The following is a 72,089-nucleotide window of genomic DNA, read 5'->3' on the forward strand; positions in this document are numbered from 1 at the left end:
TCTCTCTTCGTCAGGAAATGACTAAATCAGAAAATATGAATACTGTGAACGAACCACCAGGTAGATACAGAGATGAAGGGAAGAACAGCAGGCAGGAGATGATGTGATGTTGAATAAAATGAAAATGATTTATTTAATAATCTCAGTTGTGCTCAGTCTCTGACTGCACAAAGATTCAATAGGTATTATTATATGAACCTAATGTATGTATGTTTCTACTCAGACCTGTCACTCACCTGAGCCAGAAGAGGAACTTCACACCATGGAAGCACATTCAGTTCCTAGCATTGTAGAGTCTGTCGGTCATCAGGGGCCTGAAGTGATCCTGGACAGTATGGCTTTGACGGAGGAGGAACGGAAGGCCATTCAGGAGGCAACAATTGAAGTTTTACTAAACTGACTCTCAATAGGCCTGTTAGGAGCTCAAGGTGTATCTGATAGCTCACGGGATCATTGTGTGATTCTAACAATCTAAAAAGACAACCAGCTTAGTTTTGTGTGAGGCGGGTCGACAAAAAAAGCTTATTCATCCCTGACAGTTGAGAGGCTCACAACAGACATGAACCATGTAAATGACAAAAAGAAGAAGTTCATATCCTACAACGTTACATCAGAAGTCAAATATGGTTTAGTGCTAAAAAAGTCTGGTTTGTTTGAACCCTTTGGGTAAAATATGGTTTATGGACATTTACATTTAGCCGACGCTTTTATCCAAAGCGACTTACAGACGGGTAAACAACGGAAGCAATTGGAACAAAATAAGGAAAACAAAAAGCACAAGTGCAATATAAAAGCTGGTCTCGCCTACCACAGTATACAGAGAAAAGACAGAAGTATTATTGTTTTTGTTTTAAAGAGTAAAAAAGAGATTGAAGTCAGAACTGATCGGTCAGGTGTTGGTGGAAGAGAATCTACAGATCTTGTAGCAGCGGGCAGATCCGATCCAGAGAAGGTACGTGAGAGAGATTAGAAAATGAACATTGAAAATGTCTGTATTTGACCCAAACTCGGTTTGAAACAACCCAACCTTTTTTTAAGCGTATTAATAATACTAAAAATATATTATTTATATACAATATATACAAAAACATATCAAATGTAGTTAACACGGATTCCATTTCAAACACCATTATGAACCATCAGTTGTTTACCATTAAAACCAGAACAACATTTCTTAATGTAATATGTGTTTTATTCCTGTAGGATTCAATGGTGTTGATAGGTTCTCATCCACCCAATAAAATCCCACCAATAGAACACAACACACTACCAGTAGAGACCCCCAGATACCATTAAAGCTTCCTTTAAAACCAATACAGCTCTCACTGTGAACATTTTTTTCAGCTGGGATGTGACGCACATTATTATCAGCACAGAAAACTGATTTTAAATTCCCCACCATAGTGAGTTTTCCATGCGCTCCAGGATCCAAGTGTTGAGTTATCAGAGATGCGTCTTATTCTCACAGAATGATCTGTGCAGTTCAGCGGTATCTGTGACGTCCAGATCACTGTGTCAGCAACAGCATTCAATGACATCTGTCAATGCACAGAAAATCATTACTGTCCATACGAATAAAAACACAAAACTCTGTGTCAGGAGGCAGTGGGACGGTTAAACTCACTCTGTCGATAGTTTCCATGTTTTTTGTGCGACCAACTTGTATTTCATACGTCTGATTTCTATGTTCTTCACTCGTCTTCATCTCCAGTCTCCACATGTCCAAAGCCCGAAGTTTGAAGATGTTCGGCACAGTGATGTCATCTACAAGAACATCATCGAAATATGTAACATAAATAATGCTTTACATCGCTAGTCCTGGGTGCTTTACATATTTAGTGTGAATGTAAACATTAATACAAACAATGTTTGAAGAAAAGCAACTTGACAAAAGAACTAAAATGAGTATTTTTTAAGCAGAATGGACATAAGAAAAACAAATGATATAAAACAGCAATAAATTCATCTGACCTGAAGAATCACATCTCTTAACATGTTGAAAGATGATGATGAACATAAGTATGTTTGTCCAAGAGTAAATCATCTCGGTGGATGTACAAGACCTCATGTTGGATTCATCTCTGCTCTTCTGTTCAATGTGTCACTTTCTCCGCCTCCTGCTGTCTGCTCTTTACATTAAAGCCATAATGCCTGTGGAATCACATTGATATCACTTTGTATGAGTCAGAAAGTGTTTCAATGATGTTTATTGTTTGGTGTTGAATGTTATTATATTCTGGTGTCGATCATTGATATGCTTTTAAACTCAACGCTATTATATGGATCCTTTATATAAACGAAGAGCTCCATCCACCGGTCATTAATGGAAATGCGTTTGAAGAATATTAATACATCATCCATTAAACTCATGAAAATACCAACAAACAACCCACAGATCTCACGAATGAACAAAGTTAAAGGTTTACATTTTACCTTAATTATTAAATCAATTATTTGATCATTCATAATGTATCTAATTGTTTAATTATACGTTTAGATTTGAATGTGTCACTAAATATGTTTGAATAAAAAACATAGTTTATAAAACTAAATACATAAAACATGTAAATACTTATTAGGTAAATTCGGCGAAATAGCAAAGGCTCATAAACATGCTCATCCCATTCTTCTGTTATGTACTCGATACTGGTGACACAAACATTATAAATTGTTATTATTATTTTTGTTTGTCTGTATTGAATTTTTTAACTTAACTTTAAACGCTTTATTTTCTTTAACCTTTATTTTGATGTCGGAAGAAACGTCAATGGCGTCGGTCACGTGATTTTCGGCGCCATGTTTGAATATGCGCATGCGCGACCAATTTGAGCTTCATCGCTTAACGTCAAAAGTGTGTCTGGTTAAACTGAAAGTGGCCATTATAAGAGACATTACAGATACTTAGCCGATTGCAGAGACTTTAGTATGACCCGGGTCAGATAACATCCTCCCAGAACACCTTAGCAACGCCTTAGCAACACTCTGCAGGTGCGGGCGGATTATTGTAGGGGTTTCTATTAATAACACAATAAATGATGATCATATTTATTAATAAACTTTTTTAGTACCAAACCAGCGATTCTCTCCAGTTAACTAAAGCCTCACATCTTCCACCTGTTTTTTTAACAGGGCCTAAAACACTCTTAGCTGTTATAAATACACTTGTAGCCCACTGCTTCTTAGGGCTTATTGCAAAGAAGCGGTTATTCCATATGCTTAGCAAGGTTTCATGAAATAAAGTAAATAAGTGATATTTAGGCTATGTAATGCAGCCAGCATTTATTAATCTGGATATTTTATAACAGCTCATAACACTCTGCTCAGCCAATCAGAATAAAGGACCAGAACTGACCGTTTTATCATTTTGTTTTAGAAGCCCCTAATGGACAAAACACTGGACACAGTTCCCCCCAAAATTTATCTCATATTGGGAATAGCCTTCGTTCAATCTAGACTGTTTTACAAAAACTTTTCAAGTGTGCATCTTGTAACAAATCAATGGCTCTGGTATATTTTAAGATATATTATTTTAAGGTAAGGTTTGTCATGTGTATCTATATGATTGTGTGTGTTAGACTTTGGTTCTCTTGTTCTTTGTGTCAGAACACATTACATGTTTCCTAACCATGTGTTCACATCTATCACCATCTATAACCAAGTCAACACACACACACACACACACACGACACAGGACAATTCTGAAAATAGACTCAATGTCATGAAACCTGAGGAAAAACACCCCAAAAGAAATTATGTAAAGTTGTTTTTGTTTTACAGAAAACTGAATCAAATTGTATACGGTATACGACTTAATGATCTGTATGTGAAATAAAACATCTAAACAACGGAAACAGGAAGTGCTTTGGTACTAGTGTTGTTTACGTCTTGTGAAATGCTCTATAGGAATGAAGAAGCTGTTTTTTGGTTGGAGGGGGCTTTGCGTTTTTAATAATAAAGTATATTTCAAAACGGTAAAGAAAAACGTCTCGGTTACGTATGTAACCTCCGTTCCCTGATGGAGGGAACGAGACGTTGTGTCGACAGAATGGGGTTTGACTTGAGAACCTACCTTCTCTGACTGACTTGAACAGGCCAATGAAAATTGGCGAATGAAATTTGCATGCCGGACTCCGCCCCCGGATATCCGGGTATAAAAGGGAGCCGGCGTGCCGCATTCATTCACCTTTTGTGCTGAGGAGCCTGAGGATCTTGCCCCGACTGCTGCAGCGGGCGGCCAGTGTTGTGGCATGAAGGACACAACGTCTCGTTCCCTCCATCAGGGAACGGAGGTTACATACGTAACCGAGACGTTCCCTTTCTGTCGGTCTCTCGACGTTGTGTCGACAGAATGGGGTTCCTCGGAAAACGCCACAGCGCTGTGCCGCGTCACAATTCCTCGCGAAGCGACGCTGACTGGCCTGGGCGTGTCAGACGTGAGCGCTAAGCATGAATTGCAACCTTCCAGCGGAAGGGAAGGAGTCCAGAGCTTTCAAAAAAGATGGGAGCCCCTTCCACCGGCCGTCACGGACGGCGGCCTAGTTCTCTTAACAGCGAGAAGCCGCCCGGCACCGTAAGGCCACTGGGAAGCGTCATTCCCCCCTGAGGGAACGCGCTACGGAGACCACTTCCTACCGCAGGGAGGAGCTTAGTGGAGATTCACACACGGTCTCACCGGATAGGGGAGAGCACGTGGGAGACATGCAGACACGAGATGGTGTCGCGAGCAGGTGAAGTACACCTGGGAGAGGTCATGGGCCATCGATTGAGAGCCATTCATGAGAAGACATCAGACGGAACCGCCCTGTGGGGGGGTTACTACGTGTGGAGCACTAGGCCTTGTTTGAGTCACTGCTAGAGCTCAGAAACAGGCCAAGGGAGGCAGGGCTGCTCCGCCGAGCCCGACGCCGAGGAGTGCTTAGTGATGGATGGAATGCCTACTCTTCGCCCACGTGGGGGGAAGAGGGGAGGCTGGATAGCACCACGTCTCACCTATGGAGGAGTGCTATCGCAGGCGTACGCCCACCGGCTGCCGGACTTACCTGGCGGTGCTTCGTAAGACTCTGGCTGATACCGGTTCCACGCGGAGGCTGTAGAACCTCGCGAAGGTGCCGGGCGTAGCCCAACCCGCAGCTCTACATACGTCTGCCAGAGGGGCGCTCTGAGCCAGTGCCCACGAGGAGGCCACACCCCTGGTGGAGTGTGCCCTCACTGCAAGCGGGCACGGGAGATCCTGTGATCGGTAAGCCATTGATGGCGTCCACGATCCAGTGCGCCAACCTCTGTTTGGAGACAGCCCTCCCCTTGTGCTGACCTCCCAAAACAGACAAACAAGCTGCTCAGAGCTCCAGACGCTCTGCGTGCAGTCCAGGCAGAGGCGCAGCGCGCGCACTGGACACAACACGGAAGGGGTTGGGTCTTCCTCCCGAGAAGGGAGCGCCCGCAGGTTCACCACCTGGTCCCGAAAGGGAGTGGTGGGAACTTCGGGCACGTAGCCAGGCCGGGGTCTCAGGATAACGTGAGATTGACCAGGCCCGAACTCTAGGCAATCCGTGGCCACGAAAAATGCATGTAGGTCCCCTACCCTCTTGGCGAGCGCCGCTAGGAGAGCCGTCTTCATCGAGAGATGAGAAAGAGCGGCATCTCTGAGGGGCTCGAAGGGGGGCCTCTGGAGGCCCGCCAGGACCACATTGAGGTCCCAAGAGGGAACGGAGCGCGGACGGGCCGGATTCAGCCTTCTCGCGCCCCTCAGGAACCTAATGACCAGGTCGTGCTGTCCCAGAGACTTCCCACTAACTGGCCTGTGATGAGCGGCAATTGCGGCTACATACACCGTCAGCGTGGAAGGGGAGAGATTGCTCTCGAGTCTCGACTGCAGGAAGGACAGCACGCTCCCGATCGAGCATATCCGTGGGTCTTCTCCACGAGAAGAACACCAGGACGAGAAGAGGCGCCACTTAAAAGCGTATAACCGCCTCGTGGCTGGGGCCCTAGCCTGAACAATGGTCTCTACCACCGCTGGGGGTAGACCACTCAGGATCTCCTCGTCCCGTCCAGGGGCCAGACATGGAGGTTCCAGAGGTCTGGACTCGGATGCCACAACGTGCCCTTCCCCTGAGAAAGGAAGTCCTTCGTCAGGGGAATCGGCCAGGGGGGAGTTGTCGTCAGGAGCATTAGCTCCGAGAACCAAGTCCGGTTGGGCCAGTAAGGCGCAACTAGTAGCACTTGATGCTCCTCTTCCCTGACTTTGCACAAGACGTGTGCAATGAGGCTCACTGGGGGGAAGGCGTACTTCCGCTTGTCCCGCGGCCAGCTGTGCGCCAGGGCATCCGTGCCGAGGGGGCCCTCAGTCAGGGAGTACCAAAGCGGGCAATGGGTGGTGTCCAGGGAGGCGAACAGGTCCACCTGTGCCTGCCCGAACTGCACCCAAATGAGCTGGCGCGGGGGTGGAGCCGCCACTCTCCGCAGGGCGTCGACTGACGAGAGAGCGCATCGGCTGTCTGGTTCAGGTCGCCCGGGATGTGCGTGGCTAACAGAGACTTGGTCACCTGCTGGCTCCACAGGAGGAGGCGTCGGGCGAGTTGCGATAGCTGCCGTGAACGAATACCACCCTGTCGGTTGATATATGCCACGGCAGTCATGCTGTCCGACCGGACCAGCACGTGCTTGTCCTGCACGAGGGGAAGGAACCTCCTCAGTGCAAGCAGCACCGCCAACAACTCTAGGCGATTGATATGCCAGCGCAGGCGGGGGCCCGTCCAGAGACCCGACACTGCGTGCCCGTTGCACACAGCACCCCAACCCTGCAGGGAGGCGTCTGTCGTCACCACGACGCGCCCCGAACCTGCCCAAGAGGGACCCCTGTCCGCAGAAAGGTCATTGAAGACCATGGGGTTAGGGTGCGCCGGCAGAAGGGCGTGATCGCGACGCGCCTGTTGCCGGTGTGCCACGCACTCCAAGGAACTCTGCTCTGTAGCCAGTGCTGTAGCGGTCTCATGTGCATCAACCCGAGGGGGACCACCCCCGCCGAGGACGCCATGTGTCCCAGGAGCCTCTGAAAAAGTTTCAGCGGGACCGCTGGCTGCTGCCTGAAGTTCCTCAGGCAGGTCAGCACTGACTGGGCACGCTCGGAAGAAAGACGTGCAGTCATGGAGACAGAGTCGAGTTCCATACCGAGGAAAAGGATGCTCTGCACAGGGGAGAGCTTGCTCTTCTCTCGGTTGACCTGTAACCCCAAATGGTCTAGGTGCCGGAGCACCAGGTCCCTGTGTGTACACAACAGATCTCGCGAGTGCGCCAAGATGAGCCAGTCGTCGAGATAGTTGAGTATGCGCACCCCCTGCTCCCTGAGGGGAGTGAGGGCGGCCTCCACGACCTTCGTAAAGACTCGAGGAGACAGGGACAGACCAAATGGGAGGACGCGGTACTGATATGCCTGTCCCTCGAAAGCGAACCGTAGGAACGGCCGGTGACGAGGGAGGACGGACACATGGAAGTACGCGTCCTTCAGGTCGATCGCCATGAACCAATCCTGACGCCTGACGGACGTCAGAATGCGCTTCTGCGTTAGCATCCTGAACGGCAGCTTGTGTAGGTGCTTGTTCAGGGTACGCAGGTCCAAGATGGGGCGCAGCCCGCCACTTTTCTTGGGGACAATGAAATACGGGCTGTAAAACCCGGAGTACATCTCAGCCAGAGGGACGAGCTCGACCGCCCCCTTCGCCAGAAGGGTAGCGACCTCGGCCCGAAGCACGGGAGCATCTACTCCCACTGATGTGAAGAGGACGTCCCGAAACTCGGGTGCGCATAGCCGAGACGGATCGTTCGCTCTAGCCAGCGTGCCGGTCTGGGAAGAGCCAACCAGGCTCCCAGGTACCGAGACAGGGGGACCAGAGGTTCGATCTGATTCACTGCCCCCGTGGGGGGTGGTTCGATGGCTGGCAGTACGGCTCCCTCGACGCGGGGGGGACCCCGGGGAGGAGAGCGGCTCTGCCGAGGTGCCTGTCGGGCGATATCGCGGCATACCGCACCGTCTGACTGAGGGTGCTGGTGGCCACTGAGAGTATACCCAACCGTGTGTCTCGCCGAAACACAACGTGGGGTTGCCGAACACCGTCCTGCGGAGGGTGAGAGCGGCTGTGAAGAAGACCCAGGGAGAGAGAAAGCTCTTTCTGTGAGAAAGTGGGCGCCAGGCCCTGAAAAGGACCCGGCTGGTGTTGCTGGGACGGGGCAGGCACCGTCCCAGTCCGACCCTCTAGCGATGTAGTTGCCAGGGTCGGGCCCGGTGAACTCGATCTCCCTGGGTTCACCCCGTCAGGAACGCTTCTGCTTCCGCGGAGGTTGGTGACGGGATGGTGCTCTCCTCTTCGACGTCCTTCTCCGGGAGGCCGCCTGTGCAGGGGGCGCTGGGGCCGGAGTCTGAGTCGGAGAGGGGCGGGGCTGCTGGGAAGCAGACGCCGCGCGGGACCTCGACGGACGATAGGCGGCCGGGTCGCGGCGGGGCAGAATCGCCTCCGTCTGCTTCTGTACAGTCGAGAACTGCTGCCCTCGACCGTATCACCAAACAGCCCACCCTGCGCGATGGGAGCGCCGAGAAAGCGAACCTTCTCAGCGTCCCGCATCTGTGCAAGGTTCAGCCAAAGGTGTCTCTCCTGGACCACCAGTGTGGACATCGTACGACCCCAGGGCTCGCGCCGCCACCTTTGTCGCCCGAAGAGCGAGGTCAGTGGCAGTGCGGCAGTAGCCCAGGGTCGGACTTTCCCTCGTGCAACTCCTCCAACGCCCTGGCCTCCTGCAGGATGGCCATGGCGCGAAGAGCCAAGGCAGCTTGACCCGCAGCGTTGTAAGCCCTCGACACCAGCGATGCCGAAAACTTACAAGCCTTGGAAGGGAGCCTTGGTCGATCTCTCCAGGTGGCAGCTGTCTGCTGGCACAGGTGCACCGCGACTGCACGTTCCACCTGAGGGATGTCGACGTAGCCCTCAGCTGCCCCGTCATCGAGGGAAGTCAGGGCGACCGAGCTAGTCTGACGTGCACGCGCCGAGAAGGGGCGTTCCAGGTCCGACTGAGCTTCTCATGCACTTCCGGGAAGAATGGTACCGGTGCCGACCGTGGCCGGTCCCCAGATACCACGTGCGTTGGGCGGACTTACCTGGCAGTGCGGTGCACTGCAGCCCAACACTCGCGGCCCGGGAAAGCATGGTTGACATCTCAACGTCCGCTTCATCCTGAGCTCGACCCCCCGGAGGGGGAAGCTCTAAGGAATCGTCAGGGTCGGATGCCAAGAGGACGCCCTCCGATGCTGCGAGCGACATCTCATCGTCGTCACGCCCCGTGTCCGAGTACGTGACGGAGGAACAAGGCGGCGTACCGCCTTTTCCGAGACGGTCAGACGAGCGAGGCGGGGCGTGAACGGTCCGCGAGCCGATGGCTGACGGATTGAGGCTCACGGTAATTCCCCGATCACCCTCGGTGCTCGCCGAAGCGGACGGCAGGGCTGATGCCACTGCTGCCGCAGAACGGGAAGCACTCGAGGTGGCGGCTGATTCTCGGAAGAACGCAGCTACCCGTGAACGCAACGTCTGAATTACCATCCGCGCGCAGTGACGCAACGTCTGGACAGCCATCCGCGCGCAGTGACGCAACGTCTGACTAGCCATCCGCGCGCAGTGCGGGCAAGATGTATCCACAAACGCTGCCTCAGCGTGCTGGAGTCCCAGACACACGAGGCAGACATCGTGTCCGTCCCCTTCCTCGATGAGTGCGCCGCACCCATGAGCACAGCGGGACATGCCGCGCTGAAGAAATATTAAGCCCTGAAAAGGGCTCGCTCTTTAGAGAGATGCCTTGGAAGTTGCCGAGACGCCCAGGGGAAGTCACAGGAAAAGGGACAGTCCGCTGCACCACGTCGTAAGACCAGCAACACGTAGATAGTATCTGCAGAGTCGTCAGCATCAGGATGCGAAGGCTCCGAAGAACAAAAGGTGAATGAATGCGGCACGCCGGCTCCCTTTTATACCCGGATATCCGGGGGCGGAGTCCGGCATGCAAATTTCATTCGCCAATTTTCATTGGCCTGTTCAAGTCAGTCAGAGAAGGTAGGTTCTCAAGTCAAACCCCATTCTGTCGACACAACGTCGAGAGACCGACAGAAAGGGAACTTGTTCTATTAAAAGCAACTTCATCTCTTTAAGTGGAATGACCTTTGATCTTTAGTGATAACACGTCATCAAAATGATTGTGGATTGAAGGAGAAATGCAGCTCATGTTTGTGTTCAGTCATTCTGTTTGTTCAACCATCATATTTAGAGAACAGATGTGACCCATTGATCTAAACACACACGGCTCTGAGAGGATATTGATTTGTTGACCTCTTTTAGTGGATTTAGTTGCATTTTGGATTCTTTTCTCCCGCAGAAGTATTGTGGATGATGCACGATTGTAAATTAAATGCGTTTCTTTGACTGTAAACAACACTATTATCATGACCATCAGAGAGCATTTCAGGATTTATTGCTGTGAGACTGTCAGATTGTAAGTCAGCGTAGTATGACGTATCCAACACGAGGAAAGTGAATATGCCTTTATGGGAAAAGGACTCAAGTAACAGTTTTAAAGTTGCTGATGTACTTCATGTACAGTGTTATTTGAAGCACGGTGAAGTGAACAGTATAAATGATTATAGTGATGGTAATGGCAGGGTGCAGGTCTTTTAGCGTGCCGATATGACTACAGGTAGGAATTCTGGTCCATAGCCTTTGACTTCAATAATCAAATGTAATCTTTTAGCCTTTATCTTGTTCAGATGTCCTGTGTGGGATGGGTTCTCCTCCGCAGTAGATATTTCTCATTTGATAGGAAACATCTACTGGTTTAAACTTTTGCTTTACCTTTTCAGGAGTGACATGCCAAGTCTGTTCGCCGTTGAACATGGTGAACCTCAGGACTTCTCGCCCGAGGCTTTATAATATCTGCTGTGAGAGTTTGAGACAGGAATGAGTTTGTCTAGTGTTGAATGAGATAAGAGACGGACAGAGATAACACTTTCATCAGGAGACAAGATGACTTAGAAGAAAAGGGTCTAATGTGGGCCAATCTGAATCTAGGAGTTGCTCTCAGTTCATGCACATCTCAGCTTCCATCGGAGTTATTTCTTTGTGATTTGATGACAGAACAGTGATATTGAGTATAGATTGTGAAAATCAGTGATGAATCAGATTCTGTGTGTTTTGATTGTCATGTCATGAGTGTTTGTAGGTAAAGCTGGTACAGAACACGCACTTGTGTCTCTTTTGCACTCTTCTGTGAAATAACCTCAAAAACTAGCGAGACGTTTGTAATGTTTCTAAACTCACACGCTATGTCTGGTCTCTTCTGCACCGGAAACAACAACTTTTTCTGCCACGATATGGCACGACACGGATAATTCACAACACGGCAACAATGAGAACACTGCTTTTCTGTCTGATGTAATCCACAGATATCTGTGTAATGATGTTTTATTGGATTCTTGGACTTGTGGTTTTTGGAACAGCATTAAATGGTCAGAATGAATAAGTGCCATCATTTTCCTTTTTTACAGAATACACGGTTTCACTTTTTTGTAACTACGTCACATGTTCGATGGTACAATAGCTTGATCCTGAACATTGAGAAAGGGATTTGTTGAGATACAACATGGCTTTTGAAACACTTTAAACTTGAGAACCGCTTTGCATTGCCTGATGGGTCATTTTTGTTATTTCCATGGTGTTGATGGAGAACTTTTATTAAAAGCCCATAAATGTGATCTATAGTTATTTGTTCTGTAACAAAGGGGCTAAATTTAGCCATTTAGTGAATAACTGTTGTAAAGAAATCACACTGTACAAGTTCAATCCAATGAGTTAAATTAAAACAAATATGTGTTTAACAGCCATCTGTGTCCGGGAGTGATAACATACATCCAAACTGTGTTTAAAGACATTTTCAATTTGTTATATTTATTTATTATATTGTTGAGAAGCAGATTTACAGGAAACATATATGAGAGAACCGTATGCATAAAATTAAAAATACAAAAATGTAACTAAATATGTTTAATATATGAAGAGTTTCATTCATAACTTTCATTCACAAATTTCAAACATGTATTTTTTTATTATTGTGCATTCCAATGAATATCAATCAAACTGCAGTTGGTTTGTTAAGCCATAATAACTAAAGAAATTCAGCCAACAAAAACACAACAATAATGAAAAACAATGAGTTTTCTCATTATGAAACCAAACTCATCGTAGATACATATATTGCACATAAAACACATTTTTGCTCTCTAAGGATTTACCATAAACTAGTATATTATTAGCCGACCAACGTTACCATAGTTACCAGCTGTCACCCGTTTGTCGCTTCATAAGCCTTCGTGCGGGTAAAGTAATTCCACATCATAATAGCAAACGTGAACTAAAACATCATAACTCGAAAACCATAAAAATAAACACTTAGTTTTACAGCGTCTATGAAAAAAACAACCCCTGTTTCTTTAAGAGCTCGTGACTCGCGCTTGTTACATTTCGTTATGACGTCATCAGAGGCATTTATATAGACGCGCTGAGCTTCGACTCTTCAGTTCTTAGCAGCGCTCGAGACGAGATCTCTACTGGTGACAAATGGTGTGTGACAGCACGTTCAACCGTTGCATCGCTGGTTCGAGGAGAAAAGGAAAATCATCTTGGTGTATGAAAATCCATCCACGAGCTTGAAGAAACACCTAAAGAACAGCGGGGGATTTCTGCATGAAGCGGAAGCACGTCTCTTATTAAAGCAGGCAGCTGAAGGTGTAAAACACACCCTGGACCACAGCGTTTTTCACCAGCAGATCTGGTCCAGAAAATTCTATATAGACAAGAGGACAAAGCTGCTCAAATTAAACCTCTTTGGCCGTAAGGAATTCCTCCCCTCCCTCGAAGAAATCCGCGCATTCAAGGGTAAGTGTGAAACAACGTTTTGAACATCATGTACATCACATCCAAGCTTAGTGCTGCAACAATAACACTGTTGGAATTGACTGTGGGTTGGGTGCCATGACATATCCAATAGATATTCTCTAATCCAACAAGAGACTGATATCTCACTGTTGGCTGTCGGGCTAAACTGTGAAAATCTCTTAACTATGTTAACAGGTCGAGACATCGAGCTCGGCCACATGGAGGCCGAGAGACTCGATGCAGAAACATTAACAGTTTGGTGTCTTGGCAAACTGGCCTATGAAATGATGCATGGGCACGAGCCCTATAAAACCAAGAAGGGGAAAAAGACCAAGACACTAGACCTGGACTCCAGTTTATCCAGAGGTGAGAAACATACATGACAACATTAATGTGCCACATGAAGAGAACATGAGACGCATAACTAATGATCTTTTGTAAATTCTTTCACAGAGTGCCGTCATTTCCTCACCAAGTGCCTGGAGAAAAATCCAATGCGCAGAATAGATCTGCAGGAGATGATGGCACACGAGTGGATGAATGAAGTACAGGAAGGTAAAGAAATATTGGGAGTGTAATATACAGTTTAACATTCAACCAGTGGCGGCTGGTGAAAAATATTTTAGGTGGGGCTGTTTGTGTGTGTGTGTGGGCATCTGGGGGGATCCTCGCTCTATAGCACTAATTAATAAAATCACAAATGTGAAAAAAAGTAGATAGATATGTCTAATAATGACAATTCAGAATACAAAAATGTGCAAACAAACACAAATACATATAGGCTATAGAATACAGAAACAGAATTTCTGTTACTGCTTACCTCTATTGCCAGATGCTGTTGCGTTTCTTCTCCCATTGCCCTCCGTCTCTTCGGGGGTGGTTCCTGTACGGGTCCCCTATACTCCTCATCCTCAACTAGAGAAGGAACGGAGTCCCTGATCCAAAATAAGTTTCACAAGTCACTGTCCACCCTGAAATTACTGTATCAGAAACCAACTTGCTGGAGATATAAACATAATTTTAATAAAACTGTATTAAAATATGTGCTATTGTTGTGTTGGGCCTAGTCAATGTTATCTAGATTCATCACAAATAAATTCACTAGTCTAACATGGTGGCGAAATTGTAATATTTATGATAGGTTCTGTTGTGCTAAGCCATGTGGATTTATGTTTTTATTCTTTAGGCTGCATAAGCATGTTTTTAGCCAATATGCAAAATCATAGCCTACCTGATCACCTGTATGCTGTGAGTGAACCTCTGGGTGATCCCTGCGATGAAGACAGAGTCTATGTTCCTCTTCTGCAGATGGTTAAACAGCATGTCTACATGTGGCATGATTTTGTGGAATAACGCCAGGATGAAACAGAAAACCTCATTTCATGGACTGCGCTCCATTCAGTTTAAACATTCCCAAGAAACTCCAGGACACAGAGGATTAATTTCCGTAAAGTTTACTGAGACTATTGTGAAACTGTAATACAACACAAATTAAATGTATATTAATATTAAGTACAAATACAAAGTAACAGAAAGAACAACGCGAATCATCTACACAGCAGTAATAAACATAAAGCTAACTTAGCTGTCTCAAGATAGTTACAAAGGATGAAAATAGGCACTGTTAAATATTCCACGATAGGAAATACTCACAGATGTTGCTTTAACAAAAAAGGATAGGAAAAAGCGATCGCCGGAGAAACGGGCAACTGGTAGAGCTCGCACACAACAACGGCTGACTACCGCAGCGATCTACTTCCTGACTGAGGCGCCTGTATTACGTCGCTATAGTAACAGGACAAACAAATCGCGCCAAACTGCTCAAACAAAATACTCGCGACATGACACTCCCCGCTTGGGGTCTTTAAAGAGCCCACATTAATTAACAGAATCAGTCTTTGGAGAAAAAAGCAAAACCACTTCTGTAACGGGCCGAGAAAAGGTCTTTCTGGTTCCATCCTTGACAATTTCCACTTGAACTTTCCGAACCAATCCATCTTCCCCTGGAAAGGTTTTTGCGATGATGCCGTTAGGCCATTGATTTCTCTTAGCTTGATTGTCTTTTAAGAGAACGATGTCCCCTTCACGTAGATTCGGCCTCTTTCCTTGCCACTTGTGCCGAAGCTGTAAGGTTGTGAGGTATTCATGTTTCCACCTGTTCCAAAACATGTCTGCTAGGCCCTGAACTCGCTTCCACTCTTCTCTGATAAGATGCGCTTCCTCAAAGTTTCCTGACGGAGGAGGAGGTGCAGAACCTGTCTTGAGTGTGAGAAGCATCGCTGGAGTGAGAATGAGAAGCGATTCCGGATCCGATGACACAGGGATGAGCGGTCTAGCATTCATGATTGCGGTTACTTCGGCCATGAAGGTGGTCAGAACTTCGTGCGAAAGATGAGACCTTCTCGGCTCAAGCAACATGCAATCCAAAATACGGCGGGCAATGCCGATCATGCGTTCCCACGCACCGCCCATATGAGACGCATGGGGCGGGTTGAATACCCAGGTGCAGCTCTGAGTGTCCAGGTACTCTTCCACTTTTTTGAAACCTGGATTAGACTGGTCCATCTCCAGTTCACGAGAAGCGCCAATGAAGTTGGTTCCACAGTCGGAACGGATCTGCTTCGCGGGGCCCCTGATAGCAAAGAACCTCCTCAAGGCGTTAATAAACTACTGGTACTCATTGCTTCAATCACCTCGATGTGGACTGCTCTTGAACACATACAAGAGAACATCACGGCCCATCGTTTAGAGTTTGAGACTCCTCCTCTTGTACGGCGTGAGACAATTTCCCAGGGTCCGAAGACGTCGACACCTACATAGGTGAAAGGGGGTGCTACTTGAAGCCGTTCTGCTGGCAGAGCTGCCATCTGCTGATGTTCAATTTTCCCCCTCAGTCTTCTACAAATGACGCATCTGTGAAGGAAACTGCTTATACAGCGTTTAGCTCCCACCAGCCAGAATCCTGCCGCTCGAATGGCACCTTCGGTCAGATGTCTTCCTTGGTGTTTCACTGCTTCGTGATAGTGAGACACAATCAGGATAGCTAGATGATGCCGGCCAGGAACGATAATGGGATGAACCTCGTCCATGCTCAGATCCGACTGCTCAATACCACCTCCTACTCTAAGAAGTCGATTTTGGTCAACGATGGGGTGGAGTTTCCACACGCTGCTGCTTGTTGGAATGTTGGACCCTGAGCTGATACACTTAAGTTCATCTGAATAGCACTCATTCTGGACGCTCTTCACAATACACACTTTGGCTTTCAACAACTCTTCCTCTGTAGGCCGACAGACGTGCCACCCACGACATTCATCCTGGGTAGAGTGGGAGAAAGAACGAGCCACGTGGATGAGGTGAGCTATAGCTGTGAGGAGAGTGCTGAGCTTGGAGAAGCGTTCGAAGCGTTGTGGATGTACTACATCTCTGGTAACATGGGTGAAACTTGCTACCACCTGAGGACGCACTTCAGAGTCAGTGTCAGGGTCGATAAGATCGTAAGTCTCTTGAAGCTCGGGTGAATGTGAAGATACGTCATGAAGAAAGGCTGGCCCTTTGAACCAAGTTGTGCTACTAAGCAAGTCTGAAGTCACGGTTCTTGACCCAGTGTCAGCTGGGTTGAGGTGCGTTGGGACGTACTTCCACAGGCCGGAACAGGGTGATTGACGGATTTGTTGAATCCTGTTGTGTACGTAGACATAGAATCTCCTTGACTGGTTCTGGATGTATCCCAATACAACCTTGCTATCTGTGTAGTAGGTGATGTTGGCAAACGTTGTGTCCATCTCTGTGACTACCATCTCGGCGATCTCGACGGCGAGTACAGCTGCACAAAGCTCGAGTCTTGGGATAGTTAAATCAGGCTGAGGTGCCAACTTTGCCTTCCCGAAGACAAACCCGATCTCGGTCTGTTCTTGGTGGCTTGTCACCTTGATGTAGGCCACGGCTGCTATTGCCTTGACCGAAGCATCTGCGAAGATACAGAGTTCTCTTCTTACAGCACCTGCAGTGGAGAAGGACGTATAAGGGCGTGGGATCTGGAGTCCCTCCAGGTCGCGGAGTGACCGTTTCCATCTAGTCCATTCAGCCTCCATGTCCTTGGGAAGAGGTGTGTCCCAATCCTCTGCTTGCTTAGTCAGTTCTCTGAGAATCAGCCTTCCATGAACTGTGATGGGCGCAAGGAATCCTAGAGGATCGTAGAGGCTGTTTACGGTCGAAAGTACTCCTCTGCGAGTGAATGGCTTCTGGTCATTTTCGATTTGAAACGTAAAAGTGTCAGTGCGCATGTTCCAGAACAATCCAAGGCTACGTTGTATGGGCAAATCATCAACAAAGAGACCCAGGCTGTTGACGTCCTTAGTGCGATCTTCAAGTGGAAATGCTTCGATGACTGCTGGTCTATTTGAAGCAATTTTGTGTAGCCTGAGGTTAGAAGCTGCAAGCATCTTCTGTTCTCGCTCGAGGACGCTGATAGCCTCTTCCTCTGTGCTGAAGGACTTTAAAGCGTCGTCAACATAGAACTCACGGTCGATGAATCTTCGTGCATCGTTACCATAGTCAGCTTCTGCTTCCTTAGCTGCCTGCCGCAGGCCATACACTGCAACGGCGGGCGAGGGACTATTCCCAAAAAGGTGAACCCGAATTCTGTAGTCCACGATGTCGGAGGTGGGGTCGTTGTTTCTATACCACAGGAAGCGTAGAAAATCACGGTGGTCCTCCTTGACGAGAAAGCAGTGGAACATGTGCTCGATGTCGGCGGTGATGGCCACCTGTTCTTTCCTAAACCTCATGAGAACACCTAGCAGGCTATTATTAAGGTCGGGACCGGTGAGCAAGATATCGTTGAGTGACACTCCTTCATATGATGCGCTGCTGTCGAAGACCACACGAATCCTATCTGGTTTCCTTGGATGATACACGCCAAACAGGGGCAGGTACCAACACTCCTGTCCAGGCTGCACTGGCGGGGCGACTTCTGCGTGTGCCTTCTTGAACATTTTCTCCATAAACTCTAGGAAATCAGCTTTCATCTGTGGTCGTTTTTCCAGTGAGCGGCGGAGTGAGACAAGACGTTCGAAAACCTGTTTCCTGTTGTTAGGCAGCCGCCGCCTTGGTGACCGAAAGGGTAAAGTTGCAACCCAACTTTTGGAGCTGTCCTGATAGCACTCGGCTTCCATTATCTTCAGAAACTCTAGATCCTCCATGGATGGAGCGAGTTTATGGTCATCGGGAGAACGAGTGAAGACAGTCTGCCCCAAGCAGTCGCCACTGAGCATCATTGAGCCATGGATGGAGGTTGGTGCTGCTGGAAGATGCTGATGTCTGGACGATGGACCGAATGCCTCTTTCACTCTGATCTGGTTGTTGCATGGTTGGAGATAACTAGTACGACCGTTTTCTAAAATGGCAGTTTTATAGCTCCTCACCTCTTGTGTTCTGTGAGCACCTCCAAGGCACACGTCACCGACGACGACCCATCCTAGATCGAGCCTTTGCGCAAACGGGGCATCTCCTGGGCCACTTATCTGTTCTCGCACCTTGTGTGCTCGTAAGATGTCTCTGCCCAGTAGAAGGAGAATTTTAGCATCCGGATCTAAAGGCGGAATCTTGTCGGCAATGCGCTTGAGATGGGCATGATGGTAGGCTGCTTCCGGCGTAGGAATCTCTGAGCGAACGTTAGGGATTTGGTTACACTCCAGGAGAGTTGGCAGATGTATGCTTATTTTCTCGTCCACCGACTCCACGGTGTAACCGCTGGCTCTCCTCCCCGCCGTCTCTGAACACCCCGCACAGGTCCTGAGGGTATATGAGTAGGAACTTCCAGAGATCTTAAAAGCCTCGAAGAACTCTGACCGCGCCAGGGAGCGATTGCTCTGTTCATCTAGTATGACATACATCCTCTTGGACTCCTTCCTGCAGCCGTTTGGGAACACACTGACCAGGCAGATTTTTGCACATGTTCTGGCACTCAATCCTTCACCGCACACTTGAGTACACGTCGACTTGACCTCCTGGATGTCTGCTTTGTCCTCCTCCCCGCCATCCTCTGAAGTGGAAGGAGACGAGTTAGATTTCCGGGTAGGTGAGTAGGGGTGAAGTGCTGTCACATGAGCCACGCTCCCACACTCAGAACATTTTATCTCTGCGGTGCAATTCTTTGCAAGATGGTCTGTGGAAGAACAACAGCGAAAGCAGATGTAGTGCTCTTTCAGAAGCTGTTTGCGATCATTTATGCTCTTCTCGCGGAAGCCCCTGCATTTCCTCAGGGGGTGGGGCTTTCTATGGAGAGGGCAGTGTTTGTTAGGATCAACACGCTCTGTACTTTCTCTGTACTCGGCCTTAGCGGTTCCTGAGACTTGCGTCTTGTGAACGTATACTGATGTCTTAGTAGGTTTCTCCCATTTACTCTTTCTCTCTGCTGGAGCTTGCGTGAAGAAGTTAAAACCTGGGTCAGTGCGAACCCTTGCCTCCTTGGCGATGAAGTCTACCAACACAGAGAAAGGTGGAAAACTAACTAAATGTTCCTGTTTGTATCTTGTACCACGATAAAGCCACTTTTCTTGCACATTGTATGGAAGTTTCTCGATAATAGGCTTAATACCTCTGGAGGTATCCAAGTACGACAAGCCTGCTAGGTAGCCATCTTCTTTGGCCGCTTGTAGCTCCGACAACAGGTCGGCCAGATCCCTAAGTCTTTGTGGATCCTTAGTTCCGACTTTCGGAAAATTTTCTAGCTTGTTGAACAAAGCCTGTTCGACGGCCTCTGGAGAGCCATATATTTCATCGATGCGTTCCCATGCCATGCGCAATCCAATTGCTGGATCCTTAATGTTGACTGTTTTGATTCTTCTCACTTGTTCTGTCGACTCTTTCCCTAGATACTTGGTGAGGAGGTCAAGTTCTCCTGAAGCAGACAGGTCAAGATCGGCAATGGCGTTCAGGAACGATGTTTTCCATGCCCAATAGTTCATTGGCTGATCATCGTATGTGGTAAGACCCGAAGTCACCAGGCTGCTGCGAGCTAGGTATTTGATGAGATCTCCAGTGGATGTAGAATGGTCATATGTAGCTCCAGAAGGTGTCTTGTGAGCATGCGTGCGCGCAGGAGGTGAGGGATCCGCTTTCACGTTCTGTTGTGAACGATATTGACCACACTGAAGAACTGGCGAAGAGTTAAGCGTTTGATTGTAACTTTGGCGTAGTGGTGCAACACTGGGCAGAGGAGCTTGATGAATTTGTTGTTGCATAATGTCTGCGGAAGCGGCAGCCTGGTTTTGACATACGTTAAGTGGGTGAGGCGTTGAGAAGATAGCGTTATTAGGTTGAGGATGCGGAGAATGCGGCGTTGGTGAAGCATAATAACTACCTCTTCTGTCTGATAAACGTTTGCTGCATAAGCTGGCTTGTGCCGACACGTAAGCAGCGACTCGCTGGTCTTTGACCGATTGAGGAGCCTGGCTGCCAGCCTTACTGCATATTTCAAAGCCCATATCCTGTAGACCGTCCACGAGGGCATTCGCCTCTGCTATGGCGGCATCCTTTTCTTTTTCATCATTTAAAGCGTCAAGATTAGCTTGAACGCGAGCCTGCTCTACTTTAAGTTCTATTTCCCTCTGCGTGTGTGCTGCTCTAGCTTGCGCTGCTTCAGCCTTCGCCTTTGCCATGGCGACAGCCATACTAATCTTCGAGCTGCTTCTTGAACGCGCAGTCTCAGACTGGATATCTTCATTGCCTTTTCTACTGTCGCTGCGTTGTGACATGGTGACTCACCGGGTTGTCAATAACCGGGGAAGAAAACGATACGTAGCTGACAAGGCGCTGTAGCGTTAGTCTTGGTATAGAGTTGCTGCATAAAATGGCGATCCTAAAATCCTTCATTAGCTGCGTCGCCGTCTTTTCACTTTCATGGACTGCGCTCCATTCAGTTTAAACATTCCCAAGAAACTCCAGGACACAGAGGATTAATTTCCGTAAAGTTTACTGAGACTATTGTGAAACTGTAATACAACACAAATTAAATGTATATTAATATTAAGTACAAATACAAAGTAACAGAAAGAACAACGCGAATCATCTACACAGCAGTAATAAACATAAAGCTAACTTAGCTGTCTCAAGATAGTTACAAAGGATGAAAATAGGCACTGTTAAATATTCCACGATAGGAAATACTCACAGATGTTGCTTTAACAAAAAAGGATAGGAAAAAGCGATCGCCGGAGAAACGGGCAACTGGTAGAGCTCGCACACAACAACGGCTGACTACCGCAGCGATCTACTTCCTGACTGAGGCGCCTGTATTACGTCGCTATAGTAACAGGACAAACAAATCGCGCCAAACTGCTCAAACAAAATACTCGCGACATGACACCTCATCTTCCAACATTCTCATACAACCCCCGGCCTCTCTCTTCGATATGGCATCAAAGTCTCCTCTGTCTCGAATGGTTTGGAAGCACTTAACCAGTTCATCTTTGTGCTCGTAAACTGTGTTAACAGCACGACTGTGGAAGTTCCATCGCGTTGTTGAAGCACCTGGAAGTCTGTGTGCCACCACTTCATCCAGCACTGCTGTTCGTTTGAATGACTTGGAAAAAAATGTAGAAAACCCCCCAATGTCTGAAAAAAACTGCCCGATCTTTGGGATGTGGGATGTTGCCTGCTGCATAATGAGGTTCAACTGATGCGCATAACAGTGAACGTAGTATGCACTCCCGTAGACGTCTTGCACTATACGCTGCACTCCACCTGTAGCACCCCTCATCACTGCGGCACCATCATAGGCCTGGGCAATTAATTTTCTCTCTTGTCCCGCAGGAAGGATGGTGCTCAGCCTTTCCAATAATGCAGTGGCAATCGTATCAGCGGTCGCATTTGGAAGCGCGATAAACTCAAAAAAACGTTGTTGAATGTTGTTGTGGCCATCTATGTACCGTAGCACAAGCACAAGCTGACAATGAGTGCAGATGTCGGTTGTCTCGTCTGCCTGAATGGCAATATAGTCCGACTGTTTCACCTCTTCCAGAATGCGGTCTCTGAGAACTGACAACACGCAGTCTAACAGTTCATTTTGCACGGTCTTCGAAGTGCCTTTAAAAACGGTGGCGTTCTCCAGGTGCACCTCCAACTCACAGTCGATTGAGGCCATAAGATCAATTAGACCCAGGAAAATGCCAGGGTTTTCTGATGCGTCACTCTCATCGTGACCACGCAAAGCAAGTTCAAAGGCACCACAACATTTCACGGCATCAATGATCTTTGACAAAATATGCCGATTCCTGTCCACCTCCTCGTTGTGCCTTCTTATGGCAATGCGGTGTCCCTCATCTAGCTGTGTGGCTATACTAATTCGGCCTAGCATGGCTAGCTTCACAGAGTTGTACATATGCACTCTTGCCCGTTCATGTTTCTTAATGCGTTCTGACATATGTTCAGGTCTGTCACCCCTGTCTGTGTCCACCAGCTATCACAAGCACTTGTTTTAAACAGTAAGCAAGGGAAGCAAAAGATTGCATTGGCGTAACCACAGCTAGTAAGCCAAACCTTTCGATCGAACCAACCTTAGGGAAAAGGTTCTCTTGTAGGTTTTCTCCTTTTCTCGCGCCTTTTGCGTTATATTCACTTCTGGCTTGTCTGGTCCGAGTTCTTTTACAATTAGTTTTTCCGCTAATGTTCTTCTTTCGAATGGATACAGGTGTAGAGATTTTACTGAATTTGGGGCAAGATTAACTCCCACGACTACATTATTGATATTCAACGTCGCCGGCGCCGCCATACTGCACTCGCACTCCGCTCTGAGGTAAAAAGTAAAAAGTGGTGCACTGCTCTAATCTTGGTTAGGGATGTGCACATCGATGCTATAGTATCGATATATCGATACTCGAAAGCTACTGTTTAGGTATCGATATTTCATATAAAGTATCGATATCTTAATTAAGGCATGACTAAATGTTATCAAAGCTGTGCAGTGTTTATGTCAATCGGTGACGGTGTTTATAATGTTAAAACTTTCCAGCCGGCTGTGCGTGCGTGCGTGCAGTCTGTAGCGCGATGACGTAGTGGACTTTACCCATACGTAATTGATGTCATACCCGCATGCACTGCGGGTGTATTTTGATGGTGCAGCGTGAGTTGTGTGGTCACGTGGACGACGCATTCATTTTAAACAGAGCGGCACGATGGCAGAGAGGAAAAGTAGCGTGGTGTGGTGCTATTTTTCTACAATATTGCACGATGCAATATATGTGATAAAAAAGTGGCACACAGCAATAATACTAGCAACCTTTTTAAACATTTACAAACGACACACCCTGAAACTTATAAAGAGGTTGAACGAAACCAAGCTGCCCGTGCCCAGTCTTCCTCTGCCCAGTCTTCATCTGTCCGACAAAAGACGTTACAGGAGACTTTCCAGGGAGGCAAAAAGTATCCAGGTACAAAGAGCTGGTCATTAGTTAACCTATTACGTGTAATCCCTTGTCACTTGGTACAAATAGGCAAATAAAAATAAGTGTGTTTGTGCGCGCACACAAATGAAAGTTTGCGATAGGAAACTTCAGTACAGTTCAGTAATAGTTCTGTACAGTAAGTGTAACAGTTTGTCATGAAACTGCTCCGAGACTTAGAGGTGAGATCCACTTGCAGCTTTATTAGGGGGTAATCCGAAGGCGTAATCCAAATAACGGGCAGGGGTCATACACAGGCAGGCAGTTCAAACAAAGCAACAAACCAAACAAAGAGACAAACCAAAACAAGCAGGGACCAGAGGCAAAAGGGTAATCAGGGAACAAGGCACAAATCCAGAAGACAGGGAATAGACACAGGTAACGCTCAGAAATGCAGACAGGCTAACAAGACTTCGCAGTGAGTGAATAAGTGCACATGGTATATATAGAGTGAATGTGAATGATATGCAGGTGTGTGTGAAATCAGTGCTGATGAGTCCGGGTAGTGCGTTATGGGAAATGTAGTCTGTGAGTGAATGATAAGTTTGATGTGGAGTGCCCTCTGGTGGTTTTCAAGGGCACTCCAGCTGGTGACCGTTACACAGTTCAAGAAAAATGGCCTGTTTAAAATGACAGTGAAAAAATGCACAGTTAATGTTTTTAGGATTTACGTTATTTCATCATAATTTTTGGAAGAATGTGGTTTAAACGTTTAAATTTTTTGTTAAATTAACCTTTTATAATAAATATGTTATTAATGGCCAGTACAAGTCGTAATTTGTCTTTAATTGTAATTATATTCTATTATAAAAATGAAAAATTCTCATACACTTTAAAAATGATAGCAGTATCGGTATCGGTATCAGTATCGCTTAAATTTAAAGAAAAAATATCGGTATCGTATCGCATCAAAAAAATGTGGTATCGCCCATCACTAATCTTGGTACTACAGGCGATATTTTCAGAGCCCCTAAACCTTAAAATTACACGACGATGATTGGCGAAATATAAACTTTTTTGCGTAGCAACCGGGGAACTATTGGCTTAAATTCCAGCACTGTAGGGCTGAGCGAACTGGAGCCCAGGGAAGACAGCCTATTGGCTACTACTACTACACCAACATCCAAATATCATTCTGGAGAGTTCTAAACACATTCTAGATTAAAACCATTAATATCATGTAATTAACACAGATTATTTTTCAAAATGAGAGATTATTAAAAGATTTTTTTTTTTAAATACAAATAAAAAACTGTAAGGGAGGTCGGCACCCCAGCGCCCTCTATGGGCGAGCCGCTGCTGGTGGAGCGGCATGAATATGACGATGATCTGCATCATTCAAATTCACTCGATGCAATTTAAAAAACAACGGAAGCAACGGTCAACTGTACACTTCGCTTCACGACCAGCATCAGAAGAGATCGTCTTTCACCTTTCGCAGAAACTTGTTTACAGGAAGGATGCCATTGAAATGCAAAGAACCGTCTGACAAAGAGACTTGTATTATACATCCGCGGAGTCGGGCCAGGTAACCGGAAAAATCTCATTTTATTAATAATGCACCACCACATTTAACCAAAATCTTGTGTTTTTGGGGGTCGGGGTACAAATCATTTGTATTAATGCTTATTTGAGGAGGTTAAATCATGAAAGGCATTCATTCCTTCCACTGGAAAAGGGCCCTGGACTTTCTGTTACTAGAAATATCTTTGCATATGAAGGAAAATGTGAAAACAAAATCATAAAGGAATTTAATTTGAGTTAAACTCCCTCTTTTGAACAATCGATTAATCGATAATCGTGTTTTTATATACGCTTTAAGATAAACCGTGTGCAATTTCAATACTTGAATCCATTGTAGAGTATTTTCTCCATATATTTACCAAAGACGGTTTAATAAAATGCTGTTTGAAACTGCCTCTGTTTACAACTTCATGTGAGGCATAGATGTGGATGGTGCATATACTACATACAGTATATAACCATCACTGATGTTTCAGCTCTGCTTCTGCAACACCAGCACACGCTGCTCACACGTCAAATGAAGCATCTATGTATACAGTACAAATGTTACATTTCAGCCTTTTTAAGGCATGAATAAATCATAATCACAGGAAAAAACCTTTTACAGATGCTATTTCAGTGCTAAAAGATGAGTGACACAACGACACATTATTGAATGCGGTGGGACTTTGAGTGAATTAGCTAACCAAGCAACATACAACAGATTTTGTGTTTCAAAGCCTTTTTTTTTCCACAGAAATGTATACCTGCTGTTCATGATCATCCTTACATCTTTCAACTTGTTTGCCATCCCTTTGGACATGGCCTTTTCTGAGGATATCCACAAAAGCTCACACAAGATTTGGTTATCTTTAAATGTCATCTCAGACATAGTGTTCTGTTTTGACATCTTGATAAACTTTCGAATGGGATTCTTCAAGGAACATGGTCAGGTAGGAAACCAGCCGTAACAGCGTTCTGGGTGAAAAACAAGAAACGAAATGAAAACTAAACCTTTGCATTAGCCAGATTACTGATGAACGCCTTAATAATGCCAATCACACATTTTTAGAAATAGTCCAGTTTAACTGATGACAACAACGTAAATATGATTATCTTACTTAGCTGCACCTGTCTATGTTTTTATATTCAAAACAGATTTTCAGTCCGCACTTTTTTGTTCCGTCTAGGTGCTCGTTCTTGATCCTCAGCTGATAAAGAAAGACTATCTAAGCTCGTGGTTTGTTCCAGACCTGCTGGCTGCGTTTCCGGCGGATGTCTTCATCATAATTTTGGTGAGTTTGCTTATTCGGCCTTATTAATATCAGTCACATTGATGATATCAACTATTCGACGTCTTACTATAAAACCATATTTGATTTGTTTCAGGAAAACTATCACGTTGACACGAGCTCGCTGGTGGCCTCAAAGATCATGAGGATCCTCATGTTTGTGAGGATTCTGAGCATGATACGTCTGCTCCGTGTCCCGAAACTCACCAGGTTTTTCTTGGAACTTGAAGAAGTAAGGAATAGCCAGTTTCTTGCATACAAAAGTAGACATTTTTGTTGTTGTATGGAGAGTGATTGTAATGGTTGCATGGTGTTTTCGTACGTGCTTGTAGGATTTACACATCCAGCTTGTAGCAGTGAGAAGACTCTTTAGAACCTTGTTTGTTGCAGTGGTGCTGTTTCTTATTATGCACTGGAACGCCTGCATCCAGTTTTTCCTCTCCGCGCTGGGTGAATTTCCACCTGATAGCTGGGTCACACAAGAACACCTCCTGGTACGTGGTACATGGTTTTTAATATGGTGAGAAGTCACGTGAATTGAATGCCTGTTTTATTCTTTTTTTGACACATTACGTAGAATGCCTCAATTGGAGAGAAGTACTCATCTTCTTTCTTTCGTGCATTCTGCCAAATGACCGGGACACTATGTGGAGCTTCTGACCCTCCGACACGTACGTCACACTTCCAACATGCATTCGAAATACTTAAATTCAGTGATGCTTGCATTTAGGCGAACTCAGGGCTTTGACCAAATCCTTAACAATAAAACTTACCACAACCTAGTAAAAGCAAGCAGCACTCAAAAAGGATGTAAAAAGATGCAATAATGGCGTTTGCATGGATGTGTTTCTCTGATTTGTAGGTATTGAAGAACAATGGGCCGCCATCATAAGTACTGTGATTGGCCAATCGATGTTTATGGCACTTGTTGCATGGCAGATAGCAACATTTGCAGCTAGCAATGCGAACGTAAAAGAGGTGCTCTTTTGTAACATTTGCTCATTTTTATTAAATGAACTGAAGGTACGTCAGATAATATAATGGCATATTTGATATGTTACATCTGTAGCTGAAAAACTTCGAACATCTGCCCAAGGCATTGCGCAAGCGTGCCATTGCAGGCTACAGATGGCAACAGAAAAGGAGCTGTCTTGGCCTCCTGCAAGAATCGCTAAAAAAGGTTTGTCAAATTGAGAAAGTTAGATTTTTTAAAATATGAACTGATGTGTGCAGTTATACCATTTTGTCAAATGTTGTCACTGACCGATCAAAAGAGTGTAAATGTGTATACCTTCTAAACGTTTATTTTGTTCATGTGTAGGAGCAAATTAGCATATTCATGAGCTCAAAGCTAAAAGACATTCATGTTTCGTACTGTAGGATGTTATGAAAGTCATGTGCCCAAACTTGATGAAGGGATGGCTGTTTGCTAGTGGCGATGTCACGCTGATCGAGGCCGTTCTGATGAAGCTGGAGTGCGAAATCTTCCAGACAGGCGACATCATCATCCAACGGAACGGTCCTGCTGACAGGATGTTCTTCATCGAGCGTGGACGGGTACACGAGGAGATCAAGTCTTTCCAGCAGGAGCTCTTGTCTGGAGAGTACTTTGGAGGTGGTGTATGAGAAACTTGCTTTAATTCAGTTTGAACTTTACAGAGACACACATCATATCATTTTTACCAAGAACTTCCTACTTTTGACAGGAAGCTGGTAGTATGTGTGAAAGAATTCAGACATAATTCGGACAACTTGGAAAACGACCGAAAAACCTTTAAGTGTGCCATTGGTATATTTAAAAGAAAATATACATACAGTATATACTGTACCGCCAGTCTACTTTTTATGTTGACTTACTGTAGATCTACTTGTTTTCATCATTTGATGGAGAAATGCCGTACTCTATAAAAGTGTTATGACGTATTTGGCTTGTAGTTAAGTTTCTTGCTTATATATTGAATGTTTTTTCTATTTGGATTTCTCTGTTATGTCTTTGCAGAGATCAGTTTGCTCTTGGGAGGACAGCAGCCTGCTCAACTTCGTGCCTTAAGTTCCTGCACACTTTTTTCCTTGTCTGTGGACAAGCTGCAGGAACTTGAGAGGAGCTTTCCTGATGTGATCGCTGATCTGCGGGAAGCGGCTCATCAGCACCTTTCAGATATCGAGCGTACGAAGCCTTTTCAAAGCAGTCAGACTGGGTGTAGTGGCTTTAAAAAAAGTCTTTATGCTGAAAAAACAATGCGAGTGACGTTACAGTCCATTTAGCAATGCTCAAAACAAAGCTCAGAAGTTCAGCTTATGTTGGTGTATTATGTGTGCATTAACTCTCTGCTAAAGTGTTTTGTTTGTGTGCTTTACAGAAGGTGCTGCGGAGGATGAAAATGAAGATCAAGTGTGAAGAAGACGGAGTGCTTATTAATTAAAACTAAGAAACGTTCACACACTTGTCTCTGATTTTTTGGGCTTCGTTGGTTCTTGTCAATACTAGTGTTAACATATGGAAACATTTAGTGGTTTGCCCTTTAGTGCTCAAGTCACAGTTTTGGCCATCTTATCTTTTAATTTGACATTATTTGAAGATGAAAATACCTTTGCAGTAGTGTAATGCTATGGAGGAAGGAGAAAGTAAGCGGGATTATAAATCCACATTTGGTGGTTATGACCTAAATCAGCTTTAAAGCGATCCTGGTTAAGGCCTTTGGTCCTAAAGCGGCTTCTTCAAATGCTCCAGAGACTCAGCTTGAGGCCGGACCAAGGAGACCAGGTTGTCCAGCAACCTTTACCAGAATCATCTTCTCCACTGGGAGCCCACTCACAAGCCCCAGAAGCTTCTGAATATCAGAAGGCGTGAAATAAGATGCTGTTCTCAATGATGTTTATGAGTCTTTCGTGATTTTATTGCAATCAAAACATCTTGATGAATTATATAACAATACCTTAATGATTCTGTGAATCACAAACCTGAGGAAAAGAACTGTGATATAGAAAGGTCTCAGATTGAAAAAATACAGACTACTTATTTCCAGAGGTTCTTATAAATATATTTGACGGTAATACTTAGATTAAAACTAACATGTTTCTAAACTTCAATTTGATGATCCACTGATTCCGTCATACAGTAAGCATGCACAATAACTGTAACTGCAAAGTCATGGTCTTCAGTTTCAGGCACACCGTTGAATGAAAAAGATTCAACACTATTGCATATATCACACAAGCAGCCACACTAACACACAGATCAGTCCTTCATTGTCATATATTAATGTGCTTGGAAAACATGAAATAAATATTGAAAGGACCACAACATTTCTGATCTTCCAAAGCGACACACTAAGGCACTGCTGCTCCTTAAGGAAATGGGTGAACTTCAAGAAAAAAAACATGTCCAGGCCACCGTATACAACTTATATTTTTCTTAAATAAATAATTTTTGCGATTGTGACATTGTGACCTACTTTAAGTACATTAATCAAAAAAATTCATTGTTATGGGTCCTGTATAGGAGGTTTCAATAATTCTCATTATTCTAAATGGTGATTCTCATACTGTAATACAGTACGTAATATAAATAAAATAAGCATAAATTAAAGCCAGTACAACAAATTCTACAACATGATACTTGTCAAATTAAGTATTACAAGAAAAAAATAAGCCTTATTTCCCCAATACAACACTGAGACATTGGGTAAATGTATGTGCTTACTTATAAAATAATGTCACAATGTAAAAATGTATTAAACATCAGCTCTCTTTGAGCGAAATATTGTCTTATTTCTGGTGGAGAGAAAGATGACCACAACATGTCCTTTTTCTGAGTTTCACCCAATTTAACTTTAAAAACTGTCCTAGTTACAACACCGCTGCAATCTGGTATGTTGTTGCACACATTTGATACTCTGCTTCCATTCCAATAACTTAACTTCTTTTTGTTTTAACAAAATAAATTGTCAGTGTAGAACCCTTTTTTAGTAGTGTATATGTACTGTATGTATACACAGGTTATAACTTAAGTTATACAAATATGATGTAGCTGTAATCCGCTGAGCGGCTAAACTGGGAGTGCTGTATTTGTGACGCATCAAAAAGGACATCATACATACAAAAAACAGAAAGCTTTCCAATACTCCAATTATTACTCCACAAACATGTTGCAAAAATAAATTGCTGGTCAACAAAGAGTACACTTACTCCCCATTCACCCCCTCCTGACCCACAACAGGTGAGCAGGTGCCCGATAACCACTTCCTACATATCTCACGACCCCTCCCAAATCATGTGACGCATTTACCATTTCATGTCCACTACAGATGGATTTTGATTCTAGTTTATTTAGTGCAGAGCTTTTTAAACTTCAAAAGGTCCCAAAAGATGTCCCATGTGCTTTAAGACCACACATTTTATATACATATAATATACACAATAAAGTACAGTCTCTTTACAAAACATTGATCACAAGATTGTAAGTGTGTAATGTAAATGATGTGCCCAAATGATAAAATACTGTAGTAGAGTATACTATAATATTTACTATAGTAAACTGTAGTAAAATGTCAAGATACTCCGGTATAGGGTGTTCAATTAAGTATAGGCCTATTACAGTTAATGAATTAAAACTAGTTAGATACTATAGTTAATACTATAGTACAGAGAATTTTATTTTCATTAATGTATTATACATTATGTATTCAGGAAAGAAATTAAACTGCACTTCTTCACCTTGAATGGCCACTGTTGGTTTCCAGAACATGTCCGAGTTCTTCAATAGCTGACTTCTGTCTCTGTTAACTGCAATGATTTTACTCCGTCGGTTCAGCACCCTTCCATAACCCAATCTGAAGTCACACACTGTGCCTACAAACCAAAACAAATCATGTATTGACATCTAGAAAAAGAATAGCTTAGTTTTCTAAGCATTCCGAACAGTATAAAACCATAGAAAATAAAAAGACACTAGATGGCGCTGTTACTCACCTGCCAGCAGCACAAGATCAGCATCTTTCAAGGCATCTCTCCTGTTCTGTCTGATGTGCAGTAGACTGTTCTTTCCCAGCATGCCCCGAGACATCCCACCCAGGAAGCAAGGAATGCCTAAAGACTCTAGGGCCTTTCTGTAAGACACACATCCAAAAAGAGAGTTCAAACTTCAACCATGAGTTACATGTCCGGGTGCTATAAATCAATAATTGTTGCCGTTTTTGGCTCATGCTTACACAACTAAAGCATTATTCTATATGATCAATTTATTCAATACATACAGTAACTGTGTTGGTTGCATATGGAGCATAAAAACCCTTTGGACCTAAAGCAGTGGTTCTCGAACTGGGGGCCCCAAGATTGATCCAGGGGGACACGGAATTTGTATCATACTTTTCACGCAATCAAACACTAGAAAAATAACCAAAATTATTTATGTTTCAGCATTGTATAACTGAATATGTTTTTGGTTTCTTAAAATTCTAGTTTAGGATTATGCGACTTTATTTTGGGGAGGGTCGAAAATGCACTGTACAACAAGGAAAACGTTCGAGAACTACGGACCTAAAGGGATAGTTCACACCAAGATTTAAACTCTTTTTTTGTAAGAAAAATAAATATTTGTTCTGCAGAATACAAAAGAAGATATTTGTTGGTAGCCAAACAACACCGCCCCATTGACTTGGCCCCAAAATGATTTCTCAACATATTTTCTTTTCCACATAAAAATGAACCAGAAGTTTTGAACCACATGAGAATATAATTTTTTGAGAGGATTTTTTTTGAGTGTTATTTTATACTTCTAATGCCCTTTATTGCAAAGAAAAATAAATAGTAAGCAGGTCTAAAGTAGCAGAACGGGTTTTTTCACGATATGATTTAAAAAAATGTAAAGGTGTCAACCAGTATATGTCAATATTAAATGTTTAATGTTTACTGTTTAATGAAGGAGGGGTGTCTTTAAATATCTAGACTGGCACCACAAAGACAATAGGTTTAATATCCAGAAGGGGATTGATGAACTACTCCATGAACGAGTATGACACAAACTGGGTAAAGACAGAATGGCTAAATGACCTGACATCATCTGCAGGTGTAGGCGGCAAGGTTGCTTGGCTGCCCAACAGTATGACGGGTTTCTTGGCTCGGCTCACCAGTTCCACACATCTTTGAATCTGGAAATGAATGAAACAACTTGAATACCGAGTCATGCAAATAAGATCTAATCTGCCGTGTCTGAAGTAAAAGTCACAGCTTTCTAGATCATTTCATTCTGCCCTGTTATGGTTCATGTTAAAGATGATGAGAATCAAATGAGATCTAATGTGACGCAACCATAAAAGCAATTAATAATACATCTCAAATGGCCATTAAACGATTGACAGGTCTCACCTCATCCTCTGTGGCCTGCGGGATGTGAACGGGAAGTGGGGAGGGATCACGGTTTTCCCAAGCTCCAGCAAATAAGTTAGATAAGTGATTTTTAAGATACCTGGCGGATAACAAACAAAAACACTTTCAACGTAAAAGTGATTGCCTTTCCTTTAATAATGAAATAAAGCGTAAGAAAATTGGAGGAAATAAAAAGTGAGAAATGTTTTACCGTGCAGTGATTTTGCCCATAAGACCTTTGGGAGTGTTTTTAGGGGCAAACTCTTTTTCCACCACATGGAAAGGGTACAGCGTGTCTATGGGAAGCTCGATAAACACTGGGCCTGTGAAATTGTTATACACATCAAACTGTACTTATGCACACAGAGTCAGGTCATGTACTCTCTAAAAAGTGTGATTCACTATATCTTAACTTAAAAGTGACATGTTTCAATCACTCACAAAAATGATAAATGATTAAATGAAAAAATGGTCATTCGCAGCATTACCTGGTGTGCCAGACTGTGCCACGGCCAATGCTTTTCTCACAGTAGGAACGATTTCTCTCACTGTTCTCACTGAAGCACAGAACTTACAGAGGGGTTTAAAGAGAGACATCTGGTCAATATCCTGCAGGGCTCCTCTACCCTAAAAAACACAAAAATCGAATGTCAAGAGGAAGAGTGGTGGGTTATTCTTGTACAAATTGTAGATTTTCATATTTATAACAGATCACAAAACCATCACATATGACACACACTTAAAATATTACTGTTCGCTGTATTAACATAAACAATTAATGTCTTAAGCTAGGATCTCTTCTACGTTACACACACGACTCAACAGAATGTTCATATCAAATGTATTTTACAGTAAGATATACTATGTCTGCAACTTTTCAGCACCAATGAGAATTTATGGGATCAGATTGACAAAACATTCTTAGGAGGACAATACTCACATATTTATATCCACATCCTAATTTTATTTAAAAAAAGGAGTTTTATGTTCTTGCCATAAAGATCATCAGAAGTTAGAATAGCTTCACAGATGTTTTATACATGGGTCGAAATAAATTGATAAAGTGATTTTGTGTCCATAGAAAGCACATTAAATATAAGTAAAATGTCTTTTTACTTACAACGTAAAGTTTCTTGGACAATAAAGTCACAATTTGGTTGAAATACTGTTACATTGTCATTCAGCGTAACACAATATGTACAAATTCAGAATTTTACTTATTAAAATATATAAAATAATTAGGGGAGCATTTACATTTTATTGTGCTTTAAATATGTAAAAAAGATTATTGACCATTGGCCGAATTTTTTTTTTTTACAAATCATTAGCATTTAGTGTGAAAGTAACTATTCTCTTTTTATATGTGATAAATAGATTTTTGTGATAAATAGACTTATTTATTTTATGCTTAAACCCTTTTTCGTCAAAAATAAAAATTATTTTAGCAGTGCGGAATTTCATTTGAATATAATGATGATGATATAATGACATTCTTGTTCAGAGCAAGTCGAAACATTGAATGTCACAAGTATTCCGACAAATATAAAGTAACGACTTTATAATACAAGAATAAGTGTTCACAACATCATAATGCTAGCTAACAGTTTACTTTTAATAGCTTATTGTTTGGCATCATACGTCTTCCAGAAGGAAATATTATGCGCAAACAATGGTGTCAGAGACTCCTCTATATTAAATTATGAGCGAAAGAATCCCTCCACAATAATTGATCATTAATGTCACTCAACACTTCGTGTTAATATATACATGAGAATGCGATGTGCTTGTTACACTGAAAGGTTTGATAGATAAGTATACTGTAAGCTCTTGACCGGGCAAGTAGAAACAAAGCATGTCGTTTTATTCTTAAGAAAAAATGAAGCAAACATTGAAGTTTCTTCTTTAGCTCCGTTCCTTAAGCTTCATCCCTGTACACCTGTTCTTCTGTTCATACTGAAATGAGATCATTTGCTTTGTTATTTTCTTTCTAGTGCGTTTCTTCTCTTCAACATGCTTCGTAAGATCCCGGGTAGAGCGGTTCAATAATAATATAAAAGTAATTGCTGACTTATTTGCTCTCTGTGTGTACACTTGTACTGGGCGGGAGGAACCAGGAGAGTTAAGATAAGCCTTGAGGTGAGGTGATGAATACACATCCAGTTTACTGTGTCAGAGATACATGGAGATAAAACCCTGTAATTTCATCACTACCACAATCTCATGAGTGCAGAGAAAGCATGTTAAGCATTCTTATACACACAGTTGTTGACAGACTCAATATTAAACTCACAACTTGCGCATGAAATGTTATATTCAAGTTTTAGAATTAAATTCATAAAATGATTTCTACTTTCAGAGCCTCACTGTTGCGGTCAGGGGGTTACCTCTGTGACGGACAGTTACCTGATATAATCTCACACCAATAGCGATATGAGGAACAGATAAGGCAGAGGTGTTCCAGCACGCCAGGCTGAGCAGAGAGTATGTAAAGTGCACCTTGAAGTAACTTTCTGACCTGCAGTAGAGTAGCAGCTGCACCACCGATGAGAAGCAGAGGAGATTCGGCCATCTGAGCGTTCTTCACCGCAGTGACAGTGTTGGTCAGTCCAGGTCCGGCCGTGACTGCAGCCACACCCACTGTGCCTACAGGGGCAAAACACTAGATTATCACCATCTAACATCCTCATGCAACACGAAGGACCCTCTTGCTTTCTTAGATTTGTTCTTACCGGAAAGTCTCGCCACGGCATCGGCTGCAAACACAGCTGTGGCCTTGTGCCGCGTGTCGACGATGCGGATGCCCAGTTTCTCACAGGCCACCAGGATGGGCGAGATGTGTCCTCCCACCAACGTAAAGACGAATTTGACCCCGTGAGCCCGCAGGACCTCCGCCACGCTCTCTCCTCCATGCCGGGGACTCTTACTTTCTGTCTGGGTGTCACAGACGTTGACAGTTAGAATAACATTCCCTGGTGTATAATGCAACAATCTTTGTCACTGCGAGGGGAGGAGAATACGCCTCAAGAGAATAGAATAATAGACACATTGTCGGATTGTGGGAGTGGTGTTTCCCTGTCCTGATTTATGGATATCTGCCAAAACAGGTGTTCTGCACGAACGTGTTTACATGCAATGTTGCAGTAAAAACTTGCAGTGTTGGCAATACAACAAGAATGCTTAAGTGTCAAATAGGCGCATGAGATCAAAGACAGCAAGGCTTGTGATGCAGTGAGCTGCGCGTGCACACCTGTCTGCCATCCCCTGGGATCCAACCCACAACCTTGCGATGTTTACACAATATCTTCCTCTTACCACTGAGATACAGGAAAGCTAGATGCAGCGAAACCAGTTTACCGGTTTAGTCACGTGACATTGGACATATACCCTAACATTAGAAAACCAAATGCCAAGTGCTGCTGTGAATAGAGATTTCCCTCTTCTCCCTAACTTTTGTCTGTCTATCACCATCTATGTTAGAAACTAAATGTTTAACCGGCTGACACGAGAGAGCGTGAATGGCTGAGGTACAGACTCAGGTTTACCGGGAATGTCTTGGCTTCTCTCATGATAGATCCGACTATATGCTTGCAGATCTTATAGATCCAAACTCCAGTTTGGCTAGTTCTCTCTTCGTCAGGAAATGACTAAATCAGAAAATATGAATACTGTGAACGAACCACCAGGTAGATACAGAGATGAAGGGAAGAACAGCAGGCAGGAGATGATGTGATGTTGAATAAAATGAAAATGATTTATTTAATAATCTCAGTTGTGCTCAGTCTCTGACTGCACAAAGATTCAATAGGTATTATTATATGAACCTAATGTATGTATGTTTCTACTCAGACCTGTCACTCACCTGAGCCAGAAGAGGAACTTCACACCATGGAAGCACATTCAGTTCCTAGCATTGTAGAGTCTGTCGGTCATCAGGGGCCTGAAGTGATCCTGGACAGTATGGCTTTGACGGAGGAGGAACGGAAGGCCATTCAGGAGGCAACAATCGGTCAGCGCGACAATCCAAAATGGCTTTTATTTAGGAGAGGGAGGCTGACTGCCAGCAACTTTGGAGACGTCCTTATGTCAAGTGATGTGACTGGTTCACTTCTTGACAAGGTGTTGGGAAAGCATCAAGCCCTGGAGGGTAATCCAGCTGTACAGTGGGGTATTGAGAACGAGCGTAATGCCATCCAGACATTCACCACTTCAACTCAGAAGCAAGTCCAGGAGTCCGGCTTGTGGCTTTCTCCGTCAGGAGTGTTGGGAGCGTCTCCAGATGGTCTGGTGGGGTCATCTGAAATATTGGAGGTCAAGTGTCCCTACAATCCAAGAGACATGACAATAAATGATTCAGTGAAAATGAAGGGCTTCTGTCTCAGTAAGAAAGGAGATACTAACAGCTTGCGCAAAGACCATCACTACTGGCACCAAGTACAGGGGCAGCTACACCTCACTGAAAGACAAACCTGCTACTTCGTTGTGTGGACCACAAAAGACCACGTCATTATACCCGTAGCCCGAGATGACGCTTGGATGTCAAACCTGCAGGTCCTGGAAAACTTCTTTAAAACCAAGATGCTTCCAAAGATGATGTGAGAAAAGTCATTTTATAATAAATATATAGTTTAGAAAGAGTCCCCGTTATTAGAGAGTTGACTCAAATATGATTATCATAAAAATATATGTAAGGTAATGTTATTTGGGATATAAGATGGTTATTGTTAATAGTTGGTGGGTGGAGTCTCCTGTTTGTGTTGTCGTGTAATCCATTTTGTTAAGATTAAAAAAAACATTTAAAAAAATCTGAATAAAAAAGCTGTTGAATGATAAATACACAATGTTTACTCCCCTGTTGAAAAATGGTGAAAAATAAAAGATGTGAAATCAGAATTCAGCTGTCAATCTCAATATTATAGTGGTTCAGTTGTGCAGTAATATGCTGTAAAGCATTTTCTTATATATTATCATGCAGTTTGATGACCAGTCACAAACCAAATCATAGTTTTTCTCTAAAATATTCATAATAACTTTTAACCTTAAACCTTGATGGAAAATACACATAGTGTTATGCTTTAGCTGGCCACGTGACATGCGTGTGAATTTCAGCGCTCAAGTGTGAACGGATCACATGTGTTTGGTGTTTGTCTTTAGTTCTGTTGTGTTTTAAGAGTTGACTGAGGTTCTGTAAGACTGAACCTCTCTTCACATGTTCTACAACATGACCTTTGACCTCACACACATACACCGGTTTCATGGTGTCTTTACGTAACCTTAGTTTTTATCATCATTAATAATCTTCAGAGAAAGTAAAATAAAGGTCCCCATCACATGCTTTTAACCATGATTTTTCCAATAGTACACAATGCACCAAAAAACATGGTTCATTTCCGTAAGGTTTTAAAACATTTAGTCATTCTCTTTCATAAAAACAGACCAAAAGGCTTCAATGCATCATCGCGCACAACACACATTTCTGCACCACAGAATGAAAATGTCCCTTATGAACGTCACGTACCTCTGAACAACCTCAACAGAGACATACGGAGACAACAGAGCATTAAGGTTCTGAGCTTCCGCTGCTGTAGTAAAACTACATTTATCACAGATGTTTCACAATCTCTGTATCCGTTGCCACTTGGTTGGAGATGCATTTGTGCTTGTGTTCTGTATTTTTATTGTTATGTGATTCACTACTATGGTCCGTCATGACTCTTATATCGTCCGTGTGATGGTTTCCAGCGCTATCTAGTGGTGTAGCTCATGATGGGCTGCGGTAACGTGTCTGAATCTGAACGTTTCTAAAAACAAACACAACATATGTGCTCGCTGTAGTGAAATATTCCCTAAAGTGGTACAAATGTTAAACCAATGTGTCATCTACAATACTGTATATTGACTGCGCACGTACGAGGTGTTTATCACTGTAAACACTTAGCAACTCAAACATGCACTGAATTTTTACAGATACTGAAACTATGTCAGAGATGTATAAACATGTAAATAGAGTCTTGACGATATTTCCAAATATATGAATGATCAATATACACTACCCGTCCAAAAAAAGTCTTACCCCTATTATGAAGACCCTTCACTGGCTGCCCATCCAACACCGAAGAGTTTTTTAAATCCCTTTATATGTCTATAAGCCCCCAGTTATTTGTCAGAGCCGCTGCATTCCTACATGCCTCAGGAACTTGAATCTCCTTACGGTCCCCCAGTCCAGACTTAAATGCAGAGGAGACCGAGCATCTTCTGTAGCTGGCCCTATGCTTTGGAACACTAGAGGTCAGAGTGACCCCCTCTTTTTTCATTTTCATATCACGTCTAAAAACATATTTATTCGATCTGGCCCACCATTAAGGATGTTGATTTTCAGTTTTTTTATTGTATTTGCTTTTATTGCTGTTTTTAGTCTGAGGTCTAGACTGACTTTGGTCAGTCGTGTGCTCTATAAATAAATGAACTGATAGAAATATATGAGTATACTCTTTATGCACATTGAGAATGTTTAAAAACACGTTTAGAAAAACAAAGATAACGTTATTGTTAGATTGAAGATTTCATAAAGCTTTGCAGAATGAATGGAGTATATGAGGCACCTCACAGAAACATGCAGCGCAGTGGCAGATATCACGAGGATCAAACTGAACATCTGATGGCATTACACATGTGCTGGACCGCTTTACATGTTAAACTAGTGCTGTTAATTCAATCTGTTTATGTAGTTTAGTATATTGATATATTTGTTCAAAACTACCACCTATAATGTCATAAAAATACTTTAAGTAAACAAACAATAAATTCTTCTTCTAAAGCAAATGTTATAATGCGATTATTTCATTGCCTCAGATTGAACTTTATGAAAGGTTTGTACAGCTCTGGTTGAAGTGATCACATTATAAATGTTTCAGAATGCTTCAGATGTGACGTAATCACTTATAAACACAGAGTTCTTGGCCTCCTGCACTTTTTCATCCGTCTCAAACATCTTATCAGATAAATCCTGCTGTTCAGAAGACACATAAGTGAAGTTTGTGAGATCTGTGTTCTGACTGTCCCATGTTCCTGTAGTGAGCTGGTGGGAGGACGTTACTGTGACTTTATGAGAAATGAACAGATGATTCAGATCCTCAGTGTCGGTCAGCCGTGTGTTCTGTATCATGGTGCTGTGATGGGCGTCTAAAACCTCAACATCACACCAATGACACTCCTCTATACTGAATGTACGGATCTTTTCACTCGCCTTGAAAAAAACAACAACATGGCAACAGTGACATTGAAGCTTAGAAATAACAAGCATGAGTTACATTAAAATATGTTTATAGTTATGAATTACGTCATAAAGATCTTCATCCAGGTCCAGCGCTTTTATGTGCAGAAATCTGAATTCTTCATGAATTTCTCTCAGTCTGGAAAAGATGAAACATTGAAACGTCAACATGATGAAGAGAAGAAAACAATAGTAAGTGCTGCATTCAATCGCAGGACATGTGATGATATTCAAATGATGTTCTTTAAATATATTAGAAGACTCACTTTTTCTGGCAATAACACAGACAAATGCAACAGCCGACCAACACCAGGAGCGAAACTAAAATCTTAGCTGACAGCAGATAATCTGTTGACAGAAGAATTATCACACAAATATAGACATATTTACACTAAACCAGGAGTCTCATTTATCAACAGTGAGTAGAAAAGGTTTTATATTTTGTCCTACGAATGAAAATTACAATGTGCCTACGTACAAAAAAAACTGTATTTATCAAATTTGCTTGCGTGGTTCTTACGCACACCCGTAATGAATCATTGATGATAAATCCCACATGTTCTTAAAGTCCCAGTGAAATAAAAAATGACAATTTCAATTTTCCACAAAATATTGCAGCTTTTATAGTAAAAGGTTTATCAATGTGGGTCATTCTCTTTTAAAATTCATCATCTTTCATCATCATCGTTCAATATCAAAATGAACTTCCGTCCTGTAGTGACTATTCATCTTAAATGACGTATGTTAGACTGCTTGGGTGGAGCATCCGTTAACTCCTCCCCTTTCACTGTCAATCTGCTGCCATTTCCAAATGCAAAGGCGGTTTTTAAACATCCAATGAAATCGCAGGGAAAGATAAAAGACGCAGACACTATTTTTCTTGTTTCTTGTGACAAAAATGTCAACATACGGAAGTAAAATGATCTCAACTTCTGGTTCACGGGGACTTAAAGCACCGTGCTCGTTCACGTTGCTTTCGGCCCTGCGTGCTACCACCTATAATGTCATAAAAATACTTTAAGTAAACAAACAATAAATTCTTCTTCTAAAGCAAATGTTATAATGCGATTATTTCATTGCCTCAGATTGAACTTTATGAAAGGTTTGTACAGCTCTGGTTGAAGTGATCACATTATAAATGTTTCAGAATGCTTCAGATGTGACGTAATCACTTATAAACACAGAGTTCTTGGCCTCCTGCACTTTTTCATCCGTCTCAAACATCTTATCAGATAAATCCTGCTGTTCAGAAGACACATAAGTGAAGTTTGTGAGATCTGTGTTCTGACTGTCCCATGTTCCTGTAGTGAGCTGGTGGGAGGACGTTACTGTGACTTTATGAGAAATGAACAGATGATTCAGATCCTCAGTGTCGGTCAGCCGTGTGTTCTGTATCATGGTGCTGTGATGGGCGTCTAAAACCTCAACATCACACCAATGACACTCCTCTATACTGAATGTACGGATCTTTTCACTCGCCTTGAAAAAAACAACAACATGGCAACAGTGACATTGAAGCTTAGAAATAACAAGCATGAGTTACATTAAAATATGTTTATAGTTATGAATTACGTCATAAAGATCTTCATCCAGGTCCAGCGCTTTTATGTGCAGAAATCTGAATTCTTCATGAATTTCTCTCAGTCTGGAAAAGATGAAACATTGAAACGTCAACATGATGAAGAGAAGAAAACAATAGTAAGTGCTGCATTCAATCGCAGGACATGTGATGATATTCAAATGATGTTCTTTAAATATATTAGAAGACTCACTTTTTCTGGCAATAACACAGACAAATGCAACAGCCGACCAACACCAGGAGCGAAACTAAAATCTTAGCTGACAGCAGATAATCTGTTGACAGAAGAATTATCACACAAATATAGACATATTTACACTAAACCAGGAGTCTCATTTATCAACAGTGAGTAGAAAAGGTTTTATATTTTGTCCTACGAATGAAAATTACAATGTGCCTACGTACAAAAAAAACTGTATTTATCAAATTTGCTTGCGTGGTTCTTACGCACACCCGTAATGAATCATTGATGATAAATCCCACATGTTCTTAAAGTCCCAGTGAAATAAAAAATGACAATTTCAATTTTCCACAAAATATTGCAGCTTTTATAGTAAAAGGTTTATCAATGTGGGTCATTCTCTTTTAAAATTCATCATCTTTCATCATCATCGTTCAATATCAAAATGAACTTCCGTCCTGTAGTGACTATTCATCTTAAATGACGTATGTTAGACTGCTTGGGTGGAGCATCCGTTAACTCCTCCCCTTTCACTGTCAATCTGCTGCCATTTCCAAATGCAAAGGCGGTTTTTAAACATCCAATGAAATCGCAGAGAAAGATAAAAGACGCAGACACTATTTTTCTTGTTTCTTGTGACAAAAATGTCAACATACGGAAGTAAAATGATCTCAACTTCTGGTTCACGGGGACTTAAAGCACCATGCTCGTTCACGTTCATTTGCATTAGGAAACGGCTCCAATAAAGCTTATATGGTGATGACACCTCCCTTTATAAATCTCCATAACATGTTCTGTGCTCTCACCAAACAGATCAACTCGCTCTTTGAAAACTTTTTTGGCGCAATGCATGGTTTGCTCAGTTTGGTTTTTATTGTTTATTTCATAATATTTCATAATAATTCTCCAAAAAATAAAATGGTCGGAAAAGAAATCAAATAAGCAGTTATTTTGGTGGAATTGCAATGTTAATATGATTTTGGGCTTTATATCTGCGGAATGATGCAGGTGATAATTGTTAATGTAGTTTGTCTCGTGTCACACGAGACTTGAGATGAACGGTGTAGTTTAAAACTCAATATAGTCTGTCACCATTATAAACATTTTAAACCCAGACAGAATCTTTAAGTGTTCATCTGAAACCAGTTCATCAGATTGAATGTGATTTTTCTACAGGGGTTAAGCTCACAGTTTGTTCTGGTTGTGATGGTGGTGGAGGTCTCTGGTCCACAGCCCGCCGATGAACACGCAGACAGATGAAACGTGTACGACCGGTCTTCCTTAAGATCACTGAATGTAAAAGATTTACTGTGGGGTTTATTTATCATCTGTCTGTGAGAACCTGCGATAACACAAAACAGTAATATAACAACTTTGACAGCACAGTTGCATCAATCTTACCTATAAAGTTTCTATATATAATAGATCAGTTTATAAAGCTAAGAACATAACAGAAACTGGTTGAGTCATTTTGAACACTTACTCCGGGAAATATCACCATCTAACTCATCATGTACTGTAATCTCATATCCTGTGATGAATGCGGTGTGAGTCGGGTCGTCCTCATTGAAACTCCATCTTAGAGTCACAGAAGACCACGTTACGCTTGGATGAGGGTCCAGTGTGGGGCCCTGCGTGGGCTCTTCACCCGTCAGAAAAACAAATCACAGATTAATCTCTCGTTTATTTCTCCTGCAGAAATCCCTGAGATCAAATGGAGAGCAAACTTTTGTTAAGTCTCATCTGTGTCTCAGATATTTCTCTTGAAAAAAAGAGTCAGAATGTCTCTGTCATTAGAGTTTGAGAAGAGATGTCAAACTGAGCTCAGATTTGTCAAGTCTGTAACCCAAAGTCATTATTATTGAATATCTCAATATGAACTTAAACATTTCTCATCAGATTTACCCAAATCCAGATTTCATTCATTTTACACCTCTGAACTTTCTCTGGCCACCAAATAAAAAGCTTCTCTGAGGTCGCACATGTTGAGCAATGTTTCAGTGACATTTCTTAACACAATGTGTAGAGCAGGAAAAGGAGGATGTGTGTGTTTCTTACTTTGTTCTTCCAAGTATCCGATGAGTTTCTCGTGAGGTCTGTGTCCTTCTGCGTTACACCAGTAGACAGTAAAAGCGTATCTAACACCGGGTCTGAAATACTCTAGAAAAACAATCTTATTGTACAGTCATCTTGAACAATCATGGAAATTAATAAACATTTAACATGTGATTTCAATGACTTGTAGTTGTGATGCCAAACTTTTATTTTGTCTTTCTTGCGTGAAGTTTAAATAAGGAGAATTTAGATTTGATGGCGGCAGAGGAAAGACAAAAATCTTAAAGGATTTCAAATGTATATTGGAGTCTAAAAACAAACCTCAGGTAGAAAACAAAAGTTAGAAAGGGCAGATGGATGGTGCCAAGTTTGGTGGAGACAGTTTGAAGAATCAAAAGATTTACGGTCATTTTACGGTACAAAAATGTCTGTAGACGTTGACAGAATGTTGAGATTGTGTTGTGACTTGTGTCGTGATGGTGTTCGTACGGATGTGTACTATGAGACATCACATGAAAACACATCTAACCTGCTTCGAGTGATAAGTAAGTCTGGTTAACCGGGACTTTTCTCCACTGTAAGGAGCAAGCGACTCCCAGCATGCACCACTCTACGATGTAGTCGCACGTGGAGGCCGATCTCCTCGTCCAGTAGAGCTGAAATCCCTCTGCGTTACCCACAATCCTCTTCTCATTCATCACAGCCTCTGCAGGAACAGCATGTTTGGGATGCACAAAATGAACTACAGATTGTACCTTAAACGCTGTATGATAACGTAAAGAAAGAAACGTATGTTTACCTGTATACGCTGAAGGAATAGTTATCTGTGATGGTACAGATAAACCCGTCTGAGAGACCGCCCGCACCGTGAGGTCACACACGTGGACATCAACGGGTAAATCCACACGTGTCTGTGTGACATTGATGCACTTATCGCTCTGTGGATCTGTGTGGTTTTCACAAACCTCATAGGCCTCAATAGACACTTCTGGATGGCTTTGGACCTGAGAAACATGAAGTTGAGTGCGTGATAATGTCAGTGTATGTTGGGTTCAAAGGTTAAGAAACAGAAACATACAGTGCGCCAGAGAAGTGTGACGGTGCGAACCGGACCGTTTCTGATTTTCCTCCACACGTCCACCGTCACCAAAGGCCCTGTCCAGAAACTAGATTTACATGCTTGTGTAAAACATACAGCGCTGGTTCTTGAAGCGATGAGGTCATCATGTCGGAGGTCGGGTCAAGGTTTCACAATCTGGGATATTGTTTGGGTCGTTCAAGTTAACACATCAGTGGTTTTGATCCGTTTATGAACAGTAATAAAAGTAATGCCGAGTCAATATTATAAATGATAGAGACTCAGTGTTAATAATGTTTTTATTTCTGCTTTTTCAAATGTGTTTATAATGTTTTGGTCGTTTGAATGTCAATTCCATTCATATTTGTCTCTACAGGGCATCTTACAATTGTTATAAGTGGTGTGTTTCTATCATATTGTGACTCTAGTATTATATATTGTATTGAATTGTGAGCGGAGTGTATTTTTACAGACCTAAGTAACAGTGCTTCATAACTTCTACCTGTAAGAAAGGCTCTGGAAGGTGTCCATCGGCCCCAGTCATTGTCCTGTGTGGCGCAGCGACCCCTAGCGTTGTATCTCACGCTGGGCTGCAGTTTCTGTATCTCGAATGTGAAATGCTGAAGCGAATCTGAACCTTTCATCTGTAACTCCTGTTGGTACAGAACAAAGAACACATCATTGGACCGCTGACACTGGACGTTACTAGAGACGTACAAAACAAACGGGGGAAAAAGGTTCATTTTTGCTCTGAGGTTTGGTTTTCACAAGAGGTTTCACACGCTCAGCCGAACAGGAAACTGCTTCCTGTCGTAATTTTGATGAGAATGATATGACGGTCAACACACGATGAGATGTTTTACCTGTGTCATCCCTCCTGGCTCCACTTCAATCTGACAAGTAATGGAGAGACCTTTAAAGCTTCCGTTCAACTGTAAGTCCATCACAGCATCCAACACACCGGCCGTCACTTCAGAACGCTCAGGGAATGGAAAAACTGGAACACATTTATATTCATAAATTATATTTTTTGATACCTTTGATACTTCTCATATGAATAGAAACCTGCGTTCTTTCAAACTATCAAGCTAAACATGTTCCTTGATAAGAAACGAGGAGATTCATTCAACTGAGAAAAGCTGTGAAAACATCATTCTTTTACATTTTACATACACTGTGACTGTGAATAATATTATATTGTGTATGTCGGGGAGACTTTCCTGTATCTCAGAGGTCAGAGGATGGTGCTAAAGGTCATGGGTTCATCCCACGGATTGCACGTCCTCAAAAACACATGTATAGTATCATGCAATGTAAGTGGCTTTGGATAAAAGCGTCTGCCAAATGCATAAATGTAAATGTGATGTAAACGACAAGGGACGGTTGCTGCATGGTTTATTCCTCCGGTCAGGAATGAGCTGGTGTATGATGCTCATGGTTTGTTACTCTTTACTTTAGAGAGTCAATTGAACTCTTCACACACGAACAAAAAAACAGAGTTCAGTTCAGTGCGCACAAGTATTTCAGTACATTTTCAGTATCTTGTTCTTTTATTTAAAATATTTTGCCAGTTTCACTTTTTAAAGACCCTGTTTGTTCACAAATAAAATAAAGAAATATCAAAATGATGTTATACAATAGTTTTATTACATATTAATGAATGTTGCAACCGTCCCCTGTTATGGGTCAGTTGACTTTGTATAAAGTGTATAAAGTGTGCGTATATTATCCTACATACACATGTTACAGAAGTGTAGGCGGATAGCTGACAGATGTGGGTTTAACAAATGATCGGCTTTCTACTAAAAACAGTCTCATAGAAACTGAAGGAAATACAAACACGTCCCCGGTCCGATGTGTATCACAATATCCACATTTCATGAATTTATAAGAATATCAGTGCCGGATCATGAACAGTTTGGATGAAGTTAAAATCATATTCACCTGTGTCTGTGATGTTGAATATGTAGTGTTCACTCTCTCGCCCCAAACTGTTTGTGACACATAAAGTGATGCTGTAAGTGACCTGCTGTTGGATGACTGGAAAACTGCAGGAGACCAGAAGATGACTGTTCTCCAGACTACACGTGACAACCTCAGAGTCCCTGTTCACAAAAACAAAGTCATAGATAATAACCATTATTGGACTGAAGCTCGAGCAGCATTAAGGTTGTGGGGTTGATTCACACACGTACTGATTAATATATAACTTACTCAGTCGTCACTTTAGGTAAAAGCGTTTGCCAAGTGCATACATGTAAAAGACTAACTCGAAATGATTCATTTTACAGCCTTGCACGCTCTTTTAAATGATTCATATCTATCATGATGAAAAACAACAGATAACTGGATCAGGGTGCGTTTCGTCTTTGCTAGAATGTGTTTTTGTGAACCGTGATGAAATCTGAGTCACCTGATAAGTAATCTGTACTTCCTTTTGCGGCTTCCGCCGAGGTTTGGAGCTCTGCGTACTTTCCATGTGCAGGTGATGTTTCTCATGTCTGTGGTCTCACATCGAATACGATGAGGTTTCTCAGGAGGGACTAAAGAAGGAAATAAAAGTCAAGTGAAGTGTTTCGTAAATGCAGTGAGCACAAAAGTTACTGCACATTCAGTGACACTTCAAAACGCATGAATGCTGTTGCATTAGATAAGAAATTATTAAACCAGTTGTTAAAAAAAGTGAAGACAAAACCTTTCTTACTGTAAAGGTAATGGTTAGATGTTAACGTGTCTACATATATTTAGGCGTTTACGAGGAATAATATCATTTTTATATGATTTATTTAAAAAGGTACTTACAGGTGACAAAGTTCAAAGCGACCCCAGAACTCTCTTTACTGCAGTTAAAACTGACACCGTACAGGTTTGTGGCGTTGATGTTTTCCACTCGAATGGCTTTGACCCGTGAGCTTATGTTGATGACTTTGTATTGGGTTTTGTTGAAAAAGATATCCGTGATGTGAGCATCTTCTGAATAAACACAGCAGAACAGCAAAGTGGATCCTTCTTTCAGCACCTGGTGCTTTGGATACATCTTGACATCTCGAGACAAGTTCTCATCCCCTACAACACAAGCCAATAGAAAAGAACTACTGTAGGATAAACCACAGACATGAACTCATCACATCTTTTTAATATCTCAATTCTTTCTCATTGATGTGAATAGGATTTAATGGAAAGCAAATGGAAAATGTTGCTTAAAACTCATCTGCATCTCATATGTTTCTCCTGAGAAAATCTCACAAATGTCTCCATCAGAAGAGATCTCAATAATGTCTCAAACTGAGCTCAATAGTACTATTGAAGTTTTACTAAACTGACTCTCAATAGGCCTGTTAGGAGCTCAAGGTGTATCTGATAGCTCACGGGATCATTGTGTGATTCTAACAATCTAAAAAGACAACCAGCTTAGTTTTGTGTGAGGCGGGTCGACAAAAAAAGCTTATTCATCCCTGACAGTTGAGAGGCTCACAACAGACATGAACCATGTAAATGACAAAAAGAAGAAGTTCATATCCTACAACGTTACATCAGAAGTCAAATATGGTTTAGTGCTAAAAAAGTCTGGTTTGTTTGAACCCTTTGGGTAAAATATGGTTTATGGACATTTACATTTAGCCGACGCTTTTATCCAAAGCGACTTACAGACGGGTAAACAACGGAAGCAATTGGAACAAAATAAGGAAAACAAAAAGCACAAGTGCAATATAAAAGCTGGTCTCGCCTACCACAGTATACAGAGAAAAGACAGAAGTATTATTGTTTTTGTTTTAAAGAGTAAAAAAGAGATTGAAGTCAGAACTGATCGGTCAGGTGTTGGTGGAAGAGAATCTACAGATCTTGTAGCAGCGGGCAGATCCGATCCAGAGAAGGTACGTGAGAGAGATTAGAAAATGAACATTGAAAATGTCTGTATTTGACCCAAACTCGGTTTGAAACAACCCAACCTTTTTTTAAGCGTATTAATAATACTAAAAATATATTATTTATATACAATATATACAAAAACATATCAAATGTAGTTAACACGGATTCCATTTCAAACACCATTATGAACCATCAGTTGTTTACCATTAAAACTAGAACAACATTTCTTAATGTAATATGTGTTTTATTCCTGTAGGATTCAATGGTGTTCAATAGGTTCTCATCCACCCAATAAAATCCCACCAATAGAACACAACACACTACCAGTAGAGACCCCCAGATACCATTAAAGCTTCCTTTAAAACCAATACAGCTCTCACTGTGAACATTTTTTTCAGCTGGGATGTGACGCACATTATTATCAGCACAGAAAACTGATTTTAAATTCCCCACCATAGTGAGTTTTCCATGCGCTCCAGGATCCAAGTGTTGAGTTATCAGAGATGCGTCTTATTCTCACAGAATGATCTGTGCAGTTCAGCGGTATCTGTGACGTCCAGATCACTGTGTCAGCAACAGCATTCAATGACATCTGTCAATGCACAGAAAATCATTACTGTCCATACGAATAAAAACACAAAACTCTGTGTCAGGAGGCAGTGGGACGGTTAAACTCACTCTGTCGATAGTTTCCATGTTTTTTGTGCGACCAACTTGTATTTCATACGTCTGATTTCTATGTTCTTCACTCGTCTTCATCTCCAGTCTCCACATGTCCAAAGCCCGAAGTTTGAAGATGTTCGGCACAGTGATGTCATCTACAAGAACATCATCGAAATATGTAACATAAATAATGCTTTACATCGCTATATGCCTTACATATTTAGTGTGAATGTAAACATTAATACAAACAATGTTTGAAGAAAAGCAGCTCGATAAAAGAACTAAAATGAGTATGTTTTAAGCAGAATGGACATAAGAAAAACAAATGATATAAAACAGCAATAAATTCATCTGACCTGAAGAATCACATCTCTTAACATGTTGAAAGATGATGATGAACATAAGTATGTTTGTCCAAGAGTAAATCATCTCGGTGGATGTACAAGACCTCATGTTGGATTCATCTCTGCTCTTCTGTTCCATGTGTCACTTTCTCCGCCTCCTGCTGTCTGCTCTTTACATTAAAGCCATAATGCCTGTGGAATCACATTGATATCACTTTGTATGAGTCAGAAAAGTGTTTCAATGATGTTTATTGTTTGGTGTTGAATGTTATTATATTCTGGTGTCGATCATTGATATGCTTTTAAACTCAACGCTATTATATGGATCCTTTATATAAACGAAGAGCTCCATCCACCGGTCATTAATGGAAATGCGTTTGAAGAATATTAATACATCATCCATTAAACTCATGAAAATACCAACAAACAACCCACAGATCTCACGAATGAACAATGTTGATCTTTAAGACGTTGTAAAAGCGCAGACTTTGGGGTTTGGACGACATGACGGTGAGTAAATAATGACTTCGAGGGGAACAAGGACGATCAGTGGAACCAAAACACTCGTGTGATTCCGTGAAAACTCACTAGATGTCAGCAAATGAACCGAATCACGAGGCTTGTTTTGGAGGAGAGAGGTTTGTGAAGCCTTCGGTTGTTTGGACAGATCATCGACGCGGTCTTTGCTTTGTACCGGCCGATGATCACGTGATAAATAGGTCAGGATAACCAAAGTGGTGTGAATGGAGCAAGGTGGGCTTTACGAGCCTTTGCGCATGCCCAGTAGCTACAGCGAGCTGAAAGTGTGTTTAGTGTCTGGTTAAACTGAAAGTGGCCATTATAAGAGACATTACAGATACTTAGCCGATTGCAGAGACTTTAGTATGACCCGGGTCAGATAACATCCTCCCAGAACACCTTAGCAACGCCTTAGCAACACTCTGCAGGTGCGGGCGGTTATTGTAGGGGTTTCTATTAATAACACAATAAATGATGATCATATTTATTAATAAACTTTTTTAGTACCAAACCAGCGATTCTCTCCAGTTAACTAAAGCCTCACATCTTCCACCTGTTTTTTTAACAGGGCCTAAAACACTCTTAGCTGTTATAAATACACTTGTAGCCCACTGCTTCTTAGGGCTTATTGCAAAGAAGCGGTTATTCCATATGCTTAGCAAGGTTTCATGAAATAAAGTAAATAAGTGATATTTAGGCTATGTAATGCAGCCAGCACTTATTAATCTGGATATTTTATAACAGCTCATAACACTCTGCTCAGCCAATCAGAATAAAGGACCAGAACTGACCGTTTTATCATTTTGTTTTAGAAGCCCCTAATGGACAAAACACTGGACACAGTTCCCCCCAAAATTTATCTCATATTGGGAATAGCCTTCGTTCAATGTAGACTGTTTTACAAAAACTTTTCAAGTGTGCATCTTGTAACAAATCAATGGCTCTGGTATATTTTAAGATATATTATTTTAAGGTAAGGTTTGTCATGTGTATCTATATGATTGTGTGTGTTAGACTTTGGTTCTCTTGTTCTTTGTGTCAGAACACATTACATGTTTCCTAACCATGTGTTCACATCTATCACCATCTATAACCAAGTCAACACTCACACACACACACACACACACACACACACACACACGACACAGGACAATTCTGAAAATAGACTCAATGTCATGAAACCTGAGGAAAAACACCCCAAAAGAAATTATGTAAATATGTTTTTGTTTTACAGAAAGCTGAATCAAATTGTATACAGTATACGACTTAATGATCTGTATGTGAAATAAAACATCTAAACAACGGAAACAGGAAGTGCTTTGGTACTAGTGTTGTTTACGTCTTGTGAAATGCTCTATAGGAATGAAGAAGCTGTTTTTTGGTTGGAGGGGGCTTTGCGTTTTTAATAATAAAGTATATTTCAAAACGGTAAAGAAAAACTTGTTCTATTAAAAGCAACTTCATCTCTTTAAGTGGAATGACCTTTGATCAGAAGTATTGTGGATGATGCACGATTGTAAATTAAATGCGTTTCTTTGACTGTAAACAACACTATTATCATGACCATCAGAGAGCATTTCAGGATTTATTGCTGTGAGACTGTCAGATTGTAAGTCAGCGTAGTATGACGTATCCAACACGAGGAAAGTGAATATGCCTTTATGGGAAAAGGACTCAAGTAACAGTTTAAAAGTTGCTGATGTACTTCATGTACAGTGTTATTTGAAGCACGGTGAAGTGAACAGTATAAATGATTATAGTGATGGTAATGGCAGGGTGCAGGTCTTTTAGCGTGCCGATATGACTACAGGTAGGAATTCTGGTCCATAGCCCTTGACTTCAATAATCAAAAGTAATCTTTTAGCCTTTATCTTGTTCAGATGTCCTGTGTGGGATGGGTTCTCCTCCGCAGTAGATATTTCTCATTTGATAGGAAACATCTACTGGTTTAAACTTTTGCTTTACCTTTTCAGGAGTGACATGCCAAGTCTGTTCGCCGTTGAACATGGTGAACCTCAGGACTTCTCGCCCGAGGCTTTATAATATCTGCTGTGAGAGTTTGAGACAGGAATGAGTTTGTCTAGTGTTGAATGAGATAAGAGACGGACAGAGATAACACTTTCATCAGGAGACAAGATGACTTTGAAGAAAAGAGTCTAATGTGGGCCAATCTGAATCTAGGAGTTGCTCTCAGTTCATGCACATCTCAGCTTCCATCGGAGTTATTTCTTTGTGATTTGATGACAGAACAGTGATATTGAGTATAGATTGTGAAAATCAGTGATGAATCAGATTCTGTGTGTTTTGATTGTCATGTCATGAGTGTTTGTAGGTAAAGCTGGTACAGAACACGCACTTGTGTCTCTTTTGCACTCTTCTGTGAAATAACCTCAAAAACTAGCGAGACGTTTGTAATGTTTCTAAACTCACACGCTATGTCTGGTCTCTTCTGTGCACCGGAAACAACAACTTTTTCTGCCACGATATGGCACGACACGGATAATTCACAACACGGCAACAATGAGAACACTGCTTTTCTGTCTGATGTAATCCACAGATATCTGTGTAATGATGTTTTATTGGATTCTTGGACTTGTGGTTTTTGGAACAGCATTAAATGGTCAGAATGAATAAGTGCCATCATTTTCCTTTTTTACAGAATACACGGTTTCACTTTTTTGTAACTACGTCACATGTTCGATGGTACAATAGCTTGATCCTGAACAATGAGAAAGGGATTTGTTGAGATACAACATGGCTTTTGAAACACTTTAAACTTGAGAACCGCTTTGCATTGCCTGATGGGTCATTTTTGTTATTTCCATGGTGTTGATGGAGAACTTTTATTAAAAGCCCATAAATGTGTTCTATAGTTATTTGTTCTGTAACAAAGGGGCTAAATTTAGCCATTTAGTGAATAACTGTTGTAAAGAAATCACACTGTACAAGTTCAATCCAATGAGTTAAATTAAAACAAATATGTGTTTGTCAGCCATCTGTGTCCGGGAGTGATAACATACATCCAAACTGTGTTTAAAGACATTTTCAATTTGTTATATTTATTTATTATATTGTTGAGAAGCAGATTTACAGGAAACATATATGAGAGAACCGTATGCATAAAATTAAAAATACAAAAATGTAACTAAATATGTTTAATATATTAAGAGTTTCATTCATAACTTTCATTCACAAATTTCAAACATGTATTTTTTTATTATTGTGCATTCCAATGAATATCAATCAAACTGCAGTTGGTTTGTTAAGCCATAATAACTAAAGAAATTCAGCCAACTACACAATAAAACAATAAAAACACAACAATAATGAAAAACAATGAGTTTTCTCATTATGAAACCAAACTCATCGTAGATACATATATTGCACATAAAACACATTTTTGCTCTCTAAGGATTTACCATAAACTAGTATATTATTAGCCGACCAACGTTACCAGCTGTCACCCGTTTGTCGCTTCATAAGCCTTCGTGCGGGTAAAGTAATTCCACATCATAATAGCAAACGTGAACTAAAACATCATAACTCGAAAACCATAAAAATAAACACTTAGTTTTACAGCGTCTATGAAAAAAACAACCCCTGTTTCTTTAAGAGCTCGTGACTCGCGCTTGTTACATTTCGTTATGACGTCATCAGAGGCATTTATATAGACGCGCTGAGCTTCGACTCTTCAGTTCTTAGCAGCGCTCGAGACGAGATCTCTACTGGTGACAAATGGTGTGTGACAGCACGTTCAACCGTTGCATCGCTGGTTCGAGGAGAAAAGGAAAATCATCCTGGTGTATGAAAATCCGTCCACGAGCTTGAAGAAACACCTAAAGAACAGCGGGGGATTTCTGCATGAAGCGGAAGCACGTCTCTTATTAAAGCAGGCAGCTGAAGGTGTAAAACACACCCTGGACCACAGCGTTTTTCACCAGCAGATCTGGTCCAGAAAATTCTATATAGACAAGAGGACAAAGCTGCTCAAATTAAACCTCTTTGGCCGTAAGGAATTCCTCCCCTCCCTCGAAGAAATCCGCGCATTCAAGGGTAAGTGTGAAACAACGTTTTGAACATCATGTACATCACATCCAAGCTTAGTGCTGCAACAATAACACTGTTGGAATTGACTGTGGGTTGGGTGCCATGACATATCCAATAGATATTCTCTAATCCAACAAGAGACTGATATCTCACTGTTGGCTGTCGGGCTAAACTGTGAAAATCTCTTAACTATGTTAACAGGTCGAGACATCGAGCTCGGCCACATGGAGGCCGAGAGACTCGATGCAGAAACATTAACAGTTTGGTGTCTTGGCAAACTGGCCTATGAAATGATGCATGGGCACGAGCCCTATAAAACCAAGAAGGGGAAAAAGACCAAGACACTAGACCTGGACTCCAGTTTATCCAGAGGTGAGAAACATACATGACAACATTAATGTGCCACATGAAGAGAACATGAGACGCATAACTAATGATCTTTTGTAAATTCTTTCACAGAGTGCCGTGATTTCCTCACCAAGTGCCTGAAGAAAAATCCAGTGTGCAGAATGGATCTGCAGGAGATGATGGCACACGAGTGGATGAATGAAGTACAGGAAGGTAAAGAAATATTGGCAGTGTAATATACAGTTTAACATTCAACCAGTGGCGGCTGGTGAAAAATATTTTAGGTGGGGCTGTTTGTGTGTGTGTGTGGGCATCTGGGGGGATCCTCCCCCAGAAATTTTTTAATTTCAAAGATGTGATTTCCTGCATTCTGGTGCATTTTAGTCCATGTCCCTTGCCTATACCAATAAAAGAACTCAAACCAGTCAATACCAATGGTCTAAAAAGACAATATTAATTGAACTGCCATGTAGAAATCAAGTCTCACAGGTAATGATAATGAACAAGTTACATCGCTCAGTGTCCAGATAGGAAAAAGTGAACAAAAAAAAACAAAGCAAGCATAGTTACATTACTATTAAGATCAATATTTTAATGGCAAATGTGTGTGAAATGTGGTGTGGTGAGTGAGAGACTGAGTGAGTAAGAGAATGACAGCGTGTGTGTGTGTGTGTGTCTTTCAAAGTGAGTGAGTTGGAGAGATAGATGGAGGGTGAGTGTGTGTGTGTGAGAGTGTGTGTGTGTGTGAGTGTGTGAGAGAGTGTGTGTGTGTGTGTGTGTGAGTGTGAGTGAGAGAGAGAGAGAGAGAGAGAGAGTAAAGAGTAGAGAGAGAGAGAGAGAGAGAGAGAGAGTGAGAGAGAGAGAGAGTAAAGAGTAGAGAGAGAGAGTAAAGAGTAGAGAGAGAGAGTAAAGAGTAGAGAGAGACTAAGATATGGTGTCTGTGACAGATTTGTGTATGAGAGAGGTAGATGGAGTGAATGCGGGGGGGGGGGGGGGGGGGTGAGTGAGTGAAGGGGATGGAGAACTCTTATTTGTACAGGAACTTTGCTCGTCTATCTTTCTGAGTGGCAAATCTCTCAATGACCCTTGTGTTGAAATCTGGAATGTCCCGTGTGAGTTTCTTCTCTATAGAGAGCATAGCCAGAGCGTCGAGGCGATCTTGTGCCATAGTGTTCCTAAGGAACGTTTTGATCCTCTTTAAAGTAGAGAAGCACCTCTCTGATTCTGCTGTTGTCATTGGTGTGGTGATGAGGATCTTGAGAAGACTTACAGTTTCAGTGAATGTGTCTTGAAGGTTATTTTCCATTACAACCTGAAAGAGAGCCAGTGCACCACTGCAACCCTGGAAGTCCTCATTTTCATAGATAAGGGACAGTTCTGTTTTAAGTCTGGCTTTGTCCAACATGGGATAGGCTTCCACCGTGGTTCCTAGTGCTGAATCTGGGAACTTTCTGCTGTGTTGTGGGAACAAGTCTCCTTGCAACAGAGTGGCACTGATGAGATGATTGGTGAAAGAAAACCTCTCCTTGGCATGGCTCATAATGGTATCACACACCTATGAAATTATACATAATTGTAGAAGAGTAAGCACAGAAAACATTAAGTTTTCACATTTCTCAGTTCAACAATACAATAAAATCAGCATATTCATAGCAGTTACAATTTTGTTATGAGCAAGTAAGTTTTATTAATTACAATACAGACACTAGCTCTCACTCACTCACTCGCTCGCTCTATTGGCGGTCTCTATCACTCTCTCACTCACTCGCTCTATTGGCGGTCTCTATCACTCTCTCACTCACTCGCTCTATTGGCGGTCTCTATCACTCACTCACTCACTCACTCGCTCTATTGGCGGTCTCTATCACTCACTCACTCACTCGCTCTATTGGCGGTCTCTATCACTCACTCACTCACTCGCTTTATTGGCGGTCTCTATCACTCTCTCTCTCTCGCTCACTCACACATACAAACCATATAGCACTAATTAATAAAATCACAAATGTGAAAAAAAAAGTAGATAGATTTGACAATTCAGAATACAAAAATGTGCAAACAAACACAAATACATATAGGCTATAGAATACAGAAACAGAATTTCTGTTACTGCTTACCTCTATTGCCAGATGCTGTTGCGTTTCTTCTCCCATTGCCCTCCTTCTCTTCGGGGGTGGTTCCTGTACGGGTCCCCTATACTCCTCATCCTCAACTAGAGAAGGAACGGAGTCCCTGATCCAAAATAAGTTTCACAAGTCACTGTCCACCCTGAAATTACTGTATCAGAAACCAACTTGCTAGAGATATAAACATAATTTTAATAAAACTGTATTAAAATATGTGCTATTGTTGTGTTGGGCCTAGTCAATGTTATCTAGATTCATCACAAATAAATTCACTAGTCTAACATGGTGGCGAAATTGTAATATTTATGATAGGTTCTGTTGTGCTAAGCCATGTGGATTTATGTTTTTATTGTTTAGGCTGCATAAGCATGTTTTTAGCCAATATGCAAAATCGTAGCCTACCTGATCACCTGTATGCTGTGAGTGAACCTCTGGGTGATCCCTGCGATGAAGACAGAGTCTATGTTCCTCTTCTGCAGATGGTTAAACAGCATGTCTACATGTGGCATGATTTTGTGGAATAACGCCAGGATGAAACAGAAAACCTCATCTTCCAACATTCTCATACAACCCCCGGCCTCTCTCTTCGATATGGCATCAAAGTCTCCTCTGTCTCGAATGGTTTGGAAGCACTTAACCAGTTCATCTTTGTGCTCGTAAACTGTGTTAACAGCACGACTGTGGAAGTTCCATCGCGTTGTTGAAGCACCTGGAAGTCTGTGTGCCACCACTTCATCCAGCACTGCCGTTCGTTTGAATGACTTGGAAAAAAATGTAGAAAACCCCCCAATGTCTGAAAAAAACTGCCCGATCTTTGGGATGTTGCCTGCTGCATAATGAGGTTCAACTGATGCGCATAACAGTGAACGTAGTATGCACTCCCGTAGACGTCTTGCACTATACGCTGCACTCCACCTGTAGCACCCCTCATCACTGCGGCACCATCATAGGCCTGGGCAATTAATTTTCTCTCTTGTCCCGCAGGAAGGATGGTGCTCAGCCTTTCCAATAATGCAGTGGCAATCGTATCAGCGGTCGCATTTGGAAGCGCGATAAACTCAAAAAAACGTTGTTGAATGTTGTTGTGGCCATCTATGTACCGTAGCACAAGCACAAGCTGACAATGAGTGCAGATGTCGGTTGTCTCGTCTGCCTGAATGGCAATATAGTCCGACTGTTTCACCTCTTCCAGAATGCGGTCTCTGAGAACTGACAACATGCGCAGTCTAACAGTTCATTTTGCACGGTCTTCGAAGTGCCTTTAAAAACAGTGGCGTTCTCCAGGTGCACCTCCAACTCACGGTCGATTGAGGCCATAAGATCAATTAGACCCAGGAAAATGCCAGGGTTTTCTGATGCGTCACTCTCATCGTGACCACGCAAAGCAAGTTCGAAGGCACCACAACATTTCACGGCATCAATGATCTTTGACAAAATATGCCGATTCCTGTCCACCTCCTCGTTGTGCCTTCTTATGGCAATGCGGTGTCCCTCATCTAGCTGTGTGGCTATACTAATTCGGCCTAGCATGGCTAGCTTCACAGAGTTGTCCATATGCACTCTTGCCCGTTCATGTTTCTTAATGCGTTCTGACATATGTTCAGGTCTGTCACCCCTGTCTGTGTCCACCAGCTATCACAAGCACTTGTTTTAAACAGTAAGCAAGGGAAGCAAAAGATTGCATTGGTGTAACCACAGCTAGTAAGCCAAACCTTTCGATCGAACCAACCTCGGGAAAAGGTTCTCTTGTAGGTTTTCTCCTTTTCTCGCGCCTTTTGCGTTATATTCACTTCTGGCTTGTCTGGTCCGAGTTCTTTTACAATTAGTTTTTCCGCTAATGTTCTTCTTTCGAATGGATACAGGTGTAGAGATTTTACTGAATTTCGCACTCCGCTCTGAGGTAAAAGGTAAAAAGTGGTGCACTGCTCTAATCTTGGTACTACGGGCGATATTTTCAGAGCCCCTGTATCCATTGTAGAGTATTTTCTCCATATATTTACCAAAGACGGTTTAAAAAATGCTGTTTGAAACTGCCTCTGTTTACAACTTCATGTGAGGCATAGATGTGGATGGTGCATATACTACATACAGTATATAACCATCACTGATGTTTCAGCTCTGCTTCTGCAACACCAGCACACGCTGCTCACACGTCAAATGAAGCATCTATGTATACAGTACAAATGTTACATTTCAGCCTTTTTAAGGCATGAATAAATCATAATCACAGGAAAAAACCTTTTACAGATGCTATTTCAGTGCTAAAAGATGAGTGACACAACGACACATTATTGAATGCGGTGGGACTTTGAGTGAATTAGCTAACCAAGCAACATACAATAGATTTTGTGTTTCAAAGCCTTTTTTTTCGCAGAAATGTATGGCAGCTGTTCATGGTGATCCTTACATGTTTCAACTTGTTTGACATCCCTTTGGACATGGCCTTTGAGGATATCCACGAAAGGTCAAACAAGATTTGGATGTCTGTTAATGTCATCTCAGACGTAGTGTGTTGTTTTGACATCTTGATAAACTTTCGAACGGGATTCTTCAATGAACATACTCGGGTAGGAAACCAGCCGTAACAGCGTTCTGGGTGAAAAACAAGAAACGAAATGAAAACTAAACCTTTGCATTAGCCAGATTACTGATGAACGCCTTAATAATGCCAATCACACATTTTTAGAAATAGTCCAGTTTAACTGATGACAACAACGTAAATATGATTATCTTACTTAGCTGCACCTGTCTATGTTTTTATATTCAAAACAGATTTTCAGTCCGCACTTTTTTGTTCCGTCTAGGTGCCCGTTCTTGATCCTCAGCTGATAAAGAAAAACTATCTAAGATCGTGGTTTGTTCCAGACCTGCTGGCTGCGTTTCCGGCTGATGTCTTCATCATAATTTTGGTGAGTTTGCTTATTCGGCCTTATTAATATCAGTCACATTGATGATATCAACTATTCGACGTCTTACTATAAAACCATATTTGATTTGTTTCAGGAAAACTATCACGTTGACACGAGCTCGCTGACGGCCTCAAAGATCATGAGGATCCTCATGTTTGTGAGGATTCTGAGCATGATACGTCTGCTCCGTGTCCCGAAACTCACCAGGTGTTTCTTGAAACTTGAAGAAGTAAGGAATAGCCAGTTTCTTGCATACAAAAGTAGACATTTTTGTTGTTGTATGGAGAGTGATTGTAATGGTTGCATGGTGTTTTCGTACGTGCTTGTGTGGTTTTACACATCCAGCTTGTAGCAGTGAGAAGACTCTTTAGAACCTTGTTTGGTGCAGTGGTGCTGTTTCTTATTATACACTGGAACGGCTGCATGCAGTTTTTCCTCTCCGGGCTGGGTGATTTTCCACCTGATAGCTGGGTCACACAAGAACACCTCCTGGTACGTGGTACATGGTTTTTAATATGGTGAGAAGTCACGTGAATTGAATGCCTGTTTTATTCTTTTTTTTGACACATTACGTAGAATGCCTCAATTGGAGAGAAGTACTCATCTTCTTTCTTTCGTGCATTCTGCCAAATGACCGGGACACTGTATGGAGCTTCTGACCCTCCGACACGTACGTCACACTTCCAACATGCATTCGAAATACTTAAATTCAGCGATGCTTGTGTTACACTTTTAAGAATGAAGCGATGTCATTTCCTTGGGCAACACGTTTATTTCTGTAGAAAACAGATAGAAAATACAGGTGAAATAAAGAGCAATTTCTCCGCACGTTCACCGCAATACATCTGGTGCTGAATACTACGTTCACTCTACTATCAGCGACTGATGCATGGTGTAAAAACAGGGTACATAACACTAGACACGTTACTCTCAAGAAATACATGCTCTAATTATATAAACAACACAACATAGGTCTGAACATGTACTGTGCCCTCTCTCACATGATAACGTGACAAATAATGCAATTAACGTACCACAGACTCTCTTAGCATGCATACGAGCGAGTTATAGGTTTAAACTCAAATATAACCCTGTCAATAGCACTTAGAATGAGTAAAATACAGACATTTACAATATTTTAGTCTAAATGCACATAACTAGTATTGATAATAACTGTACATATCTCTTAATACTCCTTCCAATCACTGTTTTAATTGTCTTCAATTCCGTTTTTTTATCTTCCAAGGAATATGCTAATGAACTAGATTTTAACAGATTAACGTTTACCGTGTTCTCACTATTAACGTACAAAATGATTAAATAAAAGCATTTTACCACTGTATCTGACTGGAGTTCTTGTTAACCGTATTGAATGCGCTTTTACATGTAATGGCTGACAAAGTTACGCTAAATGAGGGTTCACAGGTTATTTGTGGACTAAAAATAGACACGTGCGCCTGCTGAACTCAAACTGCCCAGACTTGCGCCTACACACGACTTAATCAATGTTCGTCCACATCTATTTGGTTGATTATCCCTCTTCTCACACTCCTCTCGAGTATGTATCATTTTAGGCTTTTATTCCTCCGTTTTGCTCACGTTAAAAGTTACTAGTTCTTCTCGTGAGTTATGAACACTCTCGTCCGCCATTTCACGCACGACACTCTTAATTACAGCTAACATTAAACTTTTCTCAACGTACCAGACACGAAATACAGCTCCATAAAAATATAACATTATTAGGCATCAATAATATAAAGATTATTGTCAGCTTACCTGTAGAAAACAGATAGAAAATACAGGTGAAATAAAGAGCAATTTCTCCGCACGTTCACCGCAATACATCTGGTGCTGAATACTACGTTCACTCTACTATCAGCGACTGATGCGCGGTGTAACTCTCGGGTGCCCTCTGCTGACGACTCTAAGGTTTGCCAAATTGAACAAAGTGTAATCAAGAAATGCAAGTAACTACCTAACAAGAATGATCACATTTGAGATTTAAAGGGGGTGCAATGTTATTTGTCCATTTTTACGTTCTTAGGGCTACACTCTCCCCCACAAAATTAAATGTCTCTTGACATTTCCGGGAACAAATCAACCGGTTCTTTAGAACACCTCAGCCATCCAAGGCCTCCAATAACCCCTAGTCTGTGTTACCTGACTCTCTGTTACCTTACAGTCTCTCTTTACCAAGGACGGTTGACCCAATGTATCATAACTCAGTACAACAGGCTGCTGTCTCAGTCTCTGTGGACGCTGTCTTTCTCCTTGCATCAGAACCAGCGGGTTGGCCTCTGATTCACTATTCTCAGGCCTGTCAGAACTCAAATCAGGTCTCTGAGATTGTAGTGGCACATCCTTTTCGCTATGTAGTGGCACATCCTCTTCGCTATGTAGTGGCACATCCTCTTCGCTATGTAGTGGCACATCCTCTTCGCTATGTAGTGGCACATCCTCTTCGCTATGTAGTGGCACATCCTCTTCGCTATGTAGTGGCACATCCTCTTCGCTATGTAGTGGCACATCCTCTTCGCTCTGCTGAGGGTGGAAGGGCTCTGCCAGGGGATTCAGTGAAGGATGTCTCTGTTGTCTCCCCCTACCGGGTCTCAGATTCCACTGGTAGGTACCCCTGCATTCATCCTCAGAGGTTTCACTTGGCTCTGGCTGCTGCCGGTGCTGTCGTCGTGACTTGGTTCTTTCCTTTGGGGAGCTCAGGCAGTCTTTGCATGGCTGACGCAGCCCTGTCGGTGTCTGATCAACGGGTAGGAAATCACAGGGCAGCAGCAGGTTTCTATGAACCACTCTGTCCCTTCCTTTGCCATTCTCTGGCACGATCTCATAAACAGGACTACCATCACCTTTCCTCTCTTTCACCTTGTACACTTGACTTTCCCAATAGGACTGAATCTTTCCAGGCCCCCCTCTGGGAGTTAGGTTTCTGAGTAGAACTCTATCACCTGGGTGAAGGTCTCTTCCCTGTACTTTCTTGTCGTAGAGGGCTTTTCCACGACTTGCACCTTTGACAGCTGCTTTAGCCGCAATCGCGTATGCCTCTTGCATTCTTTTCTTCCAATGACTCACATAGTCATCATAGGTGTCATGGGCCTCATCTTTTTCAAGTTTGAAAAACAGATCTATGGGCAGGCGAGGAGAACGTCCAAAGGTAAGGTAATAAGGCGCGTAACCCGTTGCCTCATTCTTTGTGCAGTTGTACGCGTGGACAACTTTAGCGAGGGACTCCTTCCAATCCTCCTTCTCCTCGTCCTCCAAGGTACGCAGCATGGATAACAGGGTACGGTTAAACCTTTCCACCTGCCCGTTACCCTGGGGGTGGTATGGTGTAGTGTGCGAGCCCTGGATGCCAGAGAGTTTCTTCAAGTTAGCCATCAGTTTGTTTTCAAACTCTTTGCCCATGTCGTGATGTAGTCTGCTTGGGAACCCGAACTTAAGTGCAAAGTCGTTGAAAATCTTGTCAGCTACCGTTTTGGATGATTTATTCCTTGTCGCATAGGCCTGCGCAAACCTGGTAAAGTGGTCCATGACCACTAATATGTACTCGAAGCCATGCTTGCATTTCTCCAAATGCAGGAAGTCTATGGAGACAAGCTGGAAGGGATAAGTGGTCTGGATGGACACCATAGGTGCACGGCTCTGCTTACTCGGCTTCTTCTTCTTGAGACATTCGCACACCTTACTGACAAAATGTTCAACATCCCTGCTCATCTGGGGCCAGTAGAACCGTTCTCGAATCAGGTCGAGTGTCCTCTCGACCCCCAGGTGACCCATGTCCTGGTGCAGTTCTTTAAAGACCAGCGGATGGTAAGCTTTGGGGAGCAGCAGTTGTTCTCGATGAGATGTTTTGCGGTGCAGGACACCATCTGGACCAACTTGAACCTTGAGCCACTGTTTCAGCAGTATGGCCACTGCAGGGCTCTCTGCTTTCACTTCAGTTCTACTTGGCCTCCTGTTTTGTAACTTGTACCAGAGGACTCTTGACAGGACTTCATCCTCCTCCTGAGCTTTGCGGATCTGATCTGGGGTGAGAGGTGTGCTGGTTTCACTGTCTTTCACCAGGCTCAAAGCACTAATCTGGATCAACCCAACACCCCGGCAAGGGTTTATCCTTTCCACCGCAACTCTCTCCATCGATGCACTTATGACCTCTTGACTGGCCTCAGCTGTGCAGCTACACATGTAGTCCTCAATTTCCAATGGCATCCGTGACAAACCATCTGCATCAGAGTTTTTTTTTGCCTGGGCGGTATCTGATCGTGAAGTTATAATCGGCCAACTCTGCCACCCATCTGTGTCCTGTAGCATTTAGTTTTGCGGTGGTGAGTACATATGTTAGTGGGTTGTTATCAGTATATACCACAAATGACGGGGCATTGTAAAGATAATCCCGGAACCGCTCACATATGGCCCACTTCAACGCCAAAAACTCCAGTTTTCCAGAGTGCAGATGGTACCTTTTCTCCGCTGGGCTCAGGGTGCGGGAGCCATAGGCGATCACTCTCATTTTCCCCTGCTGTCTCTGGTACAACACCGCACCCAGACCAACTTGGGATGCATCACAATGTAGTACAAATGGTTGGGTGAAGTCTGGATATCCGAGGACAGGGGGCTTTGTGAGTGCGTCTACCAGCTGATTCAATACTTCCTGGTGGGAGTTGGTCCACTGTATAGACGTCTGTGATGGTAAGTGACCCTTTTTTCTTTCGGTTTTGCTGGACCTCTTTATGCTCTGCTCTAAAGTGCAACTTTTTGGGTTTGGGATGGTGAGTAGGTTATACAGTGGGTGGGCCACGCAGGAGAAATTGGGGATGAAGGGTCTGTAGTAGGAGAGGAATCCAAGAATCTGGCGTACATCACCCACAGTTGCAGGGATCTTCTCTTTTAATGCGTGCACTGGAGCCATCTCTGCGGGGTCCATTGTATATCCCTCTCCTGTCACCAACTTGCCGAGAAACCTCACACTTGATTTAAACAGCTCACATTTCTTTGGGGTCAGCTTCACACCATGTTCCTTGTAACGCTGGAGAACTAGACGGATGTGCTCCAAGTGCTCCTCGAAGCTTCTACTGTGTACCAGGTTGTCATCAAGGTACGGAAGGCAAATTGTGTCTCTCAGGTCCGCCAAACAGTGCTCCATACTCCTCTGAAACTCTGCCGGTGCCGAACTCAGGCCAAAGGGTATGCGCACCCATTCATAAAGCCCCCAGGGTGTGATGAAAGCTGTGAGAGGGCGGCTTTTCTCATCCAGATAACCCTGGTGGTACGCTTTACCCTGGTCTAAGACCGAGAACCACGAGCTCCCACCCAAAGCATCCAACATATCCTGAATCCTCGGTATTGGGTGGCGGTCCGGGACTGACTTACGGTTGAGTTCTCTGAAGTCAACACAGAGACGAAGACTGCCGTCCTTCTTGCGGACACACACCACCGGCGACGAGTAAGGAGATCGAGAATGTGTGATCCACCCTCTTCTCAGTAGATCCTGTAAGTACTGCTTGACTTCATTGTGAAGAGGCTTTGGGACAGACATGTAGGTTTTTTGGACTGGGCTGGTATCTTGGAGGGTTATATGCATCTTGAGAGATGGTATACTGCCCACATCATCACCGTCAAAGGAAAAGGCCTCACATTCCTCCCTCAACACTCTCCTCACCGCCTCCTGCTGTCCCTCTGGGAGATGACAAAGCTCTACAGGGGGGTCCCATGACTTCGGTTTTCCTGCTTGCTTGTTATCTGGCTGTATGCTACTTGCTTTGCTAGGTTTTGTCCCTGTGTTGTCCATCATTATGGCTGTCGTCTCGTTCTCCTCTGTTAGTACAGGTGCTGAGTAAACGGTCTTGATGGGTTCCAGGTGTCCAACCACTCTGTGACGGTCCAGAAAGATTGTGTGATCAGTAGTGTTGGTCACGGAGATGGGTATGTATGGCACTCTCTTTTCTGGGATCTGCACCAGTACATCATTGTATATCACGCCTTCTGGTGAAGGATTAAGCATGTCGGGTGAAAAGAACATGTGTTGGCCTTGGGCTCGTGAACTCACATGCGCTCTTATATAGACGGTGGTGACTTGTTTCGCTGGAACGGGTACTCTTTTCCCGCCAGTACGAACTACACCAGTCTCTGAATCACCGTTCTGCATCAACTTCACCAAACGATGAGCCGTTTTTACTGTTATCGCAAAAGCTTTACTCACTTTGTGTGTCAACTGCTTCCTTTCACCGTCCGTGTTTTCCCCTTTTCTGTTGATGATGGCCTCAATGACGTTGTAACCGATGATGGGGTCACTGGCAACTGCTGGGTCGCTTGACACTAGTACTGGCACTTGTAAATCGTTTGTTTTGGTGTGGTCACTGTCTAGCCTGAAACTGACTTCAATCCAGCCGATATATGGAATGGGTGTTTCATTAGCAGCAACAACTGTCAGTGTCTCTTCCCCCAATAACTCTGAAATGGGTTTGACAACAGTGTGGGGGAGGTGGTTCAGTCGCCAGAGGTCATTCACAATGCTGGATTGTGCTCCCGTGTCCCACAGGGCTCTAACTAGGCAATTGTCCATAAAGCAATTCACAATACACCGGCTACCCACAAGGCTTATCAACTGTGGCTGGTGTCAAGATGGTATGTAGTTAATTGAACTTACAGCTGATGGGGTGCCAGGTGCTCTCTTTTCAAAGGCTGTTGTTGGTTGCATGACTGGGCTGGGTGATGGTCGCTCGTTTTGGGGCAATCGGCATTGGACTACAGCTGGCCCCACCTCAGTAGTCCCTGCCCGTTTCCCGACGTGGTTCTGCACCCGCGAGAGAAGTGGCCCTCCTGCCCACATTTAAAACAGTGCGAACAGTTCTCACCCGTTCCTTCATCCTTACACTTTTTACAGCCTCTCACTCCCTGCTTCAGTCCATGAGGGCGGGGACTCGCCTCCATTACAGTCCGAAACATCTGCCGCATCTCGTTGCGGAGCTCTTCCATCATCTGCTGCGCATTTATGCTGTCAGACTTAGTCTCATTCCGCCTTACAGTTTTAATTGACGTTGTTGAGTCGGACTCCATGTGTTTAGAGGGGTTCTGGCCAGGTGTGGATTTTAGATGAGAGTCTGCTTGAAGCTCCTGTACTTTGGGGGATTTACCAGCAGTGGATCTTTTCCGTTTCTCTTGTCTCTCACTTTCGACTTTTGCCGCCTCATCAACTTTCTGTATCAGTTCCTCATCTGTTATGCTCACATCGCTGAGATGGGGTAGAATTTGGAACTTCACAGAATCACTCAACAGTCCAGTTTCGATGGAGCGGAGGAACTTGCGCTGAATGACGGCTCCGCTGTACTCCTCATCTGTGTCTTCGTTCGCAGCTTTCCATAACAGTTTCTCTTTCAGCTCGATCGCACGGAATACAAAGTTCAGGGCAGTCTCTTTAGGCTCTTGGGAGATGTTAAGAAGCTGGTGGTAAAGCTCTGTTGAACTGTCTACTCGATAGTGGCCCTTCAAGATGGTGAGGAGTGCACTGAGTGTTAACCCCCGCTTGATTTCTAACATGTCTCTCAACGGCAGTCCTGGACTAACAGCCCTGATTACAGCCTCAACCACTTCAGTCTGTGTGTGCCCCTTCTGTGTTCCCAGCTCAATCTGGCGGACTAGACTGAGATACGACAATTTATCCCTCTGACCACTCTCTCCAATTTGCCCACAGATTTTAAACTCCCTTCGCAACGTTACCTCAGGCAATGGGCCAATTGGCTCTAGCCGGCTCTCGAATGGTGACCCCGTCTTTAAAAGAGAGTTGTGTGGTGAGACATACATTTTTTGTCCTTCTTTTGGAGCTTGCTTCTCTGATGGGTACACTTCATCTGGTTTACCACTTACTTCACTTTGTCTTTCAATGAATGTTAATAAATCAGCACAGTACCGTTCACCTTCATCGCCATCAAGTTTCTCCTCAAGCGCATCCAATTGACACTCGGCCATCCTGATGAGCGCCCTCCGTGTCCTGCTGAGGGACTCTTCACTATCCAGGCTATCACATTTCAGATACCGGCAGACATCCACGAGAGACTTTTCCCCTAGCTGCCACAGAGCTGCACTCACTTCATCACGTACGTTCTGACTGGAGTCCATCTTGTTAAAGGTTCGACTCTTTGGGAAGGAGGGGGTTAGTAGTGCTGGTCACTCTGTCGCCTCCTCCTGGCTGGCTCGCCAAAATATGTTACACTTTTAAGAATGAAGCGATGTCATTTCCTTGGGCAACACGTTTATTTCTGTAGAAAACAGATAGAAAATACAGGTGAAATAAAGAGCAATTTCTCCGCACGTTCACCGCAATACATCTCGTGCTGAATACTACGTTCACTCTACTATCAGCGACTGATGCGCGGTGTAACTCTCGGGTGCCCTCTGCTGACGACTCTAAGGTTTGCCAAATTGAACAAAGTGTAATCAAGAAATGCAAGTAACTACCTAACAAGAATGATCACATTTGAGATTTAAAGGGGGTGCAATGTTATTTGTCCATTTTTACGTTCTTAGGGCTACACTTGCATTTAGACGAACTCAGGGCTTTGACCAAATCCTTAACAATAAAACTTACCACAACCTAGTAAAAGCAAGCAGCACTCAAAAAGGATGTAAAAAGATGCAATAATGGCGTTTGCATGGATGTGTTTCTCTGATTTGTAGGTATTGAAGAACAATGGGCCGCCATCATAAGTACTGTGATTGGCCAATCGATGTTTATTGCACTTGTTGCATGGCAGATAGCAACATTTGCAGCTAGCAATGCGAACGTAAAAGAGGTGCTCTTTTGTAACATTTGCTCATTTTTATTAAATGAACTGAAGGTACGTCAGATAATATAATGGCATATTTGATATGTTACATCTGTAGCTGAAAAACTTCGAACATCTGCCCAAGGCATTGCGCAAGCGTGCCATTGCAGGCTACAGATGGCAACAGAAAAGGAGCTGTCTTGGCCTCCTGCAAGAATCGCTAAAAAAGGTTTGTCAAATTGAGAAAGTTAGATTTTTTAAAATATGAACTGATGTGTGCAGTTATACCATTTTGTCAAATGTTGTCACTGACCGATCAAAAGAGTGTAAATGTGTATACCTTCTAAACGTTTATTTTGTTCATGTGTAGGAGCAAATTAGCATATTCATGAGCTCAAAGCTAAAAGACATTCATGTTTCGTACTGTAGGATGTTATGAAAGTCATGTGCCCAAACTTGATGAAGGGATGGCTGTTTGCTAGTGGCGATATCACGCTGATCGAGGCCGTTCTGATGAAGCTGGAGTGCGAAATCTTCCAGACAGGCGACATCATCATCCAACGGAACGGTCCTGCTGACAGGATGTTCTTCATCGAGCGTGGACGGGTACACGAGGAGATCAAGTCTTTCCAGCAGGAGCTCTTGTCTGGAGAGTACTTTGGAGGTGGTGTATGAGAAACTTGCTTTAATTCAGTTTGAACTTTACAGAGACACACATCATATCATTTTTACCAAGAACTTCCTACTTTTGACAGGAAGCTGGTAGTATGTGTGAAAGAATTCAGACATAATTCGGACAACTTGGAAAACGACCGAAAAACCTTTAAGTGTGCCATTGGTATATTTAAAAGAAAATATACATACAGTATATACTGTACCGCCAGTCTACTTTTTATGTTGACTTACTGTAGATCTACTTGTTTTCATCATTTGATGGAGAAATGCCGTACTCTATAAAAGTGTTATGACGTATTTGGCTTGTAGTTAGGTTTCTTGCTTATATATTGAATGTTTTTTCTATTTGGATTTCTCTGTTATGTCTTTGCAGAGATCAGTTTGCTCTTGGGAGGACAGCAGCCTGCTCAACTTCGTGCCTTAAGTTCCTGCACACTTTTTTCCTTGTCTGTGGACAAGCTGCAGGAACTTGAGAAGAGCTTTCCTGATGTGATCGCTGATCTGCGGGAAGCGGCTCATCAGCACCTTTCAGATATCGAGCGTACGAAGCCTTTTCAAAGCAGTCAGACTGGGTGTAGTGGCTTTAAAAAAAATCTTTATGCTGAAAAAACAATGCGAGTGACGTTACAGTCCATTTAGCAATGCTCAAAACAAAGCTCAGAAGTTCAGCTTATGTTGGTTTATTATGTGTGCATTAACTCTCTGCTAAAGTGTTTTGTTTGTGTGCTTTACAGAAGGTGCTGCGGAGGATGAAAATGAAGATCAAGTGTGAAGAAGATGGAGTGCTTATTAATTAAAACTAAGAAACGTTCACACACTTGTCTCTGATTTTTTGGGCTTCGTTGGTTCTTGTCAATACTAGTGTTAACATATGGAAACATTTAGTGGTTTGCCCTTTAGTGCTCAAGTCACAGTTTTGGCCATCTTATCTTTTAATTTGACATTATTTGAAGATGAAAATACCTTTGCAGTAGTGTAATGCTATGGAGGAAGGAGAAAGTAAGCGGGATTATAAATCCACATTTGGTGGTTATGACCTAAATCAGCTTTAAAGCGATCCTGGTTAAGGCCTTTGGTCCTAAAGCGGCTTCTTCAAATGCTCCAGAGACTCAGCTTGAGGCCGGACCAAGGAGACCAGGTTGTCCAGCAACCTTTACCAGAATCATCTTCTCCACTGGGAGCCCACTCACAAGCCCCAGAAGCTTCTGAATATCAGAAGGCGTGAAATAAGATGCTGTTCTCAATGATGTTTATGAGTCTTTCGTGATTTTATTGCAATCAAAACATCTTGATGAATTATATAACAATACCTTAATGATTCTGTGAATCACAAACCTGAGGAAAAGAACTGTGATATAGAAAGGTCTCAGATTGAAAAAATACAGACTACTTATTTCCAGAGGTTCTTATAAATATATTTTACGGTAATACTTAGATTAAAACTAACATGTTTCTAAACTTCAATTTGATGATCCACTGATTCCGTCATACAGTAAGCATGCACAATAACTGTAACTGCAAAGTCATGGTCTTCAGCTTCAGGCACACCATGCATATATCACACAAGCAGCCACACTAACACACAGATCAGTCCTTCATTGTCATATATTAATGTGCTTGGAAAAAATGAAATAAATATTGAAAGGACCACAACATTTCTGATCTTCCAAAGCGACACACTAAGGCACTGCTGCTCCTTAAGGAAATGGGTGAACTTCAAGAAAAAAAACATGTCCAGGCCACCGTATACAACTTATATTTTTCTTAAATAAATAATTTTTGCGATTGTGACATTGTGACCTACTTTAAGTACATTAATAAAAAAAATTCATTGTTATGGGTCCTGTATAGGAGGTTTCAATAATTCTCATTATTCTAAATGGTGATTCTCATACTGTAATACAGTACGTAATATAAATAAAATAAGCATAAATTAAAGCCAGTACAACAAATTCTACAACATGGTACTTGTCAAATTAAGTATTACAAGAAAAAAATAAGCCTTATTTCCCCAATACAACACTGAGACATTGGGTAAATGTATGTGCTTACTTATAAAATAATGTCACAATGTAAAAATGTATTAAACATCAGCTCTCTTTGAGCGAAATATTGTCTTATTTCTGGTGGAGAGAAAGATGACCACAACATGTCCTTTTTCTGAGTTTCACCCAATTTAACTTTAAAAACTGTCCTAGTTACAACACCGCTGCAATCTGGTATGTTGTTGCACACATTTGATACTCTGCTTCCATTCCAATAACTTAACTTCTTTTTGTTTTAACAAGTCAGTCTGTAAATGTACTGAAATGTGCACCGCATATAAATTAATTAGGCTTTAAAATTAAAACATAAAATTGAAATGTAAAACATAAAAGAGAACTTTGGGTTTCTAGGCAGGATCGTGCACAGTGTCGCTGTTTAGACGGAGATAGAGCCCTCCCTGAAGTTGGTTTTCCCAATCAGAACGTTTAACAGAATGGCTTTTCGCTCTCTACTTTCCTTCTGTGCCTTTTTAATGATGTCATCAAGTTGTGACTCATCCTGTCGCCCAACCAGGTAACCCTTGCCCCCATAGCCATCAGCTACGATGTGATAATCTGCAAGCAGAAAAAAAGAAAAAAACGAATTCATACTTTTGTATCCAAATACAGTATAGAAGAAAGTCAAATGTCAGTGCTGCTGTATTCCTTGAGTGTACAACTGCTGGACACTATGCAATCCTATAATGTCACAGGTGCTACGGAAGACTCAACAATAAATTACTAAATAACAAAAATGGTAAATAACTGTGACCCAGACTTCTCTTTTAAAGCGATTTTACACGTAGTTGAACTGTACGGTACAACAACATTCAAGTAAATCATTTCCCTGGTTAGTAATATGACATCACAGGTCAAAGAACATACATGCAACAATATCCTTTTTCTGAAAAACATCTTGATCCACATATTTTTTTGAAGACTCGGGAGGTGTAAATCCTACATTTATGACAACATTTTGAAAATATTATTAGAGTAAACCATCTCACCTGTGAAGGCGAGACCACAGGCTACATTGCTCCCGAGCAAAGGCACTTGTTC

The 72,089-nt window shown here is 42.6% G+C and overlaps 4 protein-coding genes across 4 annotated transcripts in view; all 4 read right to left on the reverse strand.

Moving 5' to 3' along the window:
- Positions 1-2,068, reverse strand: part of LOC306903202 (2-hydroxyacyl-CoA lyase 2-like) — a gene marked incomplete at both ends in the record, with an annotated part of 9,971 nt that extends 7,903 nt beyond the window's left edge. The window contains 3 exons of the mRNA XM_079472202.1: positions 1,467-1,538; positions 1,625-1,764; positions 2,059-2,068. Coding sequence (XP_079328328.1) covers positions 1,467-1,538; positions 1,625-1,764; positions 2,059-2,068 — 222 coding nt within the window. The remainder of the gene's footprint in view (positions 1-1,466; positions 1,539-1,624; positions 1,765-2,058) is intronic.
- A 30,710-nt stretch (positions 2,069-32,778) lies between these two features.
- Positions 32,779-36,137, reverse strand: LOC306903211 (2-hydroxyacyl-CoA lyase 2-like; the record flags this gene model as incomplete). Its single annotated transcript, XM_079472215.1, has 4 exons — positions 32,779-32,894; positions 33,060-33,198; positions 35,087-35,214; positions 36,065-36,137. 4 exons carry the CDS (start codon positions 36,135-36,137, stop codon positions 32,779-32,781), a joined length of 456 nt encoding a protein of 151 aa, XP_079328341.1.
- Positions 36,138-38,312: 2,175 nt separating this feature from the next.
- On the reverse strand, positions 38,313-50,117 carry LOC306903220 (leukemia inhibitory factor receptor-like; the record flags this gene model as incomplete). Its single annotated transcript, XM_079472225.1, has 20 exons — positions 38,313-38,369; positions 39,518-39,814; positions 39,908-39,980; positions 41,022-41,320; positions 41,414-41,486; positions 41,614-41,695; positions 42,791-42,943; positions 43,085-43,243; positions 43,660-43,761; positions 44,186-44,362; positions 44,456-44,660; positions 44,735-44,811; positions 45,237-45,387; positions 45,598-45,731; positions 46,679-46,839; positions 47,148-47,277; positions 47,537-47,800; positions 49,058-49,196; positions 49,283-49,422; positions 50,099-50,117. The coding sequence occupies 20 exons, from the start codon at positions 50,115-50,117 to the stop codon at positions 38,313-38,315; spliced, it is 2,892 nt and encodes a 963-aa protein (XP_079328351.1).
- Positions 50,118-71,427: 21,310 nt separating this feature from the next.
- LOC306903227 (2-hydroxyacyl-CoA lyase 2-like) overlaps positions 71,428-72,089 on the reverse strand; it is a gene marked incomplete at both ends in the record, with an annotated part of 7,803 nt that continues 7,141 nt past the window's right edge. The window contains 2 exons of the mRNA XM_079472237.1: positions 71,428-71,606; positions 72,038-72,089. The exon at positions 72,038-72,089 is cut by the window's right edge and continues 54 nt beyond it. Of these exons, the coding sequence (XP_079328363.1) occupies positions 71,428-71,606; positions 72,038-72,089 (231 nt within the window). The remainder of the gene's footprint in view (positions 71,607-72,037) is intronic.

This window comes from Barbatula barbatula (assembly GCF_947034865.1).
Source record: "Barbatula barbatula genome assembly, chromosome: 2".
In the NCBI taxonomy this organism is placed as follows: Eukaryota; Metazoa; Chordata; class Actinopteri; order Cypriniformes; family Nemacheilidae; genus Barbatula; species Barbatula barbatula.